This window comes from Scleropages formosus, chromosome 1, assembly GCF_900964775.1.
Source record: "Scleropages formosus chromosome 1, fSclFor1.1, whole genome shotgun sequence".
In the NCBI taxonomy this organism is placed as follows: domain Eukaryota; kingdom Metazoa; phylum Chordata; class Actinopteri; order Osteoglossiformes; family Osteoglossidae; genus Scleropages; species Scleropages formosus.
In genome coordinates, this window is record NC_041806.1 from 38,786,273 (window position 1) to 38,858,179 (window position 71,907).

At 43.6% G+C, this 71,907-nt stretch overlaps 2 protein-coding genes across 3 annotated transcripts; one reads left to right on the forward strand and one right to left on the reverse strand.

Annotated features, from left to right (window-relative positions):
* Positions 1-598: 598 nt before the first annotated feature.
* On the forward strand, positions 599-32,079 carry LOC108929341 (rho-associated protein kinase 2-like). 2 transcript variants are annotated; one of them, XM_018743787.2, is made up of 32 exons: positions 599-1,698; positions 7,256-7,337; positions 7,722-7,822; positions 9,775-9,912; positions 10,366-10,626; positions 11,531-11,675; positions 12,050-12,188; positions 14,519-14,610; positions 16,813-16,972; positions 18,044-18,107; positions 19,199-19,287; positions 19,404-19,452; positions 19,538-19,673; positions 19,904-19,995; positions 20,546-20,792; positions 21,753-21,859; positions 22,335-22,494; positions 22,855-23,015; positions 23,299-23,483; positions 23,571-23,640; positions 24,326-24,429; positions 24,554-24,740; positions 25,030-25,123; positions 25,411-25,505; positions 25,596-25,781; positions 25,997-26,165; positions 27,195-27,262; positions 28,279-28,367; positions 28,616-28,694; positions 28,960-29,227; positions 29,461-29,710; positions 31,449-32,079. In XM_018743787.2, the coding sequence occupies exons 1-32, from the start codon at positions 1,594-1,596 to the stop codon at positions 31,450-31,452; spliced, it is 4,176 nt and encodes a 1,391-aa protein (XP_018599303.1). In that variant the 5' UTR covers positions 599-1,593; the 3' UTR covers positions 31,453-32,079. The 2 variants fall into 2 exon arrangements, with proteins under 2 accessions (XP_018599303.1, XP_018599304.1); XM_018743788.2 differs by lacking the exons at positions 27,195-27,262; positions 28,279-28,367; positions 28,616-28,694; ... (1 more) ...; positions 29,461-29,710; positions 31,449-32,079 and adding an exon at positions 26,429-26,805.
* A 4,929-nt stretch (positions 32,080-37,008) lies between these two features.
* LOC108929205 (elongation of very long chain fatty acids protein 4-like) lies at positions 37,009-42,748 on the reverse strand. The gene is made up of 5 exons (XM_029253797.1): positions 42,582-42,748; positions 42,163-42,243; positions 39,241-39,412; positions 37,799-37,926; positions 37,009-37,432 (listed from the first exon to the last, which is right to left on the reverse strand). The coding sequence occupies exons 1-5, from the start codon at positions 42,741-42,743 to the stop codon at positions 37,160-37,162; spliced, it is 816 nt and encodes a 271-aa protein (XP_029109630.1). The 5' UTR covers positions 42,744-42,748; the 3' UTR covers positions 37,009-37,159.
* Positions 42,749-71,907: the final 29,159 nt, after the last annotated feature.

Sequence of the window (71,907 nt, forward strand, 5' to 3'; positions counted from 1 at the left end):
ATCACCCAGTTTTCAGTCATCCCTTCACACAAGGTTGACTGAAGATACAATTTTCAGACTTGCTGATCTTCACCCTTTAGTCCATATCTCAGGATCTGCACTGCTTATCAGGGAATCATGAGAACTTCAGCTTCCAGTCACTCTGATGGTTCGTTGCGTTTGAGAAGAAAAGTTTGGAACCAGCATGAGATGTTGTGTTCAGGGCTTGTAATCTGAGGGCTGCTTGTTTGAAGCTCACTCCTGCTGTAGTTAGCCTCAACTGATAAAGTAAGAATAACCTGGTGTATAAGCAGCTAAATCATAATAAAGATCAGTACCTAACATCATTAGTTACCTTGGACAAAGGTGGGAGATGAATAGAAAGAATAATTATAAATATACTCCCAGCTGGGCATTAAAATGAACCTTAACCCTTCAGGCAGCTGGTAGGATAGTGGTTAGCTCTACTTCCTTTGGTCTCGCAGGTTCAAATTCCACCTCCAGCAGTAGTACTTAAGCAACGTACTTACTCTAAAAATTGCTCCAGTAAAATTACCCAGCAGTATAAATGGGTAAATACTTGTAACTGTAATTGTGACCATTGATTAAGTGGCTTGGAGAAAAGCGTCCGCTATGAATAAATCACGTAAAGGTATCAAGTTAACCCCATAATTAATATCTGCTATTTAAAAAGACAGACAAGAAGAGCGGGCACTGACTTTTCAGCCCGCTCCCCGTTTGCCTTCCAGCAGTTTATTCCCGGCTGTTGGCGTGGGTGCGGTGGCCTGCAGCTCAGTCATCGAATCCCGTTCGGGATGTTGTCATGACTCCGCATGGAGAGAAGGAAGGAGAAGGACACGAGCGCCGCCGACGACGTGTGTGAGCGGCGACATACATACAACATACATACATAGTAGTGGGGCGCGCGGAGCTCTTTAAACCGCGAGACGCGTCACGTATCCGGGGATCCCGCGGACAGATCGGACGTGGGCAGAGCAGCGTTGCGAGATCGCGCTGGAGTGGAGTGCGTTGCGTTTAAAATTGGACCGCGCCGAAAGAAACGAAAGGGGCAGCAACCGGAGCGCGATCGCCGCACGCACGTGTTCCTTCCTCCTCGAGCACCTCCCGCGGCTTCGAGCGCACCTTCTCGGCACGGGTGGAAGTAAGTCGTGGGAGCCCGTTCCTAGTCTGGCAAGCACCCCAAGCAGCGTGGATCTCACACAAACGACGTGTCGAGATCCGAGCTCGCCGTTACACTTCTGCTTCCGTGGATGCCGGGATCCACACGAGAAGAGAAGGGCGGAGAAGAAGGTCGGAGCGGCTCGTTGACGCAACGCGGTGCTCCTCTCATCTGCCGTTTCCTGTGCTTATTTATTATTATTTATTCTTGACCTCAGGTTTCTTATGTAGTCTAACTTATTGCGAAAGCTCTGGAAGCAGGCGATTCCGAGGTTTCTCCCGGGGAAGATCGGGACAGACCCGATTGAAGCCGCGCGGAAAGACAGCCGAGAGTCGCGAGCGAGGACGAGCGACCTACGAACGCACAGAGATACAAAGATTCGAAAAATACACAGATAGATCATAGACTAGATACAGTGACACCGCCGCAGCAACATGATGATGTCGTGCGGAGCCGAGAGGAGGCTGGAGAGCCGGCTGAACACTCTGGAAACCATGATCAGAGATCCGAAATCCACCATGAACCTGGAAAGTTTACTGGTATGTGTGGTCTGGTGACTTCTTTTTTTGCTGGTGTGGTGTTTATGTGTTGTAAATTTAAATAACAGCGATGCAGTGATTTGCCGTCAAAAGCTCACTCGTCTAGATCTTTGTTTTTTTGAATTTGATGTCAGAATACTTCTCAATTATATTTATTTACGTGCACTGAGAAGACTTCCATTTCCAGTTGCCTTTTTACTGCCCTCACCATGTTCTCCACATGGTAAAACCAGATGCGGTTGAGGACACTTGTATGTGGTAGGTATGTTTCCTTCATGAGCTGTCAGTTGTATGAGGAGAAAGTGTCATTTGGAGGTGAGCGCCTTAGCGCATGTCTCACTGCTTTAGGAGCTGTGTGAGTCCTCCTGAAAGAATGATCAATATTTCAGGAAGGCCAGTAAACACTGAGGACAATAGAGCAATGACGCCGTAACTTCCATAATTTCCACTCTTGAGCCTGTTTGGAATTTTGCAACAGATTACTGGCTGTGACTGTACTGGATAGGCCTGTTTGCTTGTGATCAACAAAGAGGTGACCCTCCCTACACACATGTTGATGTTTTGAATATATGCTTGGGTCATGCCACCCGATTTGCATGTTGCCTTGGTCAGACCTTATTATTAACTGACAAGTCAGACTGATTCATAGTGATATGATTCAGCCGTCATATAATCTGTAATGAAACATGTAGCAACAGTCACGTTACCCTCATCGGAAAGATTGGATTTGAAATGGTTAATGTAGAAAACTGTGGGAAAATTTAATATGGGCACTAAATGTGTGTGTGTCTGTCTCCTCCTGTGTATATTATAAAATTTTGGGTGTGATCAGAGTGTGTAATCTTTCTTTGTTTCTCAAATTCACAATAGCGAAACAAATTTACATTTATTCATTTAGCAGACGCTTTGTCCAAAGCGACATACATCTCAGCAGAAGTGCAATTTATGCATTACATTAAGAGAAAGAGACATAGCTGCACACACGTGACTCTCAAGTAAACCAAAATTAGTTTCAATATGATATCATTGACACCTTTGTACTGTAAAAAAAATCTGAAAAATATTAATGTAATTGCTTAGTTGCTGTGCTGGAAATTCTTAACCCAGATATTTGTGGAACTTTTTTTTTTTTTTCCCCCTAATTTTTCTCTGTTGAGATTGATGAGCTGAGCTATTGATCTACTTACAATCATGACTTGATATGAATGATTCCTAAGGCTCCTTTTCCCTTTCACACTCCTCTGAAAGTGCCTGTTACCAGTGATCATACATGGATATATTTAATATCATTACAATATTCAGTAATGGGTGAACAAAGGAAAGTTAACAGAAGCAAACCAGCAGTTTCACAGTTTCTGGAAGGACTTTATGTTGGTACCTAATGAGCTGTTACTCATGACCTCAGAAGACATCTGATATTTATGAGTCCGTCTTCAGCTTCTCTTCTTCTTTTCTTTCCGATCAAACTTATTCTCTGATATAATCTAAAAACACGCCGTTGGCTTTTGGAAGAGTCAGTATTTGGAACCAATCTTCTACAGAGTTGAGCAATACCCTCTATCCCCAGTCCTGCTTTCTCTTGGTGTTTAAAGGTATTTGTGGTACACAGACTACACCCTGACAGATGACCACTGATTTGAACTTCTGATGTAAGTATTTGTATATACATGGCACTACAAATTGCTTACAGTCTGAACATTCTGCAGAAAAACAAGTTCTTACTTGTTTCATCAAGTTTTTATTTTTGTTTTGTATGATATTTACATTTTCGGTGTGCTTTGAGGTGTTCAGACCCCAGATATACAGAATGCCTGGTCCTCATTCATATGCAGTTTTGAAGCACATGTGAAAAACGGCCATTACTGACTGAACGGGATGATTTTAGACTTAATTTTCATGAACGTGTGCTGTATTTTTAACAATGAAACCCTCCCCTCCAGTTCTTCATTATTTTATTGCCGGCACATCCAAATAATGTTAGAATTAAAGTTCCGTGTCTGTACTATATTTTGTTTCAATAATGTTATATATATATTTTAATATAAACAAATTCTTATTTCTGAAATGAAAAGGAGCTTTAGCCATTGCTTGATCAGAGTTTCAGCTGGCACTGCAATAGTTGGTTTTACCGTATAGAAGCCCTATGGAAAATAATTATAAAACTATGACAGCACATATTGTGCCGCATTTCTGTTCTCTATGGTAGTTCTCTTTTATAATGATATTATCTTTTAGTCAGCAGGCATCTCAAGCTGAGCTCAGAGCTGGTACCTCTCTGCTCAGCGTGGCTTTGTCTTTGTGGACGATTTTCTGCCCCGAGTGCACAGAGTCCTGTTTCTATAGCTAGAGCCGGAAGCTACATCAGTAGGAGCAGGAAATCCCTGCCGCGGGCCTTGCTATCAGCGACGAACATGCTTTTGAATAACAGGCATACAATGGCCTGTAGTTTTGTCATTTGTCCGCAGTACAAGCACGGTAACCTGATGCCATGTTTGTATTCCTTTGACAGAATAATTTTAGATATCTTTAAAATGACATCTCTCCTGAACGAATCCCTGTGCGAAGGCTTCCTCGGCTTCTGCTTTGCTGTCTCCAGAGGTGGCTGTTTGTCCAGATATAAACACTATAAAAAGATTTAACTTTGCAGTCATGCTCTCAAAAGTAAAAATGCACAGCAATAACTTCCTCTATAGCATCTGATCTCTGCTTGACTCTCTGTGGACAACAGGAGCAGATGGGCTGGGTGCGGGTACTTGTTTGGTGATTAGCTCTCTGTGCGTTGCTGTGTGTGATGACAGCCTGCGTTTGACAGCAAGCCTTGTGTTTTAAGGCTGAGTCAGAGTGTATTTACAGATATGAGCATGTTGCACTAGGCTGAGGAAACATGATGATTGCATGTGCTGCTGCTTCTCCGTATTTGCACTGTGCTCCACCGTTTGCACCCATTCACTCACTCACTCACTCACTCACTTACTTACTTACTTGGCCCAGTAGACATCCCCTGTTCATATACACACACACACTCACAATGGCATGGTATCACATACCCCAAATCACTGCTCCAAAGTGTCACATGCACATTCAGTTGCTCAATAATATTATCATTTATTAATTTATCTGACGCTTCTCTCCAAAACAACTTAAAACATTAGGCTTGTAAACTAAACCGTTTACACTGATTTACTCTTTTATACAGGGTGATTTTTACGGAGAAATTTAGGATAAGTGACTTGCTTTGGAGCAAGAATTCGAACTCCAGTCCTTTGAACATAAGGCAATGATTCTAATCGCTATGATAGCAGAAACTTGTATACACCTTTCCGTCACATACAAATTCCCGTACACACACTCTCTCCCACACATTCGTTCGTTCAACCATACATGTGTGTGGTCACATGAACACGCACACAGTCATACTTATGTTATCTTGCTCAGTCACTTGACTAAACATGCAGAATAAGTTCAGGATAATTTTTAACCAATGTCCTACTTCCCAGAACTTTCCCGAGTGTTTGCTTTCTTTTTATGGACATTTGAAAAGAAGTTCTGACTACTGGACATGCAGTCAGGGACCTGAAAGGGAAGCAGGTATGATGAGGGAACTCGGAAGGTTCTGGCAAAAAGTCAGTGATGTTCTGTATGAGCAGCTGCACAACTATTTTTATAAGGGCACCTATTTAAAGGGATCGAGTGAGTCCACAGGCACGACTGCCAGCTGGTTGTATGGTCCCACCGTGACCACTGCTGTGACGCAATCTCCTGGCTGACCTTTGACCCACCTATTACAGGCTTTGAACTCTGCTAGGTCTCAAGCTTTGGTCTGACCCCAGTTGACCTCTGTTGACTGGCACAATAGAGTAACGTGCTCATCTTGTCCTGCACTTATCTGAGCTCAAGAAAATTACTGTTGTCAATGTCTGATTTGTGCCCTTGAAGCTCTGAGAAATACCCTGAGCTCACTGTTCTTATCTGCTGAGGTCCAACAGCTGAAACAGAAGGAAGGTAACAGTCAGCAGGTGGTATCGGAGGTTGCAGGTTTGAATCCCACCTATTGCTGTAGTAACCTTGAGCATGGTACTTACCCTAAATTGCTACACTAAAAATAACCCAGCTGGGTAAATGAGTAAATGATTGTAAATAGATTAGCACTACCATAGATAGAGTAGCATTGTAATTCACTTACAGGAGGCGGGGTGTGGTGGCGTAGTGTAATGTGGCGTGGTGTGGCATGTCAGGTTCAGCTGGTGCCAAGTGTGTGGTGGGTCTGGAGTTTGAGCCCTGCTTGGGGTGCCTTGTGGTGGACTGGTGCCCTGTGTTGCTGGGTAAGACTCCGGCTCACCACGCCCCCTGCTCAGGACAAGCGGTTGTTGATGATGGATGGATGGATTCACTTACAGTTCTTACCATCTACAACGAGCCTTTGGAGTGACTGGATGCTGATGTTCTGAAGACTCACTGATAGGCAGTCCAGATACTGAAATATGGAATCAAGGGTGGAGATCAGCAAGCGTCAGCTCCGCGAAGAAAGGTTTGGGCCCAGTGGTCTGGTTGTAGTTGTGCGGTGGAGAGCCATAGCTGGTGTACTGCTCAGAGATGCAGTTACCCTCACTGTGCCAGTGATGGTCAGCTGAACCTGCAGCACTGGAGGAAATGGTTCTCCTAATTCTCAGCCATGTCCTCTATTGGCTTAGAATAAAGGTCAGCGATATTAATGAATATCTGAAGGGATTAGTTTAACAGAAATCTGTAAAGCTGTTCTTTAATGTAAAGGACCAGAGTCATTTTACAGGTAAAATTAAATGCTGTGGCACCACTGATAACATGAATGTGAACTGACTGCCAGTACATTTATTAATTTAGCTGAAGCTTTTCTCCAAAGTGACTTACAATGCTAAGGTTAGAGTTACTACAAGCTTAGAATTATTTACCCATTTATACAGCTGGGTAGTTTTTTTTTTTTTTTTTTTACTGGAGTAATTTAGGGTAAGTACCTTGCTCAAGGATACTACAGCCAGAGCTGGGGATCAAACCTGCAACCTTTGGCTTCAGAGGCAGTAGTGCTAACCACTGTTCTACCAGTAGTCCCCTAGAGTACCAGGCTGGAGTCAGGGTAGCAGGACTGGGTATCAAGAGGTGAAGCCGCTGATGTAGGAATGTTGTTCTGAAAGACAGGTGGGCTGGGTTGCTCTTAAAACCCATCAAGGGGCCTGAAAGCATCACATGGACATTGTTTCTCTAACAGACCAATGGGGAAGGAAGAATTTTGCATCATAAAGAAATGCAAAAATAAATGAGTGAAAAAAACTAAGCAAGTACATGCAATTTTAAAATAAAAATAATAAGTAATAATAGCAGTAAGCCACAACTATAAATGAATAATATAGATCTCAAACAGAAGTCTTTCTTTTTATTTACAGTATTCATTTACTTATTGACTTCACATGGATTTTTTTTTTTTTTTTTTGATGAATTCCCCATTTCAATTGTCATGTTTTGTTGCGTACTTGTGTAACGTCACCTAGACATTTTTGCGTAACAAGACTTTCTTCTTCTGCAGGATTCCATGAATGCCATGGTGCTGGACTTGGATTACCCCGTACTACGAAAGAACAAAAATATAGACTCCTTTTTGAACAGGTGTAAGTGTTTCCGCATAAGCAAGGCGCTGTTCTTTGAAAGGTGACTGGACCAGTTTTACACAGACAGGAATACATATAATACTTTTCATCAAGTACTTTCCCTTAGTGGGAGGTTTTAACTGAATGTACACTAATGTACCCTGTTGTACCTGTGCTACTGTTCGTAATTACCAAGATAACATAAACTGAAAAGAAATGGGGATGCTGCCGTATTTCCGATATTTAGGGTATGACTGGTGACAATAAGGGGTCTCAACCATATTTCTGAAGTTATGTGTGTTACACCTTTATTTCTCTGCAGTCACCTGTGTCGACCCCAATGTTAGTACAGTCCAGCCCATGTTCTCAGTGTTAGCCGTTCTTGACCCTGCATCTGTCCCGCAGACGAGAAAATGATGGGCCGCATACGGGAGCTGCAGATGAAGCTGGATGACTTTGAGAGGGTGAAGCTCATTGGCAGGGGGGCCTTTGGTGAGGTCCAGCTGGTGAGGAGCCTCTCTGAAAGGGATAACCCCACTTTTCCATATCCAACAAACACACTTGTTATATAGAGTAGCGGTAGGGTTGTTTTTATATATCACGTTACTGAGCTTCTCAGACAACGAAAAAGAGATCCTAAAACCTTAATCATCAGCATAAACTTTGTAATTGATATTTTATGTTCAGAAGCTCACTGAGCGCTAGGAATAAATATTTTCTGTTTGTATTAAATGTGGGGGGCGTGGTGGCGCAGTGGCGCAGTGGCGCAGCGGGTTGGACCAGGTCCTGCTCTCCGGTGGGTCTGGGGTTTGAGTCCCACTTGGGGTGCCTTGCGACAGACTGGCGTCCCGTCCTGGGTGTGTCCCCTCCCCCTCCAGCCCTACGCCCTGTGTTGCCAGGTTAGGCTCTGGCTCCCTGTGACCCCGTATGGGACAAGCGGTTCTGAAAGTGTGTGTGTGTGTGTGTGTGTGTGTGTGTGTGTTTGTATTAAATCTTTTTAATCTGGCTGTGGTTAGCTGAAAATTATATTATCGGCAACTCACTGGCTCATCGGTATGAATGTCTGGGTTACACATTTTTAACATGCAAATTTTTTTCCAGATTAATCATTTTTAATTTTACTTTCTTCACTGGTCTGTTTTCTGAAATGTCTGTCTGTTGCATAGCAAATGAGACCAGTATTAACGTGGCCGGCTGATATATGACCGCGAAACTCAGCCAGATAGAGTACGAGAGTGGGATCACATTTATTCAGCTAATTTCCGTAGTTTTTATGGCTCCTTCTTTCTGTTTGTGAGTGTTGTTGATCAATAACAATATTGCGAACACTCCACATGTTTACATGATAAAACCACACCCACAATCGGGATTGGATCGGAGTTTGCAGAGATTACAAATTTTTAATTTTTCATCCATTCATTTTTAAGTTTATTTTAGCTTCAGCTAGTTATGTGGGTCAGAATTAATACACACACACACACACACACACACACACACACACACTTTCAGAACCGCTTGTCCCATACAGGGTCGCGGGGAACCGGAGCCTAACCCGGCAACTCAGGGCGAAAGGCTGGAGGAGGAGGGGACACACCCAGGATGGGACGCCAGTCCGCCGCAAGGCACCCCAAGCGGGACTCGAACCCCAGACCCACCGGAGAGCAGGACCCCGGTCCCACCCACTGTGCCACCGCGCCCCCAAAATTAATACATTTACTTAAAATATGTTTTTATTTTTATTTTTAACGGCTATATCTGAGACATTTAAAAAAATCGAAGTCGTAGTAAATCGAGGCATCTCTGGGTTATTAACTGATTATTGATTGAGGTGTATTAGTTAAACGACCTCAATTTATGAACAAATCGAGTTACAGTCAGACTTTCTGGTCCCAGTTGTGATAATGAGGAGTCAGTGTGTGTATAAATATATTACAATGGTTGCCGTGTTTTGTGTCCTTCATATTTTGTATTTTAGGTGTGTCCTGTTGTATCATTTATGGCTGTGCTTTTTGTTTTATGATTTTTTTTTTTTTTTTTTTTTTTTTTTTTTGAAGATCTATATGTGGTATGAATTTGGCTCTGTGTGTGTGTGTAACACAAATGCACCACATACACGGACGGTGTAGTGGCCTAGTATCTCATCATTATAGCGCTGTCTGGGTGCAGGGCAGGTCTGCACACGTCCGTCTGCATCTGCGCCAGTGATGTGTCAGGAGGGGAAGCTCTGTCTGATGGTGTGTGTGTGCACGCGCGCGCGTGTGTCTGGGTGTTTTCTTTATTTGCCGTAGGCCGTGTGTTTGTAAGGGCTTTGCGTATATGTTTGTGCTCTACCCTGTAGTGTGTTTTTCTTTCAGTATGTGTGTTTGTAAGGACACATCCGTACACAAGTCAGAGTGTGTATCGTGGCCCTTTGCCCCTGGCAGTGCTCGTATTCACTCGTGCTCTCTTTACCACGCAGGTCCGCCACAGAGCTTCTCAGAAAGTCTACGCCATGAAGCGGCTCAGTAAATTTGAGATGATCAAGCGCTCTGACTCCGCCTTCTTCTGGGAAGAGCGCGAAATCATGGCCTTTTCTAACAGCCCATGGGTTGTTCAGGTCAGTCGCATCAGGCCCACAATGCAATGCGCTGTGTGAATATTTAGGTCAGCGGGGGGCCTGATCCTACAGATTGCAGATGTGTGGATATTTAGGGAATACGTTTTAGCTGAAATTTCTTGCAGCCTAAATTCTTGCAAAGTGACTTAATGCTCAAACGATTATTTGAGAATTGTTGCGTAACCTTCGAGGAACATCATTGGCCAGTTCTGAATTAAAAAAAAAAAATACTTTAACTGAAAGGAATCGGTACATTGAGGTGAAAATGTGTCCAAAGGGCTGCAGGCCTTTTTCCTGAGTTGCATCAAAATTCCACGGGAATGGTTCATTATCACCAGACTGGATAAGACCAGACTTGCCTTCCTCCTTTCCTCATATTGCATGCTGTTGCAATGGCATGTGCCTGGAAATGCCACACGCCTCATCCGTGTTGTGTTGCGTCTTGCCGTGTAGCTGTGCTGCGCCTTCCAAGACGACCGCCACCTCTACATGGTGATGGAGTACATGCCCGGTGGCGACCTGGTCACGCTGATGAGCAACTACGATGTGCCTGAGGAATGGGCCCAGTTCTACACGGCCGAGGTGGTCCTCGCGCTGGACGCCATCCACTCCATGGGTTTCATCCACCGCGACGTCAAGCCTGACAACATGTTGCTCGATCGCACCGGACACCTCAAACTCGCCGACTTTGGCACCTGCCTCAAGATGGACTCTGTGAGTGTTGAGTATCTGGTGTTTGATGTCACGGTCATCGCGGTTGTCCTGATGGACTGTTAAGGAATGGTGGCTGGAAGTGTGTGGAACTTCACTCAGGCAGCTCACACTGGAGGCATCACGGATGTCTTGCATAACCTAGGGGGTAACCTAACGGGGACAGCTGGTAGCGTAGTGGTTAGAGATACTGCCTTTGGGTACAAAGTTTGCAGGTCTGTTCCCCACCTCTGGTTATAGTACCCTTGAACAAGGTAGTTGCCCTAAATTGCTCTAGTAGAATTACCCAGCTTTCTGAATAGGTAAATAATTTTAAATACCTTATCATTTTAAGTTGCTTTGGAGAAAAGTATCAGCTAAATAATACAGCTGGAGGTTCTGAGCCCAGATGAGCTGTGCTACATCACCCTCTTGAGGGCAGACTTGTAGCTGCATCCTACAGCTTGCTGCTGTCATCACTGTTACATCATACTGGCAGTATACTTGTAAAGTCAATAAGTTCTAAGACTGGGTGCCATGTAGTGGTGCTGCATATGTTTTATGTGTAATGATATAGCAGCTCTGTTGTATCCACTGCATCGTCATACAGCAGCCAGTAATAAAACTTACTAGCTGTTCCATGTATTTATATGTGTTATAATAGAGCTGTTTTTGAATATTTGACTGTCTACCAGCGAGTGTGTCAATGCAGTCTGAAGATAAAGTGTAACTATAGATGATAACAAGTATAAATAAATTAAGCTGCTATATATGGTACAGAACTGTTGTCTGTGAAGCACAGATGTCACATAGGTCAGGTCTTGAGATGCGTGGGGCTTTAAACGATTGACCGGACCTCTGGTCATCAGTGCGGTCCGACACCTGTGGAACTCGGAGGCAGTGAGAGTGATCCGCTGACCGTTCACAGACAGGCATGGTGCGCTGCGGGACCGCTGTGGGCACCCCTGACTACATCTCCCCCGAAGTGCTCATGTCCCAGGAGAACAACAGCTGCTACGGGCGCGAGTGCGACTGGTGGGCTGTGGGTGTGTTCCTCTACGAGATACTGGTTGGTGAGTGACGTCCTCCTTCGCCTAGAGTCCAAATTACTGGCGCCAACGTCGTGGTTTTGTGTCGTCGGAGAGAAGATGTCCATGCAGCTCTCTAAGGGCGTTCCCTGGATGAGTTATTTACTACTGATTTCCTTCATTAGCTGCTGACGCCACCCATTGCTGACACGGTTTAGTGTGTCACTCGACTAGTTACACACATCATTGAGCATCATCACACACCAAACATCACCCAGTCACTCGTTCACTGAGCTTGTCACCCAGCTCTTATGTTCCAGTGACCTTCAGTTAGAATAGGGGCCCAACGAAAGGCACCGCACTTTCCTTGTACCTTTAGCTCCCGTCTCACTTCGGTTATTTCCTTTCGCTTTTTCCAGGTGAAACACCGTTTTATGCAGAATCCCTCGTTGGGACTTATGGCAAAATCATGAACCACAAAAACTCCCTCAGTTTCCCAGACGACATTGAGGTATCGAAGAACGCCAAAGACCTCATCTGCGCCTTCCTATCACACAGGTAAATGCAAATGGCGTAGGTTGAGTCAGGGGCGTAGCTAGGAATTCTGGGTCCCTGAAAGAATGTTACACTCCCCTCCCCACTTTTAAATAAAAAAAGATGTGCGCAGACTTTTTCAAATCAGCATTGAAATACATGGCACCTATATTTACACTTATTCATTTAGCGGACGCTTTTCTCCAAAGCGACGTACATCTCGGCAAAAATACAATTTGTGCATTGCATTAAGAGAAAGAGACATGGCTGCAAACGTGATTCTTAAGTAAACCTAGTTTGTTCCTTTCCACTTGATGCACCGGTGTTCATCGCTCGAGTAGGTGTATAAAACACAGGATGGATGAATCCTGATAACCTTCCTACAATTTTTTTTTTTAAATTTTTTTTTAAAATAAGGTACACAAACATTTACATACAGTGCAGGAGTAGCAGTTGTGTAAAGGCTTATCTGGGGTGATCATAAAGTTATGGTGCATGAACGTTTACACCGTAATAACCTTTATAATTGAATAAATTGTGCAGATGTGCTGTCTGTACAACCTCCCCTCCCCGAAATCAAAGTTTTCAAATTATTAGCAGGGGCCGTGAAAGAAAACACATCTGTAATTAAATAATCTGATACTGTGTGTGTGGAGGGTGGGGTGGGGTGGGGTGGGGTGGGGTGGGGGTCCCTGGAACTGTCACCAGCATTCACCGCGGTACCGACGGCCCTGGCTTGAGTATGTGTGGTTTTTTTGTGCTGGGGGAGGGGGGGGGGTGTACTGTGCTGGCCTGTTCTGGCTGAAACTGTGCTCCAGCACCGCAATGTGTGTCGCTCAGATTTTCCTCTGAGGGACCGTCGTTGTGGAGAAAAGGAGGTGGAGGGAAGTAGAACACAGATGGTGCTGCTTACAGAAGTAGCGGAGCACAGCTTTGGAGCGCACTTCCCCTGTGAGGAGCACTTCCTGTTTATGGTAACAGTGGGAGTTCTGGAAACTTCTGTTAAAGAAAAACAATGTGCTGCACAAATCAGCCATTCATAGCTGTGTACTTTCCATAAACTAACACGCGTGAGGAAGAAACTTCAACACATACACACCACAAACACCAAACACATCTGCAGACACCCTTATTCATATTTATAAGAATTGTATTATTATAATGATTTTTTTCAGCAACCATTATTTATCACAAACCATTTTCCAAGGTGGCTTACAGTGTTAGATCGTCGACTTTACAATGATTTACGCTTTTATGCACCAAGGTATTCTCACTGCATCAATCAGGGTAAGTACAGTACCTCGATAAAGGGTACTACAGCAGAGTTGGATTCGAACCACCAGCCTTCAGATTGCAAAGATACAGCCCTGAGAACTACTCCCCCTGCTGCCCTTTTCGTAGTCGTGTAGGGAGGTGCTCGCACCCCCAGGGGTTTTTACACAGAGAAAGTCACACATTCCCTGATCAACTGTAACTATAAACATTAACTTGAACAGACTTCCAGGACGCACGCACGCACACACACACATTTCCTGAACCGCTTGTCCCAGACGGGGTCGTGGGGGAACCGGAGCCTACCCGGCAACTCGGGGCGTGGGGCCGGAGGGGGAGGGGACACACCCAGGACAGGACGCCAGTCTGCCACAAGGCACCCCAAGCGGGACTTGAACCCCAGACCCACCGGAGAGCAGGACCCTGTCCGACCCGGTCCGACCCACTACGCCACCGCGCCCCCTCCTTCCAGGACACGCAAAAGTCACACGCACTTTGTTCAGCAGCGTAACGTAAACATTAACCTGAATGACGCACACCGTACACGTTCTCCTCGAAGATGCGGTCCACAGTGTAGCGCTACTCTCAGTGCAGCGCCGCTCTCTTGGGCTCTGCCCCGCGACTGCATTGGCCTGCGGCTCCTCACACGTGGCACGGCACACCACTCCTCCGTCGTCAGACGCTGCACGCCGGGGCTGACGGATGGAGCAGGACGGGGGGGAAGGGGGGCTCTGCAGCCTTTCTCCAGCTGTATCCAGCTGCACCACATGCTTGCTCCATTCGTGTCTGTGTCTCTGCCCTGCTCCTCTCAGAGAGCTGGGGTTTAACAGCAGCCCCCCCCACTCCCGACAGTGATTACTACATGTTCTGCGTACTGGTCCTTCTCATCTTGTTCTGTGTGCGGTCGGCAGTCTTCGTCGGTCTGTGAGAAAGTGCAGCGGTCACATGCAGCGGGTCACCTGTGGTCACCTGTAGGTTCTTAAGGTTGTGGTTGGTGAGAAGGGGAGGGGAGGTGGGAAGAGGGGGAAGAGGACTGACGGAGCAGTCACTGGCTCTCTGACCTGCTGTTTCTCCGTGCGCAGGGAGGTTCGTCTGGGGCGCAGCAGCGTGGATGAGATCAAGCAACACCCCTTCTTCGCCAACGATCAGTGGACCTTTGACACCATCAGAGACAGTAAGTGATGCCTCGCTCTCTGCTCATCTGCACAGAAAAGGTTCTCTGGTCCCCTGCGTGTTTGCTCTCCCTCATCGCCCTCTGATCGTGTCCTTTTGCGTTTTAGTTTCTCTCATACTGGTGTGACACAGAACCTCTCAAAAGTGTGAGTATGCCAGCTGGGGAAAAGCTCTTTTTATTATTATTATTATTATTATTATTATTATTATTTTTTAAGTTGTTTTTTTTATTTTTAATTTTTTTTTAAAAGAAATTTAGTTAACAAGTTGATGAGGGAATGAGCTGCCTCTTCTGTCGCACTTCCCAGTTGACGTAGGACACCTATGTGTTGCTTTGCTTTCACTCGCCTGTCCAGAAAGTCCTACGCAGGTGTAGCCCGGGTGTACTCAAACTTTTGACCGGCCGTGTTCCTCAGTAGGTTTTCCTTGTTACCCTCCAGTCTGTCTTTTCCTCTTTTTTTTTTTTTTTTTTTCCCTTCCAAAGTGCCTATGAATATAGCTTCTTCCTCTTTTCTCCACCCCCCCTCATTCTGTGGACAAGACCCCCGCCTGAGTGAGTGAAGCGTATGAGTGCTGCTGGTGCTGTACTATACTGCAGCGTTTCCGTATCGCCGTGGTGCGTCTGTAGATTGTTAGTCTGCCTTGTTTCACTCATCCCGCATGAGTATAGAGTCCTGTCAGCCTCCCCGCGCTAAAACACAGCTCCGCTGAGACCTCCGGTGCCTCGTGATGATTGGAGGTCCGCAGAACCCAACCGTCAGTGGGATGAATAGCTGCTTTCTCAGCCAGAGCTCCCAGCCTGGACCCTTCGCTGCCTGGATAACAAGGCGTCCCGTTTCCTGAAATATCCCGTCCGCCTCTGTAATCCGATCGGATGCGGGTGCCAGCTCTTCGCCTCCAGCCAGAAATGCGGCCAGGCTGCATCGGGAGAATTTTTCAGAGCAGCCCTTTGCATAGGGGGCAGGGCCGGCTCGGCGCTGTGGTGTGGCCGGCGTGGTGCCGCTAATGACAGGGGGGCCCGACCCGCAAGGCCACACGTCGGGGCTTGATCTCGCTCCCCGCGGCCACAGCTGGCCCCCCTTACGGCCGATGCTCGGCGGAGGCCAGAAGACAGCGGGCCCCAGGTCGGCTTCGTGCGCCGCTTCTTCTTTCGCTCTCATTTTCTCGAACTCGCGGTCTGTCATTGAACGCAGTCGAGCGTCTGAACCCCGAAGTCCGCCCTCCGCCCTTCCGCGAGCACGAGGTGGATCGCAGGGGTGCGAGCGCGGGTTCAGACGTGGCCGTCGCGCTCGGGACCGGCTGCGCGCGGCCGGAAAGGCGAAGCCGTTTTCTCAGAACTGGAGAAAAGCAGCACTCTCCTCAGGAGTGTGTTTTGGCTGCGTGTTTGAAAGGCGCAGTGTGCGAGGGGCACAAAGCAGGTACTGTGAGGAGAGCGCAGGGGTGTGGGTCGTCACGAGACGCCCGTCTGCGGCGCTCCATTAACATAGCGTTACCCCTCTCTCTCTCTCTCTCTCACACACACACACACACACACACACACACACACACACACACACACACACACATACTTGAAAAACAAATGTGTGAATCCCAGAGAAAACTGTTCTCCTTAGAAGCACAGCAATAACTGCGAAGGGAAGCAAGTCGTACTGAGAAGCAGCTCTTGATATCACATTTTGACCACAGGTATGACTTGTATGCACTTGAGAGATCGGCGTGGGGTCTGAAACCTGTTTACTTGCTACTCTCTGCGGAGCTTTGTCAGTAGGTACCCGTGGACCTATAAGATAGAACACGCCTTCAGCTTTATTTGACCAGGATGGTGACGGTGAAATAGTATTTAACAAATCAAATTTTTTTTTCCAAATCTTTCTAAGTACAATTTCAAAAGAAAACCTTTGAGTTCTCGTATATAAAACATGAAGTTCTTTAATTGCAGTTGTGACAACTCGTGCCTAGTAGTTATGCTGTTTTCATGGAGTGATATATGATAATTCTTGCGGTTGTAGATTGTGTCTTATGTGTTTAAAGCTGGACATCGTATAAAAAAACAAACGTGATGTTTCTGTTTATATCAAAGTAAATTAAGAATCCCTTTGCAACACAAAAAAATTAAATACCATAAAGCTGCAATGTGTTGATTTTTTGGAGCCAGCATCCCAACTGAGCTCAACTCTCTCTTTCCCGCCTCCCTCCTCCCCAGCGGTGGCGCCCGTGGTGTCGGAGCTCAGCAGCGACATCGACACCAGCAACTTCGACGACATTGAGGATGAGAAAAGCCACGTGGAGACGTTTCCCACACCCAAGGCCTTCACGGGCAACCAGCTGCCGTTTGTGGGCTTCACCTACTTTCGGGAGGACCAGTAAGGCTTCTGTTCAAGTCCCCGAGTGCAGAGGTGTTCCTGACTGGCCATGTCCCTGGGGATGTTGGGACCTCTCTATTTCAGTGTGTGCGCCTGGCAAGGATAATAAGTCTTGAAAAGATCTCCACAAAATGTGCCTTTTTTTTTTTTTTTTTTTTTATAAAAAGTTTGCAAACTGTTGAAAAACATCTAAAATCACCTTTTTAAATGTGTTTCCAATTCCCTTGGCGTGGACTTAGAACACATTTATTGCATTAATATGAAAGTCGATGGAAGACAGGAAGGCGTGTGTGTGTGTGTGTGTGTGAGACACAGAGAAGGGACCGAACATAATTGGACAGAACATGATTCACATGGTGCTCTGTGGACCTCTGTGTCCACCCCCATGTTTCCGTTTGCGGAGTGTGGGTGTTTGGGCACGCGTCCCTTTGCGTATGGGCGCGCCCCTGCCGGAGGAGGTGCGCCAAGGGGTGGAAGCTGCGCTGCTGCGGAGAAGGTCCGGGAAATAGATCGCCAAATAAAGAGAGCGCTGTTGAGCAGATCTCGGGCTCTCTGTTGCCTGCGTGGAGCCGGAGTGGTCTCACAGTGCCACCCTGTTTCACACACACACACTGCACTTTCACCTTCTGCAGCGCCAGACGCACCTCGACACACAGCGGTTCTTACACCATCAGTCATACCTTATCTGGGGAACCCGAGAGGAGTGAAACCGGAGTACAGTAATTGCTATGTTTGATTTAACAATGCCAGTCTTGACTGACATTGAGACAGCTGTGATTATGGGATAATGATGTTCTGCAATAGCATACAACTGAATAACGGCAGTGAGCCTCAATGTTTTTTTTTTTTTTTTTTTTTTTTTTTTTTTCTCCCCCCCCCCCCCAGTTGCTGAAAAACAAAGTTAAAAGTGGTGGGTGACACTAGAATACTGTCAAACGTCTTGCTGTCTGTGCGTTGTGGGCCGAAGGTTTATAACTGGCTCGTCAAAGAGGGTGCTAAAATTTGGAAAGCTTTGTTATTATGTCTAAGACTTTGGGCTGTTTCAGTGAAAAAAAATAATCTTTTCCTCAGGTTGCTAAGTGACATTTGCCCCGGTGGTGTCAACAACCAACATCAAACGCTGGCCAAACAGGAGGTGCGTGATTTCTGCCCCAATTTGTGCATTTAAGGGAAAAAAACACACACATACACTCATGTAAATATTTAGCATAACCGTGCTTTTGGATGGGTGTTGTAGCCTGTGTGTGTGTGTGTGTGTGTGTGTGTGTGTGTGTGTGTGTGTGTGTGTGTGTGTGTGTGTAGGTGTACAATTTAGGGCACAAAAATTTGCTGGCAAATACATGCAATACAGGCGGCGTGGTGGCGCAGTGGGTTGGACCGAGTCCTGCTCTCCAGTGGGTCTGGGGTTCGAGTCCCGCTTGGGGTACCTTGCGACGGACTGGCGTCCCGTCCTGGGTGTGTCCCCTCCCCTCCGGCCTTACACCCTGTGTTGCCGGGTAGGCTCTGGTTCCCCGCGACCCCGTATGGGACGAGCGGTTCAGAAAGTGTGTGTGTGTGTGTGTGTGTGTGTGTGTACATGCAGTGTCAAGTCAAGTGGGTTTTTATTGTCATTCCTCTATATAGCTTGTATGCAGTGGAATGAAATGTCGTTTCGCCAGGACCACGGTGCAACACAGGACAGTACGCAGGGCTACACGAAGTGCGAATGCACAACAGCGTGAGATGAGTGCAGGACAATAAATATACAGCACAGAACAGTAAATACACAGGACAGTCAGCGTGAGTCCAGTTGGTCAGCCTGGGCAACACCTGTGCGGGACAGACTGGACAGAACAGGGAAAGCAAAGCGACACACACGTGTCCTACATCTCTGAGTGCCAAAGAGATGGGAGAATATGGCACCTCATTTCCCGATCAAACTTGTTAACCAAGTGCATGGGAATCAAGCTAGTTTCCAGCAAGCGTACTTACACTTCTGCCTGGTACCATACTCATTCAGGCACAAAGTGTAATGTTTGACAAATCACTCACCGTACAGCAACAGAGCAACAGCCAGCAGAAGACTCTGGGGTTCAGCGGACACCAGGCCGCCGTCACTTCTGTAGAATTCAGATAATGTACCCAGTCATTTAGGAGGAGGTCCAGGACAAACGCGGTAGAAAAAGAGGTATTTTCCTGGTGACGAGCTGCGATTGGATAAACGGGCTTCATCTCTGCTCTCTACAGTCAGATGATCTTCAGAAGAAGCTACAGAATCTGGAAGAGCAACTTAAGAATGAGATGCAGGTTAAAGATCAGCTGGAGAATAAAATCAGGTGTGGGTTTGCAGTGACTAGATGCCTTATGTACGGATGGCTTATTTTATGAATTTAAGTTGGAGGTTTTATTCTGCATATGATTTTTTTTTTTTCTTGTTTTGTTGTCTTCTTAGAACTTCAAATAGCTGTCTTGAGAAGCTTTCAAAACAGCTGGATGAAGAGGTGAGTGGGGTTCTGTATCTTCTTCGGACGGGTGGCAGGAGCCGCAGTTGCCGGAGCTGGCGTCGGATTTGTAATTTCCCTCTAGATGAACGGCAGGAGGATCCTGGAGACCACGCTGTGCCAGCTGGAAAGGGAAAAGGCCCTGCTGCAGCACCAGAGTGTGGAGAACACCAGGAGGGCAGAGCAGGAGGCTGAGAAGAAGAGGAGCTTGGAGAAAGAAGGTGGGCACGGCCGGCACCTGTACATCCGCCATGTCTTTGCGCTCACACGCGTGCGCACGCAAGCTCGCACGCGTAGCTCGAGCCTCTTTGTTATTCACGAGGCTGAGTGCTGGCACGCAACGATGTCAATTCACGACCGCAGCTGTTGAGTCACGGATGGTTTTCTGGAATGTGTGCTGGAATGTTTACTGGAATTTCTTTACGGGGAATGTTGCGCACCTCTGCGCCAGTGAACAGCCTGCGCGATCAACTGGAGGATCTGAAAAAGAAGAGCGAGAGCTCCCATGCGTCCATTGAGAAGAACGTCCACTTGCAGAAGCAGGTACTCTAAACCTGGATGCCACTGCTGAGCCACGTCTCTGGTGTGGTCACCCTCCTCTCTCCATCTGCTAAAGTTCTAAAGTAAAGGGTTTTTTTAAGCTTATTTGGGATCTTCCGGTCACTGTTCAGTGGGAGCGCGGTGGTGCGGCGGGCTTGGCCGGGTCCCGCTCTTTGGCGGGTCTTGGGTTCGAGTCCCGCTTGGGGTGCCTTGCGACGGACTGGCGTCCTGTCCTGGGTGTGCCCCCTCCAGCCTTATGCCCTGTGTTGCCAGGCTAGGCTCTGGTTCGCTGCGATCCCACTTGGGACAAGCGGTTTCAGCCAGCGTGTGTGTGTGTGTGTGGTCACTGAGCTGTGTGGCCAGTCATCTCTCACACTCTCAGTTTGTGTTTTCTCTGTGTTTATATCCACGTCAACGCAGCAGGCATGTGCGACCATCTGTCTGTCTACTAACTCAGGTTTGCGGCCCATCTGCATCTGTTGAATGTTTATTCCATGTGCTGCTGCTTCCATGCGCATAACTCTGTCTTCCCGATGGGTGCGTCTCTCCCCAGCTGGATGAGGCCACCGAGGCTCTGAAAGCCGGAGCTGAGGAGGCCTCGCGCCACCGAAAGGCTCAGGCCGAGATGACCAAGCAGATCCAGCAGCTGGAGACGAGTGTGAGGGACCTGCAGAATAAGAACAGCACCTTGGAGAACAGCAAGCTGGATCTGGGGAGGGAGCTCATCAATCTGCAGGAGACCCTGGAGATGGAGAGGAGAGCCTGCAGTCAGGGCACAGAGGCGATCGCTGACCTGCAAGGTGAGTGAATCGACAGCTAGGGCACCGAGGAAACTACCAGCCTTTAGCAGAAAATTGAGAGTAAAAGTTTGTGGAGTTTTTGGATTTATCTGTATTTCTGCATGACTGGCTTCTAAAATGTGACCACAGTGAAAATAATGAAAAAAGAAAGTGCTATTTCACAAAACACAGAGACCGTTTTACATTTCCATCTCTTTATTGCACAAAACAGTTGAAACAATCAAGGTCATTGATAGAAATATGTGAACCTTAAAAAGGGGGTAACTGGATTCAGGTAGGGGGGTGCAGTGGCACAGTGGGTTTGACCGGGTCCTGCTCTCCGGTGGGTCTGGGGTTCAAGTCCCGCTTGGGGTGCCTTGCGATGGACTGGCGTCCCGTCCTGGGTGTGTCCCCTCCCCCTCCAGCCCTATGCCCTGCGTTGCCGAGTTAGGCTCCGGCTCCCCGCGACCCCGTATGGGACAAGCAGCTTCAGATGATGTGCGTGTGGATTCAGGTATTTTCTCCAATGAGTCAGGTGTCCCAGTCAATTCAGGTGTGACCTTTTCTCACAGCTGTGCAATATTAGCGCTGCTGTTGTGGAACAACCCTTAGGACTTTTTTTTTATGACAGCGGCTTGATATTGATTTTCAATGTGAATAAACTTAACAACGAGTGAGAGTCTTGTTTGGAGTATCAAAGGAGTCCATCACAAAGGAACAGAAGTGCACATTCTGTATTGTGCTTCAAGGCTTTCCTGTGGGATTATTTTTCATCCCCCCGAAACAAACATGGTCTTTATTTTCTGATGAAGGCAGAGAATTTATTGTAATGTTCTTTGAAGCGCCAGTGACCAAGCTGTTCTGCGACCTTGTGTAGTTGACTGTGCCCGGTCTATTCCTTCCCCCCGCGAGAGGGGCTCTCTCATCCTCTGTTCACGGTTCGTCTGGATGGGAGCGGTTATGCTTTCACTGTCCCCACAGGGCGCATCTCTGGGCTGGAAGAGGAAGCCAAGGAGCTGAAAAGCACTTTGACATATGCCCAAGAGGAAAAGAGAGAGCTGCAGGAGAAGCTGGCGCACCTGGAAAAGGTAAGGGTGCTCTGACTCGCTCCACATTCCTCCATCTGTCTTATGCTTAGCTCTGTCCTCTCTCTCTGCTGTTGAACGATTTCTTTAAATAGCTGTTTACCAACAGATGCATAAGATCACAGGCGTGCATATATTTAGCAGCTGCTGAAGACATTTCTGTTGACTAAGTCATGTCAGCACATATGAGTATGATTTGTCTTACAGCAGGTATTGTCTTAAATAAAAGCAGCTGGTAGTAGCTGGAGCTGCTTCCTTTGGACCTAAAGGTGACAGGTTCAAAGGCCACCTCTAGTTGTTGTCACGTTGAGCAAGGTACTTACCCTAAAATTGCCTAGGTAGGTAAGTAATTGTAAGTAGCTGTACAAAGTAAGTTGCTTTGGAGAAAAGCGTCAGATAAATGGACAAATATAAACGTTTAAATGAATGTACGCCCAGATATGTTGCTGCTGCTGACTGTCAATAACCACGTGTCCAGGAGAAGAGCAGCCAGGAGATCAACCTGACCTACAAGCTGAAGGTCCTGCAGCAAGACCTGGACCAGGAGCAGGCTGAGCATAAAGCAGCAAAGGCCCGGCTGACTGACAGCAGCAAGATCTACGAGTCCATAGAAGAGGCCAAGTCCGAGGCTATGAAGGGTGAGGTTGAGCAGACGTTCACATCTGTTCATCGATAACCTCCGGTGCAGTGAAAAGCAGATTCTTCTAATGCAGTCATTTCTTTATTGCAGTTGCCTTCAACTTGATCATGCACCAAAAGATTTACGTATGTTACTGCACGCTGTAATCTCAAACTATCTCATCCAACAGGTTCTTTCTCTCACAGATTCTTCTTTCTGAGTGATGTTCCTTAAAAAACATAGAAAAATAAAGTAGCTTCCAAGTCAGACATCTTTCACTTTAGAGTATGTAACTCTTCCGCAGTGTACTTTCACGAGTTCTTATAACAAGAAATGTCAGTACTGGAACATCTCCGTTCTCTCCCCATGACCTCACCAGAGATGGAGCAGAAGCTCCAGGAGGAACGAGCACTGAAGCAGCAGTTGGAGAACAAACTGCTGGAGGTGGAGAAGCAAAGCTCCATCCTAGACTGTGACTACAAGCAAGCACAACAACTGCTGGAGGACCTCAGCAGAACCAAAGAGAAACTCACTGAGGAGGTATGTTAGAAATTGAAGAATACAAGTGGGTCGTAAGAAATTCAAAATTTTATTGTCACTGACAAACTAAGCAAAACTTCACCATAAAGACGTAAAAAGAAGGACGTGCGAGGCACCGCATAGAGACGACTGTTGGCTTGTGACCATTCATTGGTAAACCTAAAGTAATGCTTAAGTGATGGAATTACAAAAACTGTGCTGATATGGTCTCCATCCTAGTACTGCATGCACAATGAAATCCATGACTTTAGCTACATTCCTCTCATCCTTGGCTCTTTTCCAGGTGAAGAACCTGAACCTGCAGATAGAGCAGGAGTCTCAGAAGCGTAGTCAGATGCAGAAAGAGCTGAAGACCCAGGGACAAGAGGTTATTGCGCTGCATACTTCCGAGAAGCAGCTGAAGCAGGAGCTCAACCACCTATTGGACCTGAAGCAGAATCTGCAGAAGCAGAACCAGGATCTGCTGATGTGAGCATGAGCAAGGGTGGCTGTGGGGTCTGCGTCAGAACATGTCTGGATGTGGTGGTCTAACTGTGTCTGCGCGTGTGTGTGCAGGGAACGGCAGAATGCCGAAGGACAGATCAAAGAGCTGCAGGATCAGCTTGAGTCCGAGCACTATTTCACGGTAACGTGCTCTGCAGCACTAACCTTCGAGTTCCATCATTCTGTATACCCCTCATTATTCTTGTAGTGAAAGTCAACTTTATTGTCGCTTCCACAATATGTTTAGAACATACATCGGTGTGAAATAGCATTTTTCCTGGAGCACAGTGTGAAATGGAGAACAATATATACGAATACTACTACAACAATTTACAATAACCAACTACCGAACATGGGATAAAGTGCAGTGGTGTGATTGGTTCTCATAAATAGAATGAATAGATTTTAAAGTAGTAGTGCAAAGTGAGGTTTTTGTGCAATAATTGTTTGTACCTCAACCACGTACACTGACCTCTCATATGAAAAATAATATACGTTTTTGAAGACACAAATGTTTTCAATTTTACTTCATTTTTATTTGTATTTTGTTGACTTAGTGATTTTTTTCAAAAATTTCTTTCTGTTGCAAAATGAAGGCAACGTTTTTATCTGCAACCTTTGTAATACGAGGGTTGCTGGTTTAAATCTCTTGTACTGCTCCAGTAAAAATTACCCAGCTGTATAAACGGGTAAATAGTTGTGTATACCTTAATGTCATAAGTCACTTTGGAGGAAAGTGTCAGCTATATGAAGAAAGGTAAATTATACAGATACATGATTGAATGATGTGTTAGTTGCTGATAGTGTGACCACCCCTTTTACCGCAGACCCTCTATAAGACTCAGGTACGTGAGTTGAAGGAAGAGTGTGAGGAGAAGAACAAGCTGTACAAGGATCTTCAGCAAAGACTACACGAGCTTCAGGAGGAGAGGTGAGGAAACTACACCCCCTCTCATCTATGTTGTGTTCACGCTACTTCAGTGGTAAAGATAAATGACTACAATAAAGTTTTCTCAGGGTCACAGTTCCATCTTACCCCTCAAACTCTCCCCCAGGGATTCACTGGCCTCCGAACTGGAGGTGACCTTGACTAAGGCAGACTCTGAGCACCTGGCTAGGTCAATTGCAGAGGATCAGTACTCGGACCTGGAGAAGGAGAAGATCATGAAAGAGCTGGAACTCAAAGAGATGATGGCTCGGCACAAACAAGAGATTGGGGAGAAAGAAGCCACAATCATCTCGGTGAGGGACAGGGTGGTTGAGAACAAGCAAAGTATTGTTCTCCAGTTTTTGGACTTGGAGGTTTTTTTGCAGGGTCCGTGTCTCTTCTTCTGCTGAATCAAATGTGTTTTTAGTCTGATCAAAACTCTCAAGTTCTAAGGAGTAGATGGGGTATCGCTTGATGTATGTTTGAGGGTTTCATATATAACATCATGAGATGAGGGGGACAAACCAAGATGTTGGACATGATGAACAGTCAAGGCTGATTTACTGTGACTTGAAAATGAGGGTTGTCCTGTCTCCCCTACAGCTGGAGGAGGCAAATCGCACCCTGACAAGTGATGTGGCCAATCTGGCCAATGAGAAAGAAGAGATGAACAACAAGTTGAAGGAAACCTTGGAACGTGAGTGTGTCTTTTCCGGTCATTCTCTGGAAAGCTTCTCCCACCTGTTTCTACTCTTCCTGCCTTCCTTCCTGTCTATGTCTGGCTGTCAATGGATGCTTGGATGCTCTATCAGATATTGCGCAATGTTTAGAAATCTTTGCGGTGTTTCTAAGCGGGATTTTTTTTTTTTTTTTCGGTAATTGGTCCCAATTTTTGGGAATGTGTATTCAGGGTTTGTTGTTGTTTGATATTTCGGACAGTCTCCGTGAGCTGCGCCAGTTAATTGTTGTCCGTTTCACATACAGAGCTACAGAGGTCTAAGGAGGAAGAGCGCCATATTAGTGCAATGAAGATCAGCTTTGAGAAGCAGCTGCAGATTGAGCGAACGCTCAAGATCCAGGTAGGAGGGGAGGGAAATGCTGTCTGATTTAACTGAAAATGCCGCACTTTCGGTGTTCACTTCCTGACTGTATTGCTGTGTTTGTTTTAGGCTGTGAATAAACTGGCAGAGATAATGAACAGGAAGGAAGTGCGCGGTGTTCACCGTCACAGTGATATGGACATTCACAGGAAGGAAAAGGAGAACAGAAAACTACAGCTGGAGCTTCGGTCAGAGAAGGAGAAATTGAACGACATCATCATCAAACACCAGAGAGAGATTGAGGAACTGCAAGCGGTCAGTGTGCACAATAAAATTAACCTGCACAGCCACCCTGCCAAACAATCAAATTTCTTCACTCTCCCATCATTGTGCGCCAAAAATCAAAATAGTTGGTTCTCCCCCACTTTCTGTTTTTTTGGAGTTTTATTGTTAGTTTTTCTTCTTTCGTTTTATTATTGAGATACATTGTTTCATTGTTTTTAAGAGTTAGGTATCTCAATCACCTGCAGATGGTTGCAGAAGATAGCCAGCTGCGTATGGAGATGCAGATGGCCCTGGCCAGCAAGGACAGTGACATTGAGCAGCTGCGCTGTCAGCTGACCTCGCTCAGTGTCCACTCGCTGGACTCCACCAGCATCAGCAGCGGACCAGACCTCGATGCCGAAGATGGCTACCCCGGTAACGCCACACTCTGAGATCCATCTCTCATCTACATATGCATCCCTGCAGGACTCTCCCGTCCAGGGCTTCATCAAACCTCTTATTTAATTTCTCCTTCTTCCAAGCTCTCTTCCTCTTTTTGCCCGTTTTAATCAGTCTTGGTCCTTGCTTTAAGTGCACTTCCAATATTTGCATTTCACTACTCATCTGTTCCGTCTTTCATTCCTTCTCTCTTTCTCTGCCTCAATCCCTCCCACTTTCCTGTCTCCTCTGGACCCTAGTGCGCATCACTCACTCCCACACCTCCGAGTCCATGTCCTACACCTACCAGCGCACCTCCAAATCTGTCTGTATTGACACTAAGCCCTGCCGCAGTGCCCAGGTTCTTAATGGCTCTGACACTGAGGAGGAGGAGGAGGATGATCAGAATGTTATATCAGGGCCGCTACAGTCTCCCCGAGCCCTGACTTATGACCAGTCAGAACGTGACCATGCAGGTGACCTGCATGCCCCTTTCCCGCTGCATGTATCCTTGCTACCTCTGTTGTCTTTTTTAATCCAGCAGGCATAGCTGATGGATGCAGGCTGACTAGTAATTGTGTGCTGTGATGTATCAGTTAGTGCTGCTGCCTTTCGACTCAAAGGTCACAGGTTTGAACCTCACCTCCAGCTGTCGTACCCTTGAGCAAGGTAGTTACCCTGAATTGCTCCAGTAAAATTACCCAGCTGTATAAATGGGTAGATAGTTGTAACCTTAACATTGCAAGCTGTTTTGGAGAAAAGTGTCTGCTAAATGAATAAATATAAATGTGTCAAGTTGTAGTAAGAATGTTACACCTGCAAACACAAATTAGCTGTTTAAGAAAATATGAAGTATGTATCTGTATGCTAAAATGCATTGCTTTCTTTGCTTTTTCTTTGCGTTTGTGTGTGTGTGTGGGTTTCGGTATGTATGTCACACTAGCGCCACTCATGCATGAACTGGTGCAGGGTTTCTCATGTTTTTTTTTTTTTTTTTTCTCTCATGCTTCTCACCTATTTCTGAAGACTCAAGGCTAGAGGGCTGGTTGTCGCTTCCTCTGAAGAACACCAAGAGATTTGGCTGGGAGAAAAAGGTATGAACACTCTGACCCCTAGAGACGGCTTTATTGCTGCAGCATAACAGTGTCAGAAAGGGTTATCTAAGTATTTGTCAGTATACAGAGGTGTTTTGTTACTCTTGACCTATAACCCATCAGTCTTTGATGTTTTTTCAACAATGGTAATGACAGAAGGACTTTATTGCATAAAATTTAAAATTGCTTAACCTTACATTTGGACTGAGTGTAAATAGTTAAGGCATTACAGTAGAATAAGTTTGATTTTGTTTATGATTCTTATTATATATATTGTGAATAGCCTTGGAGCTGGGGGTTTTAATCCAGCTTAGTCTGTATGGCGTTTGCATGTCCTCTCTGTGTTTTCATGGTTTTAGTCTCTGTGCTCTGGTTTCCTCTCACAGTCAAAAGACATGCCTTTCTGGTGAATTGGTCACTCTAAAGTGCTGTGTGTGTGTGTGTGTGTGTGTGTGTGTGTGTGTGTGTGTGTGTGTGTGTGTGTGTGTGTGAGAGAGAGAGAGAGATATTCCTGCAATGGACTTGTGTAGCATCACGGGTGTGCCCTGTCTCAGAGCCTATGATCCCAGGGTAGACTCTTGACCAATGTGTTATGATAGATGGACAACACTTCTATGTAACTATAGCTAGGTTGTTTAATTTTAGAAAGTTATGCAATATTCTTTTTATTTCTGTAACTTTAGCAACAGTGTGGGGAGGGAGTCATAGTGCCGCAAACAGCAAAACAGAACCATAGTCAAAATACCATGCTTGAATATGATTTACAGGTTTGTTGTTCACAGAGCTCAGAATATTTTCAAAGACAAATAAAACACAGTAAATGATAAGTTGCATGTTGTTACACCCTGATTTAAAAAGCAGCACAATTGCGGCAACTAGGTATTCTGTAAAAGGGAATGGATCTTCATTGCTCTTTATGTATCATTAATAAGATGTAAAACATCCCAACTGAAGACCATGAACACGCAAAGTTTTATTTCTTGGTTTTTTCTGAATGAGTCGCTCTGTGTTTGCAGTATGTTGTGGTGAGCAGTAAGAAGATCCTGTTTTATGACAGTGAGCAGGACAAAGAGAAGTCCAATCCCTCCATGGTCCTGGACATAGAGTGAGTACAACTTTTGCTTTTTCCATGATGTCAAATTTCAGCTTTGCCCTTTCCACAGGACAACAATTAGGTGCTACTGTGTTGCTTCACCTCCTGTGTTCATTCATTTCATGTAACGTAACGGCAGTCTGGATGGACAAACAGTCCCTAATCTCTTCTCTCCATAGAACTTCTCTACATTCCTTATTCCCGAAAAACTGTCTTAATACATTTGCAATGTTCTTACTCTCCCTTTTGCTCGTCTGCAGTAAATTATTCCACGTGCGGCCAGTCACCCAGACAGATGTGTACCGTGCCGATGCCAGAGACATCCCCCGGATCTTCCAGGTAGTGTGAAATTCAAGGAGAGCAATCTTGCTTTGCTTCCCAATTTCACCAGCAATCACTTCTCTTGAGAAAGTACATAAATCATGCTCATATATCTGGTGCTGCCTTGTACTAATTAGCAGTTGGATTTAAATAATGCCAAAAAAGTTTATGTACCTTGCCAAAGCTGAACAAGATCTGTGGTCCTGGATTTAATTGTCCTTTATCATCTGGTCTGGAGTCCAGCCCTGTAACTGCCACACTGTTGGGTTCATTCACCTTGCAGATTCTCTATGCTAATGAGGGAGAGTTCAAAAAGGACCAGGAGTTTCCTGCAGAGCCACTGTCAACAGGGGACAGGTCCAGCTATATTTGCCACAAGGGTCATGAGTTTGTCCCCACACTCTACCACTTCCCCTCCAACTGTGAAGCCTGCACTAGGCCACTGTGGAACATGTTCAAGCCCCCGGCCGCCTTGGAATGTCGACGTTGCCACATAAAGTGCCACAAAGACCACCTGGACCTGAAGGAGGAAGTCATTGCACCGTGCAGGGGTTAGTTTGGGGAATCAGAGGTGGTTGGACATGGCTTGTAGTATTCGTGTATGAATGACTGTGATGGAGAGGGATTTGTATCTGTAGATAAAGAAGAGACTGTTCTGGAGCAGGTCTCTTCATATCAAATGAATTCTTCAAATCTATACTTCTGGCAGTCTAAACATTTTCTAAAAGCTGTTCCAGGACCATATCTGTCCATACTGACCGATGCCCTGTCCTGTACTCCTCAGTGAATTATGATGTGTCGATGGCTAAGAACCTGCTGCTGTTGGCCACGTCCCGGGAAGAGCAGCAGAAGTGGGTCGGCAAGCTCATCAAGAAAATTCCTAAGAAGCCCCCTGCTGCAGAACACACACCCCGCCCCTCGCAATCCCTCTCGCCTCTGTCTCCTCGTCTTTCTCCACGAAACTCCCCCCGCCTATCACATCGCCCCGCTATTAAAGGACAGTCTTCCAAAGCGTCACCCACCACCAAACCAAGGTAAGGATGATGACGAGATTCTCACTGTGCTGGAACAAAGATATATTGGGAGCCTGTGGATGATTTCTGGATATAACCTGTAGTCCGAATAGGATTGCTCATAGGTATAATCTAGGTGCAATTGTTCTTTGTTTCTGTAATTCTACTACTTTTCTAACGGTTAAGCTTATCATTGCATACATAGCGGTTTTCCTATTGTCTCTTTTTCACGGAGAAGCCAAATTCAGTCAGTACTCAATAAAAGTCAAAATCCTGTTGCTGTCACACCATTTGACATAATTTTAGAATTTTCTCTGCATTCCTCCACATAAGTAGGCTACTTCCACTTCGTATTTTATCTTAATGCTGTGGTGATGACTACAGTGCTGTGCTTACCTCATGCTTAGAATCATTGTCTACTGATACCTCTTGGCTTAATACAGTCACCACAATAGACTCTCATTTTCGGTTTATGCCTAGCTGTACCACTTGAGCGATCCCTCTCTCGTTCTAGGTTGCTTGATTTTGACCTGAAGGACTGGAACTGGTCATTAGATGATGATGATGACGATGATATGTTTGATTTCTGAAGATGTAACCGAGATGGTGGACAACTGTGGGTTCAATGGGCCTGTGCTGGTTTTTCTCATGCATGCTTGCCTTTTTTAGGAGGAAGTGTTGGCTTCAGACTAACTGTGCTTATTACTATAGTGACTCCTGTCTATTATTTAAAAGCTGTTTCGTTAACATTCAGCCTTTTTAATATTTTGAGCAAGAACCTTCAATTTCAGAATTAAAATATACAAATGAGATTCTCAGTTGTTTGGTATTCACCTTTCTCTAAATATTTTAATGACAGTAGCAGCCCAATCATTGTCCTACTTTCTTCATTAGATGCAGTATTAAGTGGATTGCTGTCTGCTTCCAGAGCTCCCCAGTCCCACTCAGGGTTATCTGTTGGGTGAACAGAACTAAGAATCAGTCAGCAAACTGAGATCAAGTTAGTGTTGCTGTACTAAGCAGATAGTTCTACAGAAAACTTTTGGTGCAGCATGTAAGTGCTTGCTAAGATCTAGGGTATTTTGGGCAAATTACTGCTTCCAGATGCATGTGATGTTTCATGCTGTGTGATGACCAGCGAGTGCTAACATATTTGCCACTGCTGTTTGAGGAACGTACTGTACGTCAAAGAGACGATCCTTTCCAGCTACAGATTTCATTAATAGCAGTTTTATTTCATTATTAATGCATAACAGGACCCTAAACACATTAAACCAAATATGTGAAAATGGTCATTATTTTTTAAATTTCTCACATGAGCAAGGGCAATGTCCTTTATTAACAAAGTTTCACATTCAATGGAATGGAATATTCCTGCACTGGGTGCTCTACTCTGGAAATAATGAAGTGAATAAAAAGTACTCAGGACACCACTCAGAAATGACACCCTTATAATAAGAGACAGAACCTTACAAAAGACAGCAAAGAAGGTGACATGAACTACAACATTTTATACATTGTTACTACCAGAAAAACACAAGTTCCACAGAGTAGATGTTAGTGTTAGTTACAAAAACATTTTGATGGGCTAATGTGGTTTGAATAGTGTATTCAGTATTCTCAGCAATGAGCACATGGAGTGAAGGCCTCTGTGGTGGAGAATGGTGTGATGTGACAGTAAGTGTGGATTGAAGGTGTTGGCATTGATTGGAGTCACCATCATTGTTGAATCTAACTCTTTTCTTTCCTCTTTCCCCAGTTAACATCCTTTCCTGGTATTGCAGCGCATTGACATCCAGAATCCGGACTTTTTTTTTTTTTTTTTAGCAAGGCATAACCAAAACATAAAAATGTGTGTTTTTCAGTTCTGGCTCACTCTAGTTTGCTATCCATGATAATCATTTTTTGTTCTTCAGCACTTCCTAATGTTCTTCGTATATGTTCAGGTTGTAGAAAATTATCATACACAACCATAAGTGAACTGAGAGAGGTGTTTATGGAGCTATAATACGGATGACCAAAGCACTGGTGAAACTGCTGAACCCACCACCCAACTGAATATATCATCTTTATAACAATGAGCTAATGTTGCACTACTGCTACACTGACATTCTGAAAGCACGGTAATTTACCTTAAATCTCAAGTATATGTGAGCGGAAGAAAACGTTGATGAAAAGACACTAAAGACACTAAAACAAAGTTCTACATAGTGAAGGTACTGAGGACACACAAGTTACATCACTTCAGCAGAATTTCTGTTGGTACTTTCTGCTTTCCACTGCACATCAAAGCCAACCGGTCATTTCCCTGTAAATGTAACACGGTCTACTTTTTGCAGAAAAGAAAAAGTGGAAATATGGATTTTTTTTTTTTTTTTTTCTTCCAAGCAACGTGCCTTTATGTATTTGTATGTATGTGTGTATACACACACACACACACACACACACACACACAATTACAGCATATACATGCTGTCATTAATATATTTATCAAAGTGAAGGTTTCTAGATGCTATTTTCACATCTTCTGTAGAGCTGAAGTCGTAAGACATTCCTACAACATTACAACTACACTGAGAGTGTTCTGTTTTCTTTGACTTTAACTAGTTTTTTATTAAAATTTTATTTTTGTTCATTTCAGCAGCCAGCAGAAAGGGATATTTAAAGCATGTTTTGTCTCATCATAGCAGAAGTGGAGAAGTGTTGCAAGAGTTATGTGTCTTCTCTCTCAATGCTTAAGTGCTGGAGTAAATATCAGCAAGACATTATGGAATATGTGTGCTGTTTGACAAGCAACTTATATTTGTGTTTTATATCACAGTGCACAGTGTTTTTTCATGTAGTAATTGTAAGCTTGTAATTTTTTGTATAGTTTTTTTTGTATGTTTTATATGTTAAATGTCTGTTAATTGTTAGTTCTGTGACAATTTTTACACACTTTTCTTAAGTTGCTTTGTCTGGTTTACATTTAAAAATCTTATTATTCTGAGACTGCAGATTTTAAAAATGTAACTTTGAAACATGGAGTAAGCATTAAAAATAAAATGGATTAGTTTCAAACATCTGAGTCTATTACAAGTGCCATTTTTAAATGAGTAAAGTATGTATCTCTAGATCTTAAAAACACTTGTTTACTCTGAGCTGTACATCACTTTAGAGAAAAGCATCTGTTAAATGAATAAACATAACTGTACATGATAGCACCCCGAACAGGTCCATTGGATGGGAGGCAACAGGGTTTTTTTTGAATGGGAACAGAGCCTCTATGCAGGATCTTCCTCTGTCTCACAGTCATGTATGGTGATGGGGACACTCCCTCCCTCTGGTGAGCCAGACGGCCTCATGCCTGCGCCTGAGCATTGAGATCCCTGGCAGGAGTACTTACAACATGTTATATGTAAGAAAGCCCAACAAAGAGCCAAACCAGAATATTGGTGCTCACCTGCACCTCCTTAATCTTTTAGCTGACGCATCCTACGAAATTCATTAATGCTCAGTACAAGCCTAATAATAAAAGCATAATTAGAAAAAAAAAAACAGTGTATGTTGTATGTTATAACATGAAGCACAAATGACATCAATTCAGAGTCACAAGTATTACATAGGGGTGGAGGATGACTGAGAGGTGACACTTTACTGACAGCTCGAAACTGGTCGATGTTGAAGCCGTAGACCATCTGCATCTCGTTCACTTTGTTGGCTTCTTTTACACCTTCCCCACTGTTTTGAATATTGTAGGGCAGCACTTATTGGTTGCAACTTCTTTTTGTCGGTGCATCGCGTGCACCTTTGGCACACAGTTTGAGCTTTCTGCAAAAAAATAAACACAACATACCTCTCAAAAAATGTAGAACTAAGTTCGTTGGGGACCCACTGTAGTTGACTAAATTTGTGCCAGGAAATTATTTTGGAAATGCAGACCCTGACCTTTATGAAGGGGGATATTAATGTTACAGGAATAAACATTTTGGATAAACTTATTTGTAGAATTTGACTATTTTTCAATATCCAGTAAACAATATTCAATTGTTTTCTGTCCACTTTTCACATTACTTTCTATTAGTCTGTTTTCAGTGTCATATTGTATGTACGATGCCCTGTTATACTGGCCTGTGCTAATCAGCAAAGACAGTAAAGCCTGTACAAACACAATCCTATTACTACTTAAGAGAATGTCCATGACCATCAGCCTCAACATGTCCTCAAAGTCCCTGCAATCACCAACAGAGGGCGCAATGGTAAACAAGGGTCATGCACGTGTACCGTAAGCAATTTTTGCCTTCAGATGTCTCCACTGAGTGCATTTTCAGTTCAGTTTAATCAAAGACATGGCTTGGGATTCCTCCCCAAAATCATTTAGTTTCACTTAATCTCAATTTTGTGAGTGCCAGATGGCAGTCTTGATACATGTCTCGGCAATGAGGAGTAGGAGTGCGTTGCACGGTAAAGTGAAGATCCTTTGTGACAGGGTGGGGGAAGGGCGGTTTAGGGAGATATGTAGTAACGTCAGAGGGAGATATGGAAGGATAAGTGAGACCTGTGGGAAGGGTTTGGCCAGAATGGGAGATTTTGGGAGATGGGAGGTAGAATGGTTATGAGGTAACTAGGTGAGCTGCGAGGGAGGAAGAGATTATGTAACAGGGGTAAAGTGAGAAGAATGCAAGGAAGGGACTGAAGCAGTATTTATCTTTTCAGGGGAGAATGAAGGGCTCAGAGAGAAGAGGGATGCTAAATGCCTAATGAGATGACTGAGGACCATCAAAAATGTGTAATGTGAAAGTCAGTGGTACCTTATGAACTAAAGCCTAGTGACCGTACTCTCTCCCACCTGATGCCGACCTGAATTCCCAGGTAAACTGCCAGTGACGTGGGCATAAGCTCTTTTAGAAAGAAAGCCAATTTAGCACTGAGCTCAGGGCAAATCCGTTTGGTACAATCCTAGCATCTCCTGGGAAAGATATTCGATGCTTCGGCCAACTTTGCACCTGGTCTCCACCTTGCTGAGAACCTGGACTCAACACTGAATCCTTGTCTACACAACGAGGTTCAGAACCCTGCTGTCAAGATGCAAGCTGAAATATGGACCTTTCCTTTGCCCATGGTCTGATGAGCCATACAAGCTCTGGGATTTACCCTCCTGGTGGGAGAAAGTCAACATGGCACTTCTAGCGTGTTGGCAAAAACAAAGAGTGTTGGCTTTTATAACCGGTTGCTTTTTCTTCCTAGGTGTTGGATTATTTTTAATTTTTTAATCACATGTTCACACCCTCAGGCTAAGTTTTTATACTGTATACTCTTTAGAGCATGCAAAGTAAGCTGACAGCTCCTGTGTTCACTCTTCACTGATCATGTACTACCTCATAAGTAATTTCTACCTGCTCCAACATTTTTTTCTCAAACAGCATTAGTGTGCACACAGCCTGATTAATCACAAATCTCCCTGTGATGTGATCCAGTTAACCAGATGAGACCTGCACCGAAACAACCTGTTGAAACTTCCTTCGCCCTGACATTGCTGTTACAAACGGAACAAAGGGAGTGGAGCCATCACTTTCTGATTTGTTTTGACATGTACTGCAGCTTAACACACTAATGGAACCTTACTGTCTTAATTTGCACTTTATTCTAAGAATGGGAATAACAATGCTTGCAGTTGTACAACTTGAAGACCAATGCACAGACAAGGTTTCAATAGACAGAAACTGGAACTGGGTAGATAGTGTTTTTATTTAGGCAATGTCTGCAGCACAAGATTACACATTGTCTTTAAGATATTTGGACTTTATTCGTGCCACTCAAAATGCCCCTGTTCCATGGGGAAATAATTATTAAATAAACAAAACACCCATTAATGTAACTGCAACAGTAAGCTTGTGCTGTTCTGAAATCCTTTCGTTTGTGTGTAATATACATGTTTTCTTACCAAAATAGTAATATTTGTCTAGCAGGCTTTGCCATATGCATGCTTTAGAAAACCAGACACAAAACAGCTGTAATACTGTTTCCCTTTAGACTGAAAAAAGAAAATTTTATGTAACAATTAATATAATATCCATCAATTACTCTCAGATTCAATTTAAATTCCAGTCCCATTGATTCCACTGTGTGCCTAGTACTAATGGCCTCTTAAATACTTATTGGTGACATTTTTTTAATGAAACTTCCCTCCAACTTAAGTACAGAGGAATCACTGACAAGGAGGAAAATATAAAAAGTATAACAGTTTTGTAATTCCTTTGACATTAAAATACAACACATCAATTTTTTCTAACACAATGTTAAATTATTAACTGTAAGAAATACAGGGTCAGTAGGTAGCACAGTGGATGGGGCCGTCACCTTACAAGTTAAAAGTCCACTGTTTGAATCTCCTTACTGCTACAGAACTTTTGAACGAAGTACTTGCCCTAAAGTGACACAGTAAGAATACCCAGTTGTAACAATTTTAAATAACTTATTTTGTAAACCCAATACTGTAAATTGCCTTGGACAAATGTGTCATCAAACTAAAGACTAATAATAAACACAGTTTTGCATAAAATGTGGTTGATACAAGGAATGATCAGTGGTGATCCAGAACTGGAATCAGAATAATTTAAAAATGCAAAACTTTGTACCTGCTCACTGATCACTCTTTGCAGTGGTGATTGGCAATGACCTTCTTGTAGCATCTATGCTACATACAGCATGTCTTGGAAGTGATTTATCTGTGGGTTGTTAGCATAGACTGCTGTGCATCTATCCCCCCATCAGACAATTCTGACAGAATGGTAGCGTCAAGGCAGTCAAAGCCTTTCATTTAGAATTTGGAAGTCATGTATTAATACTCATGTCACTTAAACAGCATTATTTGTGAATATTAATGACAACAGAAAGTGAAAAATGGGTTTGTAAACATGTGACTGGCAGCCCATTTTGCTAGTGGAAATATTTTCTGTTCACCATGTGATCATAGTGTACTGATGGCCCAAAACACCCAACTGATTCCATTAAAATATTGAGAACTTTGGACTGAGATAAAATAAAATCTGACATAGAAAATGAGGAGGAAGTGGATGTAGTATTTAAGTGTGAGCTGCTGAACACTGACTTACAGTAACCTGAGGTCGATTCCCAGCTCTGCTAATTTGTTTTCCAGTCTCTACACAGTTGTACAGTGTTGTCTGAGTCCCATACTTTGGACTACCATAAGGAGAGGCAGGGCAGCAAAGCCGTCAGATCCTTGTTTTGCTCGGACTGACAAACAAAACAATGCTGAATTGCTGTCAGAAGAATGCCCCTCCCCCCCCCCCCAAGCTGCCTACTCTTCATTACTCCCCCTCCTGCACAAGTTAGACACAATCACATTTACAAAGAGCCAGAGGCAGCATGGCCCGACCACCCCATCCTTATCTGAAAACTTCACCCCCCAGATCTCAGAAAACATTTGTCCTTCCCAGCAATCAAAGCCAGGCTTACTTGTCTACTCCCCTACTCATGCTTTGCCCTCCCCTTCTTTGGCTTCCTCCCATTCTCTTCCACCCTGCTGTTGATTTCTTCAGAAACACCGTTGGCTATGGCCTTGCCGCCCTTGACAGATCCATCCCGCCGTGGTTGGTGTCGGTATGTCCGGTAGTAGAAGTTGGCAAAGAGGATGATGAAGGTGATGGCGTAGCAGATTAGGGCCCAATGCATCCAGTGGGGGAAGTCACAGTCAATATACAGTGAGTGACCAGCGTGGCCAATGGTCACATGGAACTGGATCTGGAAAAATGCCAAAGCTGCTGTTGGCCTCTCAAAAAAGAACACACTGATCACTTCAAACATGATAAACTATGACTATCAGTCATAAGACACGATCAACCAAAATTAGCTCAAAGTGTTCTCTGAAAATAGAAAGAGATAATGTGACCAGTTCCGTTCTTGATTACTGCTTAGTTATTTTAGCTACCCACACAGACAGGTTACTGTTACCGGCAGTGTTAGGACCTCCTTTTTGAACAACAGCTATAACAACACACTTCCCATTTTCAAAGTGTAGTGTTGAGAGATGCCAGCTGCTTGTAAAATCGTTCTCTGGTGTTGGCAGTGCAGTACTACCGAAGGGAAGGTACTCCAATTGGACATTACCATCTGGATGATGGTCAGGTACTTTTTCCACCACAAGTACTTCTGGATCTTGGGCCCAAAGGCAGCAAGGCCGTAGTACAGGTACATGAGGACATGTATGGCTGCATTGATGTGTGCACCGAAGAATGCTGTTGAGCGGAGATAAGGAAAGATTTCAGAGGGTAATGCTGTGCTCTTTCACGGTAACATTTCCATACTGACAAACCAATCCACAGTTTAAAAAAAAAATAATTTTAATATGTTAAATAATTTAAATAAAGAATTAAAATCATTAAACATGGAAAACATAGTCCAGTCAGTTGTGGTGATGTGTGAATCAAGCATTAAACATTTAAATAAGTGGATAAGTTTATAACTAACAGCACCTTTTATCTGACATTTTATTGTCAGAGTCATGCATAATGTTTGCTACCACACACACACACACACACACACATTTTCAGAACCGCCTGTCCCTTATGGGGTCACGGGGAACCGGAGCCTACCTGGCAACACAGGGCATAAGGCCAGAGGGGGAAGGGGACACACCCAGGACGGGACGCCAGTCCACCACAAGGCACCCCAAGTGGGACTCGAACCCCAGACCCACCGGAGAGCAGGACTGCGGTCCAACCCACTGCACCACCACACCCCCTGGTGTTATTACAAAACATTTATTAATTTAACTGATACTTTTCTCCAAAGCAACTTACAATGTTAAGATACTTACAGTTATTTACCAATTTATACAGCTGGGTAATTTCACTGAAGCAATTTTTTTTAGAGAAAGTACCTTGTTCAAGGGTACTACAGCTGAGGTTAGGAATCAAACCTGCAGCTTTTGGGTCCACAGGCAGCGGCTCTAACCACTACACTATCAGCTGTTTAATACTGAAGCAAAATGTATTCATATCTGGGTAAAGAGTTCCTCAGAGATGTATACATTCTCTTTATGGATTGTTGTGTTAATGTCTTGTCAAGCAGACAATAGACAACATGAGCTTAACCCACTACTTAGGACATTACTCAACTAGGATTAAACTGGAAACCAATCCCATTGTTCTAACCCTGTTTCCATCCCCCAGTGGACATGTAATCTCTTCTGTCTACTGAAGATCCAATCCTAGCCTTACGTTCCAGTTTTCTACCCTCTTGTACTTAGTTCCAACGTGTGGCCTACAAGTAAGTCCAACGCCTTTCTCTAGGTGATCATTAAGGGCCAGCACTGGACTCTAACTTATTGTCCACATACAGGGAGGAACCCATGCTGCCCCCTCTCCTCCTTTTCAATGTAGAGGAAGGTACCTATACCATCCTCTTCCTTCCCTAAACAAATACAGAGGTACCTATACCATTCCCTCCCTTCCAAGTCCATTCATATGGCAATATGAATAATTTTCCTTCTCTTCCTGTCCAGTGCAGAGGACCCTTCCCAACCCATATAGAGAGAAGATGGTACTCACACTGTCCTCCAGCCACCCATTTGATGCCAATCCACCAGAGGATGAACATGGTACAGTGGTGGTACACGTGCAGAAAGCTGACTTGGTTGAATTTCTTACGCAAGATGAAGAAGACTGTGTCAAGGTATTCCACACCTTTGGAAATGTAGTACCACCAGAGTGCCGATGCTATCTACCAAGGGGAGAGTTATGAACTGTCAATGTGCCAGTTAACTACCAATACTACAGACATACTTTTTCCATCATACAAAGCTGCATTACATTAATCTTGATGGCAAAGAGCAGGCTCTGCCTGACATGTCTCTGTGTGGGGGGGTATGTTACCAGAAGGCTGATCAGTGTCCACAATTTCAGGGCAAGCAGAGTATTATTTAGCTTCTGCACAATTTATCTGTAACTGATACTGTGCTCCACTCTGAAATTTGATTTTGTTGGATTATCTTTCACATTTTAATACCTTGTATGTTTACCTTCACTTCTCCATTTAGCAGACACATTTCTCTAAAGCAACAAACAGCTCAGGGTAAAAAAGTGCCTTTCACAACAAAGAGCTTTAGATTCAGACACACAGTTACCAAAGCAGTTTGTCTTATACCATCACTTTTGCTGTCACATATTATACAGGTAACTGCCTGTAGAACTGAGTCTGATAGGAAATACAAAGGCAAATTTATGTACCAAATTTATATAATAACCAGGAGATCAGGAGAGCAGTGGGTGTGAAAGAGATGTGTTTTCAGGCCCTTCATGAATACATGGACTCAGCAATGCTGAGGGAGAAAGGGAGCCTGTTCAATCACATCAGAGCCCAAACTGAGAACCTACAGATTTTTGATGCTGAATACCTTATAAGTATGACCCCTCAGCGGTCAGAGGTGGAGTATGGCGCTCTTGCTGGGGTTTAGGGAATGATCAAGTCCTAAAGATCTATTTTTGTTATTCTGAAGAGTTACATTACATGAATGTGGGAGTTAAAAATACAAGACCCATAACCAACATGAACCTGGTAATACAGGTTGATACAATCAAATATAGTATAATATAATCAAATATTAACACAGGCTTCTCTCGCATAATAAGCATTTGTTCCTGAAAATCTGTTCATAAAGTGAATTTTCAGACCGGCTCAGTCTGTATATTCTCTCCATGTTTGTATGGATTTCCAGGTGGAGTTTTGTACATTGAACTGAAATTTCTGTTTAAGTGAGACATTTCCTATAAGAACAAGTTAACAGGTTATTATCTGAATTTAGGATGAAATTACAGCTGCTCGCAAGAGCAAGTCCTTGTAAGTCTGGGTTTTTGTGTATGAGCACTTGTAATGTGACAGAAAAATGTACTTTTTTTATAACCTTTGGTTTTCTAAACACATTTTTAGTAAAACACAGCACATAATTGAAACACACAAGCCATTCTTCCACTGTCATGATGTGCTGAAATAATCTTGCTTTTGGTTTGGATGCATGAGTAAGAGGGTGTGTGAGGTGAGCTGTAACGTTTTACTGTCTCAAGAAAGCACCTTACGAGAAGCACTGTATCCTCATGGTACTTGTGGTAATGATATTAGAGATTAGTGCAGCCTGAGACCTGCCAGTTAGAATGGAGTCCAAGGGAGCAAACCATACCACAGCAGCAGTGAGGGCGGGGGGGCACTGTACTATAAATGCAGGGGGGACATGGGGGGGACAAGTAGATGGGCTGTACTGTGACAGTCGTGTGGCCAGAGTAGGTGGAGAACGGGACTGTACCGTAGTGATAGTAAGGTAGTGGGCAAGAGTAGTGAGGATGGGGGGACTGTATACCAACTGCAGTGATCAAAGAGGGAGGAAGAAGAGGGGCAGCACTGCTCCTCTGTCATAGTTTGTGAAAACAAAACATTTTTTTCATCTTTTATTTACTTAGCATAATAGATGCAGCAACTTAATTTTTATACATATTACCATAATAAAGCAATTATCATTCCCAGAAGGTCTCTCTCTTCATGTTTACATTTTTTCATTTTTTTCCTCTTTGATAGAATAGGGTTGAATATTTGCCTTGTCATACTTAACTTCTTCACCCAACATAAATTATGTAACCGGACAAAGCCGAGGTCGAGCCAAACTGGCACGTGCAGGGCCTGCCCCATCATTAAGGAGGTCAGGAGTGCCTACGTAAACCCTTGAGGAATCAGCCGCTTTTCAGTAAGCTACTTCTTAGAGCTAATTCCAGCAGAGACCCCACACTTTGTACAACGATGCAATTGTCCCTCTGTCAGGTTAACCTCTTTGACTAAGCGGAGGTGTTTCCTGCTAAATCAGTACACGAAATCCTCACTCAGTCAAATGGTTATGGACCGGATTAATAATAGACTCAGGCAGAAGGATTAACATTTATATACATATGTGAGAAGATACATATAGACCTGGAAATACAGTGATTTAAGATGACATCAACATAGGCACTGTTTACTGTAAATTTGTATTATTTACCTCTTGTTCAGTTGCCAAGGAAATCCTGGAAATGTTTACCCGATTTACACAAATGAATATTCGCTGAGTTTGGTCTCAACACATCTACAGTTATATTCCTCCCCAGGCCCCCGTGTTCCAGACTTACAACCACTAAACTGATGATATTATGTGCGGTACTTAGTTTGACCTTCCTGTTGTATCTGCGCCAACAAATTGCTCAAATAACATACCCCCATGTCACACTACCAAGTGTGCACCCAAGAGATTCATTTGCACATTGTCAGTGTGTAACTTAGGCATACACAGCTGGTGTGTTGCTAGGTGCTTCTGGCATGATTGCTGTAAATGTAGAGTGTATCTTTTTAAAAATTTATTACTAATTCCATCCATTAACCTTGTTCCAGCTACACTTATAGCCACTGTAGCTATGTTTTGAAACATAGCCAAGGGCTTTAGAGGAAATACTCACCCTGACTTCGTTCACATCATCAGAGTAGTTGACTGGTTGGCAGCGGTAGCTGTACCCAGCTGCTCGTGACCCGAGGTAGAGCTGTGAACAGAAGGAGAAAAAAAAAAAACATTTACTAGTTAGTTAAAACAATTTAAATAAGTGCCTGAAACGAATAGCTCCTGTCAGTATATCCATTCATAAAAGGTGGATTTTTTTAATGAATATGCAAAAACATGTGCTGTCTGTATTCTTCTGATGAATCTACATTGCAATGGTTGATATCTGCCCTTTTTTTCTTTTGCGAAACAAACTACAAAGCGGTACAGGAACAAGTTCAATTGAGCCCAGTGGAAAAGACCCAAACGGCATTATTTACTGTGCTAATTTCTACCCAAATAACTGCACTAGAGTCACCCTTCACTGACAACCAGACTGACCTCTTTGAAAATATAGAAGTTGAGGATGACCATGCTGAAGTTGTAGACAATGAGTGTCTTCCTCAGTTGGAAAGGCTCTCGGTGCTGCATGTACTTGGGCCCCAGCCAGAGGAAGAGCAAGTAGAGGGAGCTGATGGCCAGGGTGGGCATTGGAGACTCCATCAGTGGCCATTTCTCCACACGTTTGTCTGCAGAACAGACACACACGGGTCAATCTCAGTTAAACCACGGCCGATAAGCAGAGACCTGAGGGTTTAACTGATTGAGCATCTCCAGTCAGCTGTACTGTGTCTAGACCACTATACTTCATCATAAGGTCAACACTTGTAGATCAGGTTCAGGGCATTGTCTCCAGTAAACACACTGCCTAACATGGTAGTTTTGTTTGTCTAATTTCCCAATCCATGTTCTTCTGGTTCTTCAGAAGAATGACTTATAGCTTCACCTGAAACCCTTGCATGTATCCTGTGCTCACACACAACGTAGTACCACACATTTTAAACAATTCTTTTTCTTAGTTTTTACACAGTGAAATGCTCTAAAATACTAAATGTTCCAGCATGAACTACATAAATTGAAACATAAATGAATCATTGTAGTGACTGTAGTATAATGCTGGTGGTATACAGTACCGTTTTAAGTCTGTCTGCGGTAAACTGCATATGAGCTTTTCAATGCTATGCGAATGACTGTAGCCCCCTTGTGTGTTCAGAGGATTTAGAGATTAAAATACTAAACTGATGATGGCATCTGGGCTGAGGGCATGGCACCCCAGTGACATACAAGTGTCCCCACCACAGAGGTGACAGTCAGCAAGACCAAAAGAAGACTAAGATGTATGTTTTTAGTTATTAGAAGCTGAAGGCTTCAATGGTAGAAGAGGAGGATGGTACAGCAGGTGGTCACTTGTCCCTCAGTTCTTTGCAAGGGTGCCACTGGGAACTATGCTCAGGGTATGCTGCCCCTGTGCAGTGCTGGTGGGGGACTCAGTTAGTATGTAGATTATACACCCTGCATCCGAAGCAGAGAGAAGCCCTGTCCACATCTTAACGGGTGTTCTGCACAAAAGGAAGTGGGAAACCTGAGCCCTGCTAATGTCCACTCTCAGAAAGCATGTCCATCAGGGATAGAGGCGATGAGAAAAGTAATATTTACCTGCAATAGTAAGGCTCCATTTATAGAAGTCTACAGTATCATTTATAAAATGTGTTAAAGTCTCCATACTTCCAAAGCTGTCTTGATTATCCTGCAAAAAGCAGCAACATTCAACAGTAAACCAGTTGCAGAAGGAAACACTGTATTTTAGTGGATAATAATTATTACGCTGACACCATTTGTTCAAGGTGACTTATAGTGCTAGATAACTTTACAACGATTTACCATTAATGCACCGGTATACTCTAACTGCATCAGATAAGAGCAGGTACCTTAGATTAAGGGAACTGCAAGTGAAGTGGGCTTCAATCCAACAACCTTCAGAATACAAGAGGCCTAACCACTATACCAGCACTGTCCAGCATTTTCTTAAGTACTTATTAGACTACAACAAGCCCTAATATAATCACTCCTGTATATTGATGTGGGGGTGCGGTGGCGCAGTGGGTTGGACCGCAGTCCTCCTCTTCGGTGGGTCTGGGGTTCGAGTCCCGCTTGGGGTGCCTTGCGACGGACTGGCGTCCCGTCCTGGGTGTGTCCCCTCCCCCTCCGGCCTTACGCCCTGTGTTACCGGGTAGGCTCCGGTTCCCCGTGACCCCGTATGGGACAAGCGGTTCTGCAAGTGTGTGTGTGTGTGTGTGTGTGTATATTGATGTAATATTTAACTATTTCATTTGCTACCGAGTTGCCTAAATGACTTACATTATTTTTGTTTCTTATATAAATAATAGCAAATATCATAAACACATCATTAAAAATAATTTAAGGTTAAAATACAAAGCAAAATGAAAACAATTTCTAATACAGTTATTAATAATCTTACTCAAATATTAAAAATATCATTATTGTTTCTTTCTGACTCTCTCGAGTGCATTAAGACAGCGGAATTAAGACGTTTTTGTGTTTTTTGAGATTTAGGACATTTAATGACAGTTCATTTTCTTAATACTGTAATACACTATAGTAATGTTCAGTTATTTGTATATTCTTTGTGGGACATTCTTGTAGAGCATGACAGAAGTGTTGAAGTGGACGTATTTTACTCCATGTAACAGGTATATGAAAAATTAAAGCCTGTCACATAATCTCACCATCCCTCCATCCATGTACCTCGGAAACCCTCATGTATTATGGATACGGAAGTTTCCATTACTAAAGTAAAATAAAAGTAGAGCTTATTTCAGTGCAAATTAATGTGCGAACATAATTAATTATTCCGTTTTCTTATTTAATTAAAATTAATGTGATTATATTAAACATAACTACTTGTACAGTTTTTTTTTTTTAAAAATGCATGAATGAATGTGGTGGGAAACACACCTTTACTTGCAGTATTAATAACAGCAACATTACATTCGGTTGAAAAGAGTAAATAAAGAGGCACTAAGCCGTGGGGGGGGCTGTCAGCTCGAGGCTCCACAAAGGCTGGGCGCGCGCGTGTCAGCAGGTTTCTCGCGGAGCGGTCTCGCGCCCAGCGGGCTTAATTCCGGCAGATCTCTGAGAGCTTTACACACACACACACACACACACACACACACACACACACACACACACACACACACACACACACACACATACACACACACCGACCGAGCCGCTTTAATTACTGGGATAAAAGACGTGCGGAAACTTTACCAACTGGTCCGTCTTTTTTTACTTCGTTTATTTCTTGTGCTTATTATTGTTATTTATTTAGAAAAGAAGTGAAGTGAATTAATATTCGAAAAGGCGCACGACCTTTTAACACAAGTTCGAGGTGCAGACGGGAGCCCGGCGGTCCAGCACACAATGACAATGAATGGACACAAAGAAACGAAGGTTTATTCTCCACACAAAGCAGATCGCTGAGCGCTCGCAACGCCGCGGCTTTGCTCGTCTGAAAGAATTTGTAAGGTGAATAATAATTGAATATGAAGACATATATGAAAGAATGAATGGAGATGATGGCGCCCCAAATTCTTCATATTTCTTCATATTCAAACAATGCATTATCGAAAACGGAAAATGTGAAATCACTGATCATCATGTAAACAAGTTTCATTCATAGAACTTAGTTGTCTTTTTACTCGTGTTCTCATGCTGGAAGCACCGGCTGCGCACCTCACTCCACCAAAAGTTATTTTCCTCACCTGTCGTCCGAACTCCGCCGACTGTCATCTAATGAGATTTCACGCGCTGTGTGTGTCACTCTGATCCACGGTCTCGCGTCTCTGGCCGCACACTCAGCTCCTCGGTTTGTTTACACATCCACGGAAGCCGCGAGCTCGGCGGAGCGATGTACTGAACCCTAAATCTACAGCGCGCGTCCCGCTGCCGCTGCGCACAGTCCCACCTTGCGCTCGGGCACCGGCGCGGGGCGCGCGAACTGCGCATGCGCGGCTCAGTGACCGACACAGCAGGCTACACCGGGCACCCCCCCCTCCCACCCGCATCCCCCACTAAAGAGTGGTCATGACCAGAGAGAGAGGTGACGGAATAGTTACGACTGTCACCTTACAATCTCGACATCCCAGGTTCAAATCCTCCCCCTCGTGCTGTAGTTTCCTTCGGCAGGCCGCTTTTCCCCATCCTTGCAGTAAGAGTAGCCTGCTGTGTAATTGGATAAATAATAGAGTACCTTTTCTGACATTATAATTCGTGCTGGACAAACTGTGTTCCTCAAAGACAAATTATTGGTTATGACCCCGGACCACTTTCTTATTAATTTACGAGAATCGCCGTTGCGTTCAGCCCAGTCAGTGTGACTGAGCTGCAGCCGCGGATGGTGAAATAAAATGTCAGAATTCTGAGGTAAATTTAATAAGGAAACGTCACCTTGCCACTTACAGGAATTACAGCGCAGTTATTTCTGGTTCGGTATCATCATGTGTGAATTATTGCACAAATTTGGCTAAATCATAGGCACTCGGAAAAATTAATGCACGACTGTGAGAGACGATGGATCATGGAGCGTATTTTTAAGAAGCGGCTCACACCGGATTGGGGGTTCAGCGCGAGACTGAACCATCATGGCCGTGGGAGATCCGCAGGTTTCACACAGTGCACGTGCGCGCGGACTTCTCCTCCTGCGGAACAAAAAATGATGAGGTAAATTGTGTCATTAGCACTGAGACGGAAAGTTTTACTTAAGAAAGTGTGTGTCGCGGGGGTAGTAAAGCTGCAGGCAGTTCAACAGGCGTTAAAGACGTACGCTGTCCACTAGGTGGCGCCACGTCACTGACGTAACAGCGACGTTGAAATCTGCTGGTCGCATCAAAAGCGCACCGTGGTACAGTATTAAGAGCGCCATAAATCACCATGATCAGAAAATGACGTTCCTTGTGCACAGTACACTCTGGCGGCCTGAACACACCTGCATGCACTCTTTTGGCAGTAAAAGACAGATGTTTTTGTCAAGTATCATCCTTGTTATTTTGGCTATATCTTTACTGAGAAAGCCACGAGCCAAGCTTAGCCAAGTTGAGCGTAGTCAAAAGTGTTCCGCAAAACAGCAGTTTCTGGGCTCCTAAGGGGAGAAGAAGAAATGAATACTGTAAGTGCGTTTGAGAAATGCTCCGCGCATTAATTAAAGCGACTGTTTGCAGGCCTGTCCTCAACCCCTCTTCACGCCCACTTGAATCCTGTCGGACGTCTCGGATTTACTGTATTTAGCAGCTTTAGTGTGTGTGGTGCGTCTCCATCACCGTCCTGATGAATAGTGATATGGTTTTTTCGATTCGCCTCCGTTTGTTTTGGATTCGGCCGGGATCTGGGGATGTAATGTTAAAAACAGCGCGGAGCCAGAGCTCTTGATTAATACCAGTAGAACTTGCCCCAGTCTCTATAATGGACTTTCATTCTAATACTGGGGTTGTTGATGAGAATTTTTGTACTTTTTCCACTTGCGGATGCAAAGCTCCAGCTGGAAGCCCATCTCGTTTTTTAGCTAATTCCAAAGTGAACTTCACGCACATATGCTGCAAGGAAACCATTTTCTCGTCTGCGTGTCTCTATAAAACAGAAACGTCTGACCTGCACTTTCCATATCTAAGTATTTTCCTTGGAATCTTGATGTTTTATCCCATCCCTGATAACCCAAAGTGCAGCCAGCCGAAAGGCCCAGCAGCATATTCCCCTGTATTCTTCACGTGCGCGAATTCCATAAGCTATGACTTTCATCACATCGTGCAAAGAAATTTTGCTATTTCGTTCCGTAAAACACATTTTAAAGGCTGCCCTCGGGAACTTCTGAAAGAGACCGAACGTGGGGATTTCGGCGTAATACTCTTCCGAATTAACAGAGGTTTCTTTTCTATTTTTCACTTCATTTTTCCAGTGCTGGCTCTGAATTACTTTTAAACACCCCGATAAAAACTACCACTCAATTTACAATTTCCACTAGTCAGTATTTTTTAGACTATGTGGCTGCTTAAATATCCTATTTTTATCTAATAGGTCTTTGGAAATGCATAGGTTGTTATTTCAGATGTCGCAGATTTATATTTCGGGGGAAAATTAAATAATATAATAAATAACTTGTGGATATCTGTGAAACGGTCACATTCCATCCACAGGGTCATGCTATGTGAGGCTATAGTGATACACGGAGCTCAAAAGTGGTGAATGTAATGCTTACTGACCTTTTGAGGGCAGAGGAGGACACCTCTCCCACCTCCATTTCACCCATACTGTTTTCAAAAGGTGGGGGCGCGGGGGCGCGGGGGCGCGGTGGGTTGGACCAGGTCCTACTCTCCAGGGGGTCTGGGGTTCGAGTCCCGCTTGGGGTGCCTTGTGGCGGACTGGCGTCCCGTCCTGGGTGTGTCCCCTCCCCCTCCGGCCTTACGCCCTGTGTTGCTGGGTAGGCTCCGGTTTCCCGTGACCCTGTATGGGACAAGCGGTTCTGAAAATGTGCGTGTGTGTGTGTGTGTGTGTGTGTGTGTGTGTGTTTTCAAAAGGTAGCCTCGGTAATACAGGAGATGGGGCTGTTTCGTAAAAACACGTGTTTCTCATAATGTGCTCACAGTCGGGCGAGCGTTCACACATACTTGCGCTGGCATAGAAGTTATTTGCTAAATTTTTCGCTGTCTGTATGCATAAACAGATTCAATATTTGCACGCACACCTGTTAGCTTGAGGCCAACTTTAAAAAAGCCCAGGTGAACCACTGAGGTAGTATTTAAAAAGCGTTTGTGAGCTTGGCGCTCTGTCCACGCGGAGCTGTGAGTTTGCCTCAGAGGGGTGACTCTCTCTACATGCTAATGAAACAAACCAGCGAATAAAAATAACAGTTGTGGCTAAATATAGGGCTCGCTCCTGCGGCTGGGGATGGAATCGTAGGGCGGGGGAGGGAAAACAGGCCCTGTTTGTGTTAGCACAGTGTTCCTTCCATGCTGCCTTCCCCAGTTTGAACAGGGAGGTCTGACCACTCTGCTTTACCGGGGTGCCTCTTTTTACCTATACTCTCTGACCTGAGCCCCTGCTTCCACGAGGCCATTAGTGTTTATAGCTTTTTTACAGCATGTAATGATGAAAAAATGTCCATTTTCACCCTTTTTGCCAGGAGTATATTTAAAAAGTGTTAATTGTGTAATGTATTTACCCTACCCCGCTGTACTGTAAACCTTTGGCACGTGCGAGTGACCGGAAAGCAGCTGACTGCCATCAATCAGGCTTCACTACCATGAGATCTGCGGGAAAAATTACCACCCTTTTCAGTGACAAGTTTTATCATTCCTCAATACGTCATTGGCAAAGTCTGACATCTGTATTTAAATTAGCTTGAGAGCCGCAGGTCCCCGTGCATAAATCCAGCCCATCTGGGAGGAAATAACATCCTCTGTCACAGCCTTTCAGGATCACAAGTCCATGAGAGCGAGTGCTGAGAACCTGGAATGTCTGTACTGTAGACTCCTAGGATGGTACAATATACTGCATTTACACAAGAAGAGGCACTTTCCAAAGTTCGAAACTGAAGGGGGACAGGGAATATTTCATTCAACCAAATGCATAACTGCTGAAGGAGTGAGTTATTGGTCACTTCAAAAAATATTTGGCCATTCTCTGCCAATGTTTAAATGGTCTTGCCTGTATTTATAAAGGCATAATACAAATTCAAAAAACTGTTATTGTTCATATGTTTATTGCACATGCTGTTAAGTAATTGTTCTCTGAAATTTCCATTTTGTGGAATTTTATATGATTTGCTTGTTTACTTTTTTGGAGACAATGAGCATTCTCAGACAGTACTGTTAATGACAAGGGCCCACCATGTGTTACAGATATGTGGCTTTTGCTTAAAATGAATGAAAAAGGAATTCTGGCATAGGAGAAAAGAGTTCCAGAATCACACTCACCCAAGTCCCATTTTGATGATAATAAAAATAATAATGATAATGAACATTGTGCACTGCTTTACTGTCATGTGAAACATCAGACTTCATCACTGAAGTCGCTATTTTCCAGTGCCTTCTATGATGATCATGCTATTATTAATTCATAATTATCCAACCCAAGGCAGATTACAGCGCTAGGTAGACAATAGTAAGCTACTGACAAATTCGTACCCATCCACACAACAGTGCAATTTAATCCACACATTTCCAGGCTCCTAGCAAATTTAGAGTCACTAGTTCAACTGAGACACATCCTTTTGGACTTTGGGAGGAGACCAGAGCACTCAGAAGAAACCCACACGAAAATGGGGAGACATGCAAACTCCCCACAGACATCCAGTTGCACAGTCCAAGCAGCTTTAAGCACTCATGCTACCCAATGCACCTTCGTGCCATGGTGTTATACTTTACTGATCATACTGTGTTTTTAGCTACCTTTTTATTTGTACATTGAATGTTTAGGTATCTTTCTGTCTAGACAAAGTTTTGGGTCACACCCGATGAACTCTTCCCTCCTTCCTTTACCCTTGCTTACAGAAGAGGCTTCCACTGTACTTAACGAAAACCTTCTCTCCATTTTATTATTTATTCTAGCATTTTGGAGTTCAGAATTTATCCCAGCGCTAAAGAAACCTGTAATAAACACCACCAGACTGCTGAAAATTTTCCCGACTCTCTGCCCTGTCCTTTGCGTTATACATTTGGTCAGCAGATTTAAATAACTTTCCCACAAGTTTGTATTGATACCAGTTTAGTAGCATTATTTTTGGTACCATTTTAGAATCCATCTCTGCCAAAATATAAGCACAGGGCACCTTTTAATATGTGAATATACACTCATGGCCACTTTATTAGTTACACCTCGCTAGTACCGGGTTGACCCCCTTTTGCCTTCAGAACTGCCTTAATTCTTTGTGGCATAGATTCAACAAGGTGTTGGAAACATTCCTCAGAGATTGTGGTCCATATTGACATGATAGCATCACGCAGTTGCTGCAGATTCGTCGGCTGCACATCCATGATGCAAAGCTCCCGTTCCACCACATTCCAAAGGTGCTCTATTGAACTGAGATCTGGTGATTGTGGAGGACATTTGAGTATAGCGAACTCATTGTCATGTTCAAGAAACCAGCTTGAGATGATGTGAGCTTTGTGACATGGCCCGTTATCCTGATGGAAGTAGCCATCAGAAGCCAAAATATAAACACAGGGCACCTCTTAATATGTGAATATACTGTATTTTGAAACGATCCCATCTTTTTGTTTGCATTGGATTAAGGATATCTTTCACTTCTTACAAGTGGAAAATGTACTCCAGTCCTCGGAGAACTACATATTCTTATCTTTCTAAATTCTTCATTTATCTACCAGTCTTGCTTCTCTTTCCTTTTTTTTTCTGTTTCTTTAGTAACATTAAATATTTGTGAAATAGATACTAGGCATCATGTGGTTTCTTTCTGTGTAAGAAACCTTGTGACAGAGGTGCAAAAAAGATTATTTTTGCACTCCGAATGGGTAGGTAGTGCACCATTTAATTAAGCAATTTGGGCATCTAATTGGCTGTACCAGCTAATTGCCATGCCATTTGAGTGTTTTCCTGCTATTCCAACCTTTCAATGACCTTTCAGGGACTAAGTCCTGCTCTGGTAATGATATTAATCATTCTCTAGTCCATAGGATGGGGTAGTAACAGGTTTACCAAGTCTTAGATCTGCAAAACCAACACCAGCACAATGCAACATCGTTTACCAAAAGTATTACAGCTATTTTCTACACACAAGTGGTGCAGTGAGTAGCTCTGTCGCCTGCAGTGAGTAGCTCTGTCGCCTCACCGCCTTTGTGCTGATCGGGATAAGTTCAAATCCAGCTCAGTCTGTGTGGAGTTCACATGTTCTCCCTGTGTCTTTGTGGATTTCCTCCAGGTGCTCTGGTTTCCTTGCCCAAAGACATGCGATTCAGGTGAACTGGACACTTTAAATTGCCTGCAGTGTGTGAGTGAGCGTGCATGTGTGGCCAACCTGTGATGGACTGGCATCCCCTCCTGGGTGTTCCCTTCCTAGCCTAGAGCCCTGTATTTCTGGCAAAGGCTCTAGACTGCCGTGACCCCGACTTGGATAAGTGCTTGTGGAAAGTGTCTGAATGAGTAAAAGCCAAGGTGGATAAGATGGGGTCCAGTTGGATATATCTAGAACTTGTGACTAAGAGGGAAAAAAAAAAGCTCTACAAATGGAAATGTTTTGTGTTCTCTTTTTTCCTACCAGTTTAGTTACAGAAAATTATCCAGTTTCTATGCCTTCCTCATAAAACATGACACCGACTCCAACTCAGGAAGGATAAACACAGACACACATCTTCTCTGATCTACATGCTGTGAGCCACCAACTTATCGTCCCTGTATGGAATTCATGTGCCATCAGGCTTCGAGCCATGCATGGAGGACACTGACTTGTGCTTCATTCTTTCTACAGCTGTATGAGGGCTGTAGGAATCACTGTGAGCAGTATGGGGGGTACACCAGCCTTCTCACCCACTTACTGGAACAAGGGTAGTTTGTGCTCCTTGCTACTCCTTGCCACTCCTTGCTGCAGATCTGTTGTGTGCCATGGTAGAGAAGTAAAACAAATCTACGCACAATGAAGTTATATTACTAGGTCATTTTGGGGTTTTCAGCTCGAATGACAGCACTAAAACACGTTCCAGATTGTTCATCCATTCGAATAAATTGAAAATCCTAAGCCTACTGCAGCTTTCAGCACAACGGGAACATAAATAAATGAAAATGAAAAAGAATTCATGCTGTAAGCTTGATAGTAAATAAACATGAGTGCTGCCTCATATACAGCTGCATGTTTTTTCTTTTCTGAAGAAAAAAGTCAAAATCAGAGTTTTTAACATGTTACTGGAGGTGGGATTTTGGTTCTTTCTGTCACCTCATACATGTGTGTTCATACTAAAGTGTGGTTTTGTGTTTGTGTGTGTCTGTATGTGTGGGAGGAGGGATAGAGTCTATGTGTTTGTGTTGGATGGTGTAAATTTGACTATGATTGCTTAGGAGGTCTTTTACTTTCACCATCTGCTGAAGAAACTCAGTCATTATCTTCAGCGTTCCAAGTTTCTTCTGGCAGGAAGTCCATACGTTTTTATTTCCAGCCCTCAATTGATCCCTTGGATGTTTTATTGACTGGCCCTTTGGTGAAACTCCAGTACAGACTCAAGGAAGGAAACAAACAAAACTTCATCACTGAGTTTGCGTTGGAGATTAAAGCAAACCTAAAAAAAATTTTCATCTCTGTGGTCCCTGAACTTCCTGTGTTATATAGAAAATAGCTGCACTACAACAGATGTATCAATTACATAATATAAAGATGAATGTCATTTTGATCATACTTACAAAGTGGACTTGCGCTCTTTGCCAAGTAGCATACCCTGTTTTTTTTTCATTTATGTTCTGTATTTTTGTGCAAATTCTAAAAATGTAAATAAATGTGTTTTTATGATTCATATTTGTCAGTATTTTATAGAGGTCTTGTATTTAAATAAAAAGACATCCATTTTTAAAAATTGGAGTACATTTCCATTTTCCTAATGCTTAACATGTCAAGAACTTTGAATTTTGGGTTCAATGACAGGAAAATCATGTTCTCTGAAATATTCATCAGTTGGTTTCTCATATATTACATATGCATATAAATGTATTTATAGAAATTCATCAGAATATTACCTGACAAAGGACTGATGACCTTAAAAAAGGTTTGGAAGAAGGTTTCATCATGGAGTTCAAAGGACACACACTGCATTGTACTAAAATCAATATGCATCTGAATGAGACACGCCAATAAAATAAACCTCAGTGACTCAGTTACTGAACTACACTAAACTAAATTAGACTAAATTCTACCATTACTTTCCTTTTGCGGCAGAAAGATCTTTTACCCATCTTGACTGCATATGACTACAAGTAAAGTCTTGAATTCTAAATGGACACATGGACCCAGGTTTTTCTCAAGGCCCATATGTTTGCATTTTGAATACTGTTGAAGGGAAGGTTTTCTGCTGCAAGGCAGTCAGAAGGGTTGTTTCATCTCTTTCTATGGTGTATTCTTTGCAACACATAACACAATCAGTAGGCGATAAAGAGTTCTTTAGTGTCCAAGACACTTCATCCATCCATTATCAACAACCGCTTGTCCTGAGTGGGGTCGCGGCGAGCTGGAGCCTTACTACAGGGTGCAAGGCCAAAGGGGGAGTGGACACACCTAGGATAGGGCACCAGTCCATCACAAGGCACCCCAAGCAGGGCTCAAATTCCAGACCCCCCATGCAGTGGGCACCAGTCAAACCCACGGCTCCACCACCCCCCAGTCCAAGAAGCTCTCTAACTGCAATATAAAGTTTAGTCACAAGGGCAGTCAGGATGATGGTCAAGGCACAATGCTCATCCATCCATCCATCCATCCATCCATCCATCCATCCATCCATCCACCCATCCATCCATTTTCTTGCCTGCTTGTCCTTCTAGGGTCATGATGGCAACGGGGGGAGCAGAGAGGCCCAGCCACCCCCGTCCCCCCACAACTTTCTCCAGCTCAGCCCAGGGGATCCCCAGTCATTCCCAGGCTGACTGTGAGATATAATCACTCCAGCGGATCCTGGGCCGACCTCGGGGCCTTGTCCCAGTTGGCCGTGCCTGTATACCTCCGAAGTGAGGCTTCCAGGAGACATCCTTATCAGATGCCTGAACTACCTCAATTGGCTCCTCTCAATGTGGAGGAGTAGTGGCTCTACTCTGAGTTCCTCCTGGATGCCCGAACTCCTCATCCTGTCATGGAGAGTGAGTCCTGACACCCTGCGGAGAAAACTAATTTCAGTTGCTTGTATCCACCATCTTATTCTTTCAGTCATTATCCAGAGTTCATGACCATAGGTGAGGGGAGGGACGTAGAGTGACTGGTAAATAGAGAGCTTTGCCTAATGGCTCAGCTCTCCTCACCACTACAATCCGGTACACCAACCAGATTATTGCTGCTGCTCCAAGTCTGCAGCCGATCTCATGCTCCCTTCTCCCCTCACTTGTGAACAAAACCCAAAATTACTTAAACTCCTCCACCTGGGACAAATTCTCTCCCCTTACCTGGAGGGGTCATGCCATCCTTTTCCATGAGAGAATCATGGACTCAGACTTGGAGGTGCTGATCCTCATACCAACCGCTTCACACTTGGCTGCAAACTGTTCCAGCGCGTGTTGGAGGCAACCATGTGACGGTGCCAAAAGGACAACATTATCCGCAAAAAGCAGAGACATCACCTTCCAACTCCCATACTGAATGCCCTACTGACCTCAACTGCAGTTTGATATCCTGTCTATGAAAATCACAAACAGGAGTAGGGACAAGGCACAACCTTGGCGGAGTCCATCACCCACATTGAACAGACCTGACTTAATGCCGAGTATGCGGACACAGCTCTCGCTCTGTGTGTACAGAGACCGAATGGCCCACAGTAGTGGCCCCGGCACCACATACTCCCTAAGCACCTCCCACAGAATTTCTCGAGAAACACGGTCATAAGACTTCTCCAAGTCCACAAAACACATGTAGACTGGATTAGCGAACTCCCATGCCCCCCTCAATTGTCTGTGAGAGGGTAAAAAGCTGGTCCACTGTTCCACGGCTAAGGCGGAATCTGCATTGTTCCTCTTCAGTCCGAGGTTCAACTATCGGCCGGATCCTCCTTTCCAGCACCCTGGCATAGACTTTCCCAGGGAGGCTGAAAAATGTGATATCCCTATAGTTGGCACGCACTCTCCAGTCCCCTTTCTTAAAGATAGCAACCATCACCTCAGTTTGCCAATCCAAAGACACTGTCCCTGAGGTCCATGCAACATTGCAGAGGCATGTCAGCCATGACTGCCCTACAGCATCCAGGACCTTAAGCAGTTCCGAGTGAATCTCATCCACCCCCGGTGCTTTGCCACTGTGGAGCTTTTCAACTACCTCAATGACTTCCACGAGGGAAATGGACTCTGATACCCCAGAAGCCTCTGGCCCTGCCTCCTGTAAGGGAGGCATATCTCTCGGGTTTAAAAGTTCCTCAAAGTGCTCCTTCCACCTCCCCACTATGTCCCCATTTGAGGTCAGAATTTCTCCACTTTTGCTGAGCACAGCTTGAGCGAAGCTCCTCCAACCCCTACTGAGTTGCCGGATGGTTTTCCAGAACCTCTTTGAGGCCGACTGATCATTTTCCATAGCCTCTCCAAACTCCTCCCATGCTCTGGATTTTGCTTCTGCAACCGCTGTTGCTGCTGCCTTTTTTGCCTGCCGGTACCTATCCGCTGAGTCAGGAGTCCCCAGAGCAAACCAGGCCCTAAAGGCCTCCTTCTTCAGCTTGACGGCTTCCCTTACCACCGGTGTCCACCAGTGGGTTCTTGGATTGCCGCCGTGACTGCCACCAACAAGCTTTTTGCCACACCTGTGCTTGGCTGCTTCTAAAACGGAGGTTTTGAACAGGGTCCATTCATGGGAGAAGCTCTCCTGGGGGTGTGAGTTAAAATCATTCAGGGCAGGGTCCTCTGACAGTCATTGCCAGCACACCCTCTCTATAAGCTTGGGTCTACGGGTCTGTCCATCAGCTTTCCCCGCCATCTGATCCAACTCATCACCAGATGGTGATCGGTTGACAGCTCTGCACCTTTCTTCACCCAAGTGTCCAGAACATGTGGCCTCAAGTCAGATGAAGCGACTACAAAGTCGATCATTGACCTTTGGCCCAAGGAGCTCTGGTACCAAGTACACTTATGAGCATCCTTGTGTTCGAACATGGTGTATATTGTGGACAAACCATGACCAGAACAGAAGTCCAATAACATTTCACCATTCGGGTTTAGATCGGGCAAGCCGTTCTTCCCAATCACCCCACTCTAGATTTCCCAGTCATTGCTGACATGAGCGCTGAAGTCCCCCACCAGGACTATGCAGTCTGTATGTGGGGTACTGTCCAGAACCCCACCCATCCTCTCCAAGAAGGTTGAATACTCTGAACTGCTGTTTGGTGCATAAGCACATAGAACAGTCAAAGTTTTCTTCTCTGCAACCTTAAGTTGCATTGAGGCGACTCTCTCATCCACCGGGATAAACTCCAACTGTATGGTAGCCAGCTGGGGGCTTGTGAGTATCCCCACACCCGCCTGGCGCCTCTCATCCTGTGCAACTCCTGAGTAAGAGAGAGACCACCCCTTATCAAGGAGTTTGGTTCCAGAGCCAACACTGTGAGTGGAGGTGAGCCCAACCCAGTGACCTTATTCCAGGCAGGGTAAACATTCTCTTGTCTACTTTTTTCAGGGGGGTTTTTGAATAGTGTTAGTCTGGATCTTCATTCCAGACCTGTTTGTCTTCGGAGACCCTACCAGAAGCATACTGCTCCTGACGATATAGCTCTGAAGATCCCTAGATCATGCAAGCCCTTCCGCCATGACAAGGCCCCGATCCGGGAGGGGACAACGCTCAACATTTAAATTAATATGGAAATCTCTGCTTGCAAGTCTATTAATTCAAAATAACATAAAAGGGATGAATCTCGAAATGTCTTGGCAACCCTGATCAATGGAAATAGTGACACTCATTCACCGTCTGTTCTGTTTGAATGCTTTCATTTTATTTATTTATCTATCTATCTGAGAAAAGGCAGGTCCCTGTGTAAACATGAGAGGATTTATTCATTATCTTTTTGTTACAATTATTTAAATGCTCATAGTAATTTGGTTTCGGTGTGGAAACTAAAATGTTTTCAGCTCTAATATGCATGTCCATATTTTCCTTATCAGTGTAAACCGATAATTTCTGGCATTAATTTCTAGTATAGTACATAAATCAATTGGTTCCATGAAAAGCGTGGTGGTAGTGTAAAAGAGCACACTGCACCAGGCATTTTGTATCCAGATGTGTATCTGGAGCTCAGTGAAAAAAGAAAACCAAATGCCTTGTTCTCTTTCAAAATGTTTTAGACACCGCTAACACAACAAAGTTTAGAGCTGGAAAATAGAACTGTGACATGTGGGAATGCATGGTTTTGGTAACACACCAGCAAAGAACAAAATGGAAAATATACTCGGACTAAATTTAAGCATTATTGCTGGAAAGATGCTTAACAATTTTAGCTTTTATGAATGGCATGACCAGCATGACTTATATTTACACTTGTTGTTTTTGTCCAGTGTGAAACCGGGTTATGGTGGTAGCAATAAAAGTGAAAGACAAAATGTGAAAACAACATTGCAAAGTAAGGTGTGGAGTCACTGATGTTCAGCCTTGGAGGCCCTCAAAACGAAGTGACAGTAGAAAAGGTGAACAGGAATATAAAAATGGGACATTTGGTATTCTTTAAATAATGTTCTATTACTATAAATAGTCCAGCCATATCTAAAGTCCAGTTATATAACTACAGTTATATAATATGCAGTATATAATATAGATTAATGTATATTCTGTATATTTTAGGTGTCTTGTCTCTGGATGATGGTGTTTAATCAGCAGGCAATGGAAAGAAGATTAATTTTAGTAGGAAGTACATGCATATTTAAAATTGATTGAAAGAGTTTTCCCTGCTTAGGAAGGCAGTCTTTATTTTCAACTGCCATAAATCTCGCCGTCTCTCATCTGTTTTACGTTCCGTGCGGAATCTGCCATGTGTTCAGCTGGAAGGCGTCCCTTACCGGAGCTGTGTGTGTGACTGAATGGGTATGTGAGTGAGTGACACAAAGGGAGTGTGTTCACGGGTGAGCTTGTGAGTTAGACTGAGAGAGTAAATGAATGAACAGCTAGTAGGAGAATGGCAGCTTTAGGAGAGGGTGACTCAGGGAAGGAAAACTGGTGGTGAGGACTGCAAAGACTTCGGCAAGACCTTTCCACTAAGAAAACGTACGTTTTATTCAATTAAATTTTACTGAATTAAAAGGTTGTGCCCCCCCCAAGATTAAAATATCTATATCCAAAGTATGTCCTTCATTGAACTTTCTGGAATAAACCAGAACTTAAAATGGGTGAGACACTGAATACACAAACACAGCTTTAACACACACACACTTTCTGAATTGCTTGTCCCATATGGGGTCGCAGGGAACCGGAGCCTAACCCGGCAACTCAGGGCAGAAGGCTGGAAAGGGACACACCCAGGACAGGACACCAGTCCATCACAAGGCATCCCAAGCAGGACTTGAACCCCAGACCCACCGGAGAGCAGGACCCAGTCCAACCCACTGTGCCACCGCGCCCCCCCGGCTTTAACACTAACAAGCCAAACGTTAAGTAATTGAAAATGAATGCATTTTACAAGGGGGTGCGGTGGCGCAGTGGGTCGGACCACAGTCCTGCTCTCCGGTGGGTCTGGGGTTTGAGTCCCGCTTGGGGTGCCTAGCGGCGGACTGGTGTCCTGTCCTAGGTGTGTCCCCTCCCCCTCCGGCTTTACGCCCTGAGTTGCCAGGTAGGCTCCGGTTCCCCGCAACCCCGTATAGGACAAGCGGTTCTGAAAGTGTGTGCGTGTGCGTGCGCATTTTACAAGTCCTTAGAAGGACCAAGGGGTGGGGGGTCACTGTAACAGCACAAATCACAAATGAAATGTGGTATAACATACTAATAATGTAAATTCAGTGGCTGAATTAAAAAAAGGATTGAAATACTAACCACATGGCAGAATAGCCCTGTTAACACTTGTGACCTTACTAACTTCACATGTCTGAGTTTCCTATCCATCTGGAAATTCCCATTGTCAGATAGGCCTTTTTTTTTCGTGCTCTGATGTTTTCACTAAAACGCTGTATGTCATTTTTTTTGGGGGGGGGTGGGTTCCTGCGGATCACTCAGCAAGCTAGACAAGTTGGCCTCATTTTTCAATCATCAACATCCGCAGTCGGTCGTGCTCTGATGAAAAAGTCAGTGCCAAAATAAAATCTCATTGTATTTGTTATTCTTTTGTATGTATTTTATTGCTTTAACTAATATAGCAGGGGCAATAAGGCATGAACCCGTGGAAGTGAGGGATGATGCAAAAGATACACTCACACCTGCCACAGACACAAAATGATGAGCCTAAAAGCTACAGCACCCCCAGGTTCCTTTCTTAGAACAACGTCCTGTTTTTTATTGTAACCCCCCTTCCATGCATCCCTTTAACTGGCTTGGGTTCAGTGAGGAAGTGTATATAGGAAAAATTTCCATAATTTGCATGTGTGGTATTGTGTGTGGTATCACATGTGCGAACCATACCTGCTGTCTGTGCACGAGCAGTTCTCATGCTGTATTAATCAACTGCAAAGGCGTAAATATAGAAACCAATTTGGTAGTAATTTGAAGCAATGATCATGGACATGATCGGGCTATCTTCAACACTTTGGTAAAAGCGTAGTAATGCTTGATAAAGCTAAAAATTACTATTAATTCTACACATCATCTGCTCTAGTTGCAGTTACATGAGTAATCAGTAAGTAGACTTGAAGTTGTAAGTCACAAGAGGGCATCACATTCCCGACACTGATGCGCTGACAGCAGTGAAATGAGTTCTTCTTAAGATGCCTTAGAACATCTTTGTCCCCTTACTTGTTCCAGTACAATTTCTGGTCTTTGTCAGAAGTATATTCTGCTTTGCCAACTAATATTATTCTGACTTTAATTAATCTTGAAACAATATGGAAAATTTCCCTGCATTTTCCACTGACTCATATATTGTCCCTGACTATCCTTGAGGGCTCATGAGTAATTTTTTCTCATTTTTGAAGTGCAGTCATGGTTTTTTTCAGCCGTGAGATGTTGCATCATAGCTCACGTTTCATAAGGAGAATCTAACAGGTGCCCTTTTGCTGCGTGCTGCTCATCTCCAGCTGCAGTAGGATAATAATTGTAACTTTAACATTGTAAGTCGCTTAAATGAATAAATGTAAGTGTAAATGTAAATGTAATACTAATGTTACGCCTAAATTGTAATTCCTTTATATCACTGAATGTAATGGCAACAGTAGTGACATAAACCACTAGCAAAATTAAAATTACATGTTTAAATTACAATATCATATGCACGGCCTAAATGTATGTACATTTACATAGTTTCTTGTGGTTAAAGTGAAAGTTTGGTAAGAAAAAAATAGAAATTAAAGTAAAAACATTCTAGAACTACATCAAAATTATGCTTATTTTAACATTATTGATACAGGTTCACACTAATTACCACAATATTGTAGGTAAAGCATGAGAAAATTGGAGAAAATCAGCAACTCTGAAAACACAAGCAGCGACGAAAACAAAAGCGCTTGCTTGTGACGCGTACAGACGAAACCCCGTGATTCGAAACGTTATTGTAATTGGGTAATAAGGAGAACTCTGAGCGGAGCGCATGAGAAGGTTCAAAAACGTAAATGAGCGCAGAGTTTTAGCCCTGTAGGTATATTGATACATGTAAACTGGGTTTATGAAAAAGGTTTTTGTTGTTATAACTAACTACAGGGATATTTTTCTTAAAAAAAAATAATACACTTCGGCAGAAACGCTGCACAAAAATTTTATAGACAGTCATTTTGGTATCACCCGCAACCCCAACCCCCGTAGTGACACCGCTGGCCACACCCAGGACGAGGCTGTTAACCTGCACTTTCCAATCATGTATTACAGAGCATTCATCATCTAACTGCCCTGAGAAACTCACACCTAAGACCTCTTTTTGTAATTAACCATTTACTGTCTTCCCTGCTGGGGAGAATACATCAGCTTTTTGTTCTGTCAGTTGCACATCAGTTAATCTGGCGCTACAGATAACGTGTTTCAGCAAACGATGCAAAACACGCTGCACTTAGTTGTGTATTTGCACTTGCAGTTCAGATTTTGCCAATGCAAAATAAGTGGGGCCTTATTTGAAATCTATGTGTACTTGTGTGCATGTGTGTGTGTGTATAATTAGAAAATTAATTACAATAGAGAGTGTATCTTGTTGTTTCCTGTTGCGCAAGAAAAATTCGGTGAAGTAAGCATCTATACAGTTTCTCTTCTTGTTAAAAAAGGGAAGTGGCTAAAATTTCAGTAAATCAGAAAAATACCGTTTTTGCTCTTTAGGCCGCTAAAAGTAGTACATGTTCATTTGGTGGATAAAGAATTGTTGGTGTGTATTTCCAGACCCATGATCTGATGATGTCATGTGGAAACTCTTTCTGCCCACAAAAGAATGGCTATGAATTTAAATAAGCTAAAAGTCTTTCTTCACAGAAAAAAACAAGTCTTTTTAGTTGGGACATGTTTTTGGATGCCTGGTTGTTTCAAATCTTATTTGAAATGTGGCATCCAGTGACTTCTTGAAACTGGCAAAATTAGAGAGAAGACTGAGGCAAAGGGGGTGTGTGAAAGGCAGGGACTAAAGTCTGAGGTTCCATCAAGCATGTCATGGGTAGAAGGTGGGGCCTGAAATCTGACGCTCAGCTGAGCATATGCAGAAAGTCGGGCTTGCAGGCTGAGGTGCCACTGGGCACCAACTCAGCATTTTAGACAGAAAAATACAGGGTGAGTCAAAAGTTTGAGTACACTTGCTATAAACAAATTGTTTTCACGATTAATAAAAAATAAGTTTGAGCAGGGAATGAGCCCACACGTTTTCCCAGCTCTTCTGCAGAAGTTCCTGGAAATACAGGACTTGTGTGGGATGCATTGTTTTCACTCTTCTGTCCAGGTTATCTATAGAGCATTGCCCTGGTTGCCAAGGTGTATTCAAGTTTACACACATGGTATATGAGGTGTGTCTAAGATTTCACAGCTGTCAGTCTCTTACAAGTATGCCAGTCCAGACTTACTCTTTAAAACACATTTAAATAAATCATGCAAAGATTAAACCTGGGTTATCACCAGGTGCAGCTGGTAGAGTGGTTAGAGCTGTTGCCTTTGGACCGAAAGGGTGCAGTTTTGAATCACACCTCCAGCTGTAGTACCCTTGAGCAAAGTACTTACATGAAATTGCTCCTGTAAAATTCCCCAGCTCTATAAATGGGTAAGTAATTATAACTTGTGTTGGAGAAAAACGTTACCTGCCTGAATAATTTTAAAAGAATACTGACTCCTGTGAAAATTGGACTTCTGAGATTGATTCAGGATTAATTAATCCCTTCCTATGTCCTAGCAAGTACTTTTTCTTTTAAAAAGCAATACATATGGGTAGCCCTGTGCATGACAGAAGCTTCTGATGAGGATGAAACATTTATTTAGTGGAAAGTCTATTTTAGTAGCCATGCTTGCTTAAAGTTTTGTGCAACGGTAAACTTGTTTTATTTGGAACGCTGAGTTTCCTTATAACATAACAGTGGCTCTCATGCATTTTATTTGAGCTGTTCTTTCAACAATTCCCCAAACTAGGGAATATGCCACTGAAACAGCCCAATGTAAAAAGGTAATTAATTTGTAAAACTTGCTTAGTTACAACTTTAAGGTTCTTGTTCCTACAGCTGCTGCTGCACACTGTAAGCAGACATTTGGACAGACATTGCCCTTTTTTTAAAAAAAAACTATTCCGTTTATTTGGCCACCATAAAAGAGCACTGAACTGAACAGTCTGTGCCTGCGTATGTCACGTGGCAGCGTGTCCCTGAATAACCTCTCAGAGATGCCGGCCACACCCTGGCATGTGCTCTGCAACATACACACATATGGGGTGGAGAGAAAGGGGAGAACATTTTCAGCCCACAAAAACAAAGGCCGGAAGAAAATCAGTCTCAAACAGCAGTTTCCTGAGAGGCTCCTTAACTGCATCAGGTTGAAGCAGTACTCCCACGGTGGTCCTCCACTTTCCAACAGCCTCCTTCGTTTCCAGGGTTTCGCTTGTTTACATCGTAGGAAAGCTGGGCCACATGCACGGGCAGCTCTGCGTACGCCGTGCTTCCACTTATACTAAGTGTGTGTCAAGCAATCCAAGAAGGACACGGCAGCTTCTGTGGGAGAACTGACGCTGAATAGTGTTGGTCACAGCTCTACAGTGATGATGATCTGGGTTGCTCTTCCAAGTACTCCACAGCTTCTTCAGCTGGAGCTGCAGCCACAGGATACCAAGTTGTGTGCACACCTCTCACTTGGAGCACCTCCAGGTCCCTTTTGCAAGCATTGCAGTGGGTGCGGCCTGCAGTTCCACAGATCCCGCACCACCTGGAAAACATTCTTCTCCTGCACCAGATACTGCATGGCCCTGGAGTGCACATACCGGTGGAAATGTACTGCTGTGTGATGCTGTTGTACTGCTGCCACCTCTGCAGGGGAACCAGGTGACTGGTCCATTCACTCATTGATTGTATATTTATATTTAAATATCATAGTGAGTGACAAGCAAGGACTAGGAGAACAAGTCTCAGCAGATGTTCCAGCAATCCTTTTCTTTCTGTCCATCATTTGTGTGTAATTACACCCCTGGTAAAAACAATTTATAAGTAAAAGACTGGAAAAAATGTGATATTTTACTTTGAAGTGTAACATTTTCAAGCCCAAATTTGTTTGATGTAAAGTAATTTCAGTTAAATTCAGTGCCTTCTCACCGAATCCTGTCTTTAAGAGGAAAAGAGACCTTCCATCCAATACAGAAAGAGCACAATTTCCGAAAGTAGTGATACAGTATTACAAGGCCATCATATAAACATTTTTCTAACCCCATACGTGCAACTTTTTTATGAGTTTCTCCATGACAGCACACCGCCACAAAAAATCATTCTCTGGAAAATCCAGCATTCAGAGATAGTTTGAAATCTTTCATCATTTCAATAAAGTTTATACTTTATATAACTCCTGTTCTGCCAACATAAATATAAATTATTTTAATGCCATATTTTCCATCATTGTGTCATATGACAGCAGAAGGACGGTATGCTATTAGTCAACATGTTCAAGAGCCATCTGACTGTTTTGCAATGTATTTATAAAACTGTGTAATGCTACCAGAGCATGACTTAGAGAGCGTATAATAATGAGGAAAACAAAATCCCGCAAACCCTGTATTTTAAACGCAATCTGAAGTTTATTACTTTTCTTCTGAAATCCGAGTCCCAATAAAGTGAGCTATGGAGTAGTAATAGCTGCTTCAAGTGTGATCAGCTGTGATTTATTTCCTGCAGAAGCCTGGCATCAGATCTGCAGCCCAATGCTCAGAATCAACAGCTTCTGGAGTGTAACACACTTTTCTTACAGAGCTGGACTGTGTCACAAACACAGCCTGCATGATTTGATTTTTTGTTTTGTTTTGTTTTGTCACAGTCCGTGTCTAACCCTGAATAGCAGAAACGATACTGCTTCTTTACTAGGAACTCAGCTTCTGTGACTGAGATGCTAATCAGTGCGTATCTGTATGTTTGTGTCTCTGGGTGTGTGAAGCCATTTGGATTCTGGACCTGTGTTGTGACTTTCCTATAGTCTGAGTTGAACTCCTACGCTCTTCACTGGAACTTTGCGTCCCAGCTAAGTGGCAGTTCTCTTTTTCCTTCTCAAAATGAACTCAGTATCTGCTGAGTTGTTGGTTTTTTCAGTGCATTTTAAACTGGCATTGTCCGCACTGTAAAACAAAACAACAGAAGTGACAATCAGAATTTTAATAGTACTATGGAACACCTTCAGATGTTTATTGCTTTTTTTGTGCATCGTGTTGTGAACTTTGAAGTCATTATTGCTTCTTGTGTTTCTCGGAGGTTAAGCATAGTCTGATACATGAAACTTATCCATACAAAGAATTCCATACTCAGTCTGGTGAAAAGACCTAATATCAACCTCTGCGCAAACCTCAAATACAATAGAAAAATGTACTTTTACATAAAAACCTAATGGAGGGGAAACAGCCATTTGTTAGTTTTTGGAGATGAGTGGTTCAAAAGTACATTTATTCTTTCTGAAATTTTGTAAAATGGAACATACTTTATAATGGTAGGTGTACTATACTGTGCTACTGTCAATTATTAACTATTTATACCACTGGATAAATTTTATTGCTAGTTTAGAGTAAGTACCTGGAGCAGGAGTAGGTGTCAGAAGCAAGGGTTCAAACCTAGGTCCTTCAGTTACAAAGGAATGGCTCAAAGCTCTACCCAACCTGCTGCACTCTGGAGTCCCTGAGGGTCAAAGTCATGCCTTAACTACTAATTACTTGTTTAATGCCAAAAACAGAAGGTTAAGTGATTATCTACGTAACTACCTCAATATAGTATTTAAGAGTGAGGACTAACCAAAAATAACCACAACTTGCAACCCCCCCCCACACACACACACACACACACACACACTGGTTGAAGCCACTCGCCCCAAGCGAGGTCACGGCGAGCTGGAGCCTAACCCGGCAACGCAAGGCTGGAAGGGGAGGGGGGTCACCCAGGACGGGACGCCAGTCCGTCGCAAGGCACCCCAAGCAGGCCTTGAACCCCAGATCCACCAGAGAGCAGGACCTGGCCAAAACCTGCTGCGCCCCCGTGCCCCCCTACAACCTGCAACCATCAAAGATAAATATATTTTTTGACTAGGGCCATTAATAACAAAAAAGAAGCATAACTGCAAGACAGGCCTTCAGACTTCCAAGTAACACAAAGCAAAGTTCCCACAGCTCTAAATCCAGGACATGAGACACTTTGAGTAATTGAGACATTGAAAACTAAGCTGGAATTGTCACACCACAGAAGAAAGTCTTTCTATGAGCCATGGCTGAGAGAGCTAATAAATGAGTTTTTAACAAAATTTATCTGAGCCGCAGAAATCCACAAAAAACACAGTCTTGGTTGCATCACTGAGATATCTATTGTTTCGAAACTCTTGTAAACATTGGCTACAATTGGCAAATGACACTGGAAAGCTAGTTCTGCTGTTTGAGAGGCGCTTGGGGAGGATATCGTAAAGCTCATAGGTATCTGGGTCTACATTTCCAACTTCAAATCACACTTTGTTATACAGTCTGACATTTTACAGTGAGCAAAATGAAAATTTAGAGTTACTTCCCAGAGTCACAGGCATTCTTGAAAAGGCGACTTTGTGGGATATGCATATTTATCATTGTTCACAACATTAATAATACCCTCTACAAAACTTAGACGGATCCGTATGGTGGGAGATTTTTTTTTGTGGTTATTTATTAGCTTCTGCATTATGCCCAACATAATCCTTCTAGGACTGGTTGACTGTTCCCTTTGAAGACCAAAAGTCCACAAAGTGCTGTTTCTGCTCAGAAATCTTATTAGGCAATATCAAAAATATCTTTTTGATTTGTTTGTCCAAACTAATTCAGAGTGTTTCTTGTTAATAATTATATATTACAGTGAAAAGACTTTGCTGAAATCCACATGGTTACTCCCCACCCCTCCTTTAGTAGTTCAATTCACTGAGCAAGTTAAATATGGTAGCGTTATTACATCACTGAGCAATCTATTGAACCTTTTTTTTTGTTTTTTACAATTGTTATGGTAGATCTGCTGCAGCCCTGATGAGAAGCTCATGACTTCATCACTGCCTAAAGTTTCCCAGCTCAGACCTTCACCCAAAAGAGGCCCATATTTCCAATCCCACAGATCAAAAAGCATAAGGAATGGAAACTTCTTTACTTAAATATTATTTTTCCCTACTTTTAGATGCTGTATTCAAATCCTATAGTTACTGCACAGCACAATACTTTTTGTCACTGATGAGGAAACCTTCATATCTGTTTGCAGTTATGAGTGCAATTAATGTGTCTATTTTGCAACAGTGCAAAAAATGGAATCTGTTTTAAATTAATTGACCAAGGAATAATGTGACACTTGTGACTGTGATGGCCCACTGGAAGTCGGAGTGGTCAGATAACAAGCCTCATCGGTACCTTATTTGCTAATGTAGAAGAAATTCGACAAAACTCAAAGAAAGGACTCAAGATAGGAAAGACTATCTTACTTTCTTTCACCCCAGCTGGAGGGAAAGTCCCCTGTGTCAGAGTCGAGGGCGTCTCCTCGAGCATCCAATACACACATATTATATAGTTCTTGAAATGCATGCTACATTTATGGTAACCTTTCTCATTGGCTTTTTTCTGCATTATAAACTTGTGTTCAGCTCGTGTTTACTGCTAATTTGTTACTTATCTACTAGGCTTCCTATAGGCTAAAGTAAGGTATCTGCATCATATAGCAGCACCCTACACCCCTTCAGTTATCTCTAAACCATGAGCATTATTTATTTTCTTTTTTTTTTTCAGTACAAGTGACCAGTTGTCTGGAGCATACCATCATTTCTGGTCAATTTTCTTATTTTTCTCTCGCACTAATCACTAAAAATTCTTTAACTCTTCCCTTCAGTAGGATTGTGGTATGACAAAATCGATGAGACTCTAACTAGCCACTACAGAAGTATTCATTGCCCGAAGCCTCCCTCGTCCACCGTGCACTTTCCCATTCCTGCCTACGCCTTGTCCTGTCCACTGGCCATACTACAAACGCATACTTGCTTTAGTGGTTTGCAGCTGAAAATTTCTAGATCCTACAGTATACAAAATATACATCTTCATTTAGTAACTACCATAATGATGCTGTGCTATTGGGTGCATGACTAAACCACACAAGTCCTCCTGCTGACAAGCAAATGAAAAGATGCAAGAGGGCACCCCACATTGAGACTGGAGCCATCTTTCTCTGGATGGAACTGCTGGCTTCTCAGGCCCAGCCACAATTACAAGGTGTCACCCACTTCCTGAGAGGGAAGGATTGTCCCTCACTGCATGGATGAACATTAGCTACTGGAAGGCTGTCATTTGGAGGAACCAACTGGATGGAGATGGCCTTGAATGACTTGAATGGTGAAAGAGGGGTTGCATACAATCCTTCGTTTTAAGGAAGGTGATATAGAGTTTCATCCATAGAACTGTCTTTCAGAAGAAGAAGAAGAAGAATCATGGACCACTTTTGTAAGTTCAAAGAAAACTGGGAAGTGTCTGTATCCAGGCTTGACTGTGAGCACTGACAACCAGGGCTGTAGCAACACATGTTGTTTAAGCTTATTTTTGTTTTCTGAGATGGTCCCATCTCCCTGGGCGACTAGCAAGCTGAGGTCTTTTGAGGGAGGGCTGCAGTTCTGTCAGCCTGACTTTATAGTCCATTTTCTTGGTGGTGGGATATCTGCCAACACGCAGAAATGCTGGATAGGATCTTCCCAAAAACCCTTTCCACCGTTGTGCTTTGTAGACAGGTACAGCACAATGGATGTAATGGACCCAACAGATTACTCACAATGATGCTATAATGCTGACTGGACTGAGTATTGTTTACACATTCATTATATGCAGAGCGCTGTCTATGGCAATTATTTCCCAGTATTAAAAACAGATGCTGAAATATTACATTTGTTGCAGGCTTCAGTTGTCAACCAAATTGGAACAAGACTTTTTGTTTCATACAAGCTGAGTGATAAAAACTTGATATACAGTAAACTCCATATAAACTAGATATTGTGACACCCTTGTTGAGATCAGAGCTGAACTTGGAGAAACCCAAGCCAAAATTTTATTTAGTTTTCCCTGCAGTGTCTGACTAACCAGTTGAAAAATGGGAAACATTGTAAGTGGTGGCGACATTGGGACTGTTAAAGGAAATGTCATAGATTATGTGCTTCACTTAGCATTCATAACCGAATGTTTCCTTTTAGCGGTATCACAAAGTGGTGATTTCCACTAAATGTACACCTAGCGATCTTCTGTCCCCGGGCCCGTCTTATTTATGGTATTATTTTTTATTAACTGAGGTGGAGAACTAGTGAAATTTAGCACAACTCATAAATATGTTCATCATGCATCATTAAAACTTTGGATAGGATTGCACTTACATAGTAACATAACCACATCCAGCCCCAGGAGCACTTCAGTCAATTCAGAATTGCAAACATTTATTTTTCGCAAAATATATTGTAATTTTAATCATTTATGCAGCTGGATATTCTACTGGAGCAACAAACATGTGAGAATGACACATTGGATTTCCACTAAAGAACTACAGCTGATTGACACAAGACATCCTGGAAGGGTACTGTACATCAATTTACTCATGGAAACAGTAGATTTCAGTCCCTGTATATGCGTGGGCTTGGTGTCGACCCCAGATCCCGGGTAATTGCAGAAACAGGCTGGGAATTGCTCTAGTCACTGCCAACTGTGTTTGAGTGGTCTGTCATCTTTGTGGAAATGATCATTTGTATTCCAGAGGCAATCCAGTCCTCGTATTCCACAAGATAGCCCCTCAGGACCAACATAGTGCTGCCTTTGTGCTGTGGGAGACACATATACACACAGAGAGACACACACGCAGTGTTAGGTATCCAGTCCTTTGTATTGCTTCTGCTTGAACAAGTAAAAGAACATCCAAACTGTCTTTTGAGTATCAGAGAGATCTGTATACTCTCTGCATGCATTCCCCTCAGCCTATACTAAAAGATAAATCAGGACTTTTCATCCTTCTTTTCTGTTATAGTATCCTTCATATAGACTTTTATAAACAGAGAACAAGAGGTGCAAGTTTTCCGCATTGTGTACGTTGCAAATTATTTGCTTAGCAGTACTGTGTACTAAGGTCACTGTATTTCAGTTCAGAACGTCATGAGTTGTGTAGGTTCCTATTAGGTTCACAAACATGTGATATAATGTCAGCTTTAAAAAAAAACACATTTGAAAATGGCAGCCAAGTGAATAGCAAATATAAATGTAACAAGACAAGCATCCGACACTGTATATACCCAGCAATAGTTTATGTGCGCAGAAAGTACCATATTTTCCATGGAATAACACAATGTCAATATACAGTGCACTGGCAGCATAACAAGATCAGATACGGTTACTGACTTTAGTGTCATAATTTGCTTGTATACAGTTATGAATTATCTGACCATTGAATACAGTATGACAATGAAAATTATGATTATATTGCAGCTGGTGATGATTAGGGTGACAGTGATCATGATGACTGCTGCCACATCCTACGCCGTCATTGTAAAAGCTGGATCCGCCCAGTTCTTGAGGCAGCTAATTTTGCGAGCCCAGTCTTGCAGATGTGTTCCAACTTTGGGTGCATGCAATATTCAAACATGCATTCTGTCCAAGTTTATCATGTCTGTCCAGTGCTGTGTTTTAGCCAGATTCTGGGTGTACCTTGTGGCAAGTTCAATCCTATTACACAATGCTACATTGTTTCCAAAATGTTGTTTGTTTCGCCTCAAATGTTTGCATCAGTGTGTTCGCCGCCTTGTGCTAGCGATTCACACTTTTAATTTCAGCTCAGCTCACTTTCTGCTTTCCTTATAAAATGCAGGGCTTGAATGATTCCTGCCAAAATGTCAGTGAAGGTACTGAACTTGTACTGAACTCATCACTGCAGCACCTGCCCCCCAGATGGTAAGAACATTTATTAGACTGGTGAGCCCGGAGATAGAGCTCTTTATACAAACAGCTGCACACAAACTGTACTACTGAAGACAAATAGGAAATTATAACAGCGTGATGGAGAGCAGATATGGTAAGCATTCAGGGCTGTATGTGAATTTGTGGTCAAAGAGGGTATATTGCCATTTAGCTGTGATGTAGGTTGGAGTGGACAGTGTGACTGAATCTAAAAGTAGAATAAAAGCCAGGAAACGAGGACTATGAGTTTGTTCTTGATGGACCACAATTCAAAGACTGGCATGAGTGAACAGAATGGAGCAGCAATGTAGAAGAGCAAACTAAATGGGCACAAAATGTGGAGCTGCTGGTTCTGGGCACACTGTCATCGAGACAGGACTGCATATGAGCATCAGTCAGGAAGCAAAGACCACAGAATAATT

Excerpts from the sequence above, each read along its gene's own strand:
- LOC108929341 (XM_018743787.2), top strand. The coding sequence starts at position 1,594 with ATGATGATGTCGTGCGGAGCCGAGAGGAGGCTGGAGAGCCGGCTGAAC. Across the intron at positions 26,166-27,194 it reads TGCCGAAGATGGCTACCCCG|ACTCAAGGCTAGAGGGCTGG; the intron begins GTAACGCCACAC and ends CTATTTCTGAAG. Across the intron at positions 27,263-28,278 it reads GATTTGGCTGGGAGAAAAAG|TATGTTGTGGTGAGCAGTAA; the intron begins GTATGAACACTC and ends CTGTGTTTGCAG.
- LOC108929205 (XM_029253797.1), bottom strand. The coding sequence starts at position 42,743 with ATGGAGTCTCCAATGCCCACCCTGGCCATCAGCTCCCTCTACTTGCTC. Across the intron at positions 39,413-42,162 it reads ATGATGTGAACGAAGTCAGG|ATAGCATCGGCACTCTGGTG; the intron begins GTGAGTATTTCC and ends TCCCCTTGGTAG. Across the intron at positions 37,927-39,240 it reads ATGGGTGGCTGGAGGACAGT|CATTCTTCGGTGCACACATC; the intron begins GTGAGTACCATC and ends TCCGCTCAACAG.